The sequence below is a fragment of the Oncorhynchus keta genome, chromosome 29, assembly GCF_023373465.1.
Source record: "Oncorhynchus keta strain PuntledgeMale-10-30-2019 chromosome 29, Oket_V2, whole genome shotgun sequence".
NCBI classification, from domain to species: Eukaryota; Metazoa; Chordata; class Actinopteri; order Salmoniformes; family Salmonidae; genus Oncorhynchus; species Oncorhynchus keta.
This window is the reverse complement of record NC_068449.1, coordinates 17,146,138-17,218,226: the sequence shown is the minus strand read 5'-3', so window position 1 is coordinate 17,218,226 and position 72,089 is coordinate 17,146,138. Positions and strand designations below refer to the sequence as shown.

The 72,089-nt window shown below is 45.0% G+C and overlaps 3 protein-coding genes across 12 annotated transcripts in view; 2 read left to right on the top strand and 1 right to left on the bottom strand.

The window, feature by feature from the left end:
• The window catches only part of LOC118362156 (rho guanine nucleotide exchange factor TIAM2-like), a 130,519-nt gene extending 119,347 nt beyond the window's left edge, over nt 1–11,172 (top strand). For all 8 annotated transcript variants that reach the window (XM_052486136.1, XM_052486138.1, XM_052486133.1 and 5 more), the window contains 10 exons: nt 1,976–2,101; nt 2,589–2,697; nt 7,031–7,210; nt 7,312–7,427; nt 7,790–7,898; nt 8,196–8,254; nt 8,331–8,433; nt 8,583–8,670; nt 8,857–9,002; nt 9,204–11,172. In XM_052486136.1, coding sequence (XP_052342096.1) covers nt 1,976–2,101; nt 2,589–2,697; nt 7,031–7,210; nt 7,312–7,427; nt 7,790–7,898; nt 8,196–8,254; nt 8,331–8,433; nt 8,583–8,670; nt 8,857–9,002; nt 9,204–9,841 — 1,674 coding nt within the window. In that variant the 3' untranslated portion in view covers nt 9,842–11,172. The remainder of the gene's footprint in view (nt 1–1,975; nt 2,102–2,588; nt 2,698–7,030; nt 7,211–7,311; nt 7,428–7,789; nt 7,899–8,195; nt 8,255–8,330; nt 8,434–8,582; nt 8,671–8,856; nt 9,003–9,203) is intronic.
• Nucleotides 11,173–12,179: 1,007 nt separating this feature from the next.
• On the bottom strand, nt 12,180–47,032 carry LOC118362357 (mitochondrial dimethyladenosine transferase 1-like). 2 transcript variants are annotated; one of them, XM_035742619.2, is made up of 6 exons: nt 46,402–47,032; nt 45,674–45,822; nt 45,084–45,235; nt 44,869–44,977; nt 44,116–44,266; nt 12,180–13,021 (listed from the first exon to the last, which is right to left on the bottom strand). In XM_035742619.2, the coding sequence occupies exons 2-5, from the start codon at nt 45,684–45,686 to the stop codon at nt 44,145–44,147; spliced, it is 396 nt and encodes a 131-aa protein (XP_035598512.1). In that variant the 5' UTR covers nt 45,687–45,822; nt 46,402–47,032; the 3' UTR covers nt 12,180–13,021; nt 44,116–44,144. The 2 variants fall into 2 exon arrangements, with proteins under 2 accessions (XP_035598512.1, XP_052342092.1); XM_052486132.1 differs by lacking the exons at nt 45,084–45,235; nt 45,674–45,822; nt 46,402–47,032 and having other exon boundaries at nt 44,869–45,070.
• On the top strand, nt 22,510–30,012 carry LOC118362356 (claudin-20-like). 2 transcript variants are annotated; one of them, XM_035742617.2, is made up of 3 exons: nt 22,510–24,282; nt 25,000–25,050; nt 25,689–30,012. In XM_035742617.2, exon 3 carries the CDS (start codon nt 25,815–25,817, stop codon nt 26,595–26,597), a length of 783 nt encoding a protein of 260 aa, XP_035598510.1. In that variant the 5' UTR covers nt 22,510–24,282; nt 25,000–25,050; nt 25,689–25,814; the 3' UTR covers nt 26,598–30,012. The 2 variants fall into 2 exon arrangements, 1 of the variants encoding a protein (XP_035598510.1); XR_004821186.2 differs by lacking the exon at nt 22,510–24,282 and having other exon boundaries at nt 24,334–25,050; nt 25,689–26,964; nt 28,824–30,012.
• Nucleotides 47,033–72,089: the final 25,057 nt, after the last annotated feature.

Genomic DNA, 72,089 nt, shown 5'->3' with positions numbered 1-72,089 from the left:
ACTGCTGTAAAGAGAGAGCTATCGCTGACTGACTGCTGTAAAGAGAGAGCTATCGCTGACTGACTGCTGTAAAGAGAGGGCTATCACTGACTGACTGCTGTAAAGAGAGAGCTATCGCTGACTGGACTGCTGTAAAGAGAGCTATCGCTGACTGACTGCTGTAAAGAGAGAGCTATCGCTGACTGCTGTAAAGAGAGAGCTATCGCTGACTGACTGCTGTAAAGAGAGAGCTATCGCTGACTGACTGCTGTAAAGAGAGAGCTATCGCTGACTGACTGCTGTAAAGAGAGCTATCGCGACTGACTGCTGTAAAGAGAGCTATCGCTGACTGACTGCTGTAAAGAGAGCTATCGCTGACTGACTGCTGTAAAGAGAGCTATCGCTGACTGACTGCTGTAAAGAGAGAGCTATCGCTGACTGACTGCTGTAAAGAGAGCTATCGCTGACTGACTGCTGTAAAGAGAGCTATCGCTGACTGACTGCTGTAAAGAGATAGCTATCGCTGACTGACTGCTGGTAAAGAGATAGCTATCGCTGACTGACTGCTGTAAAGAGAGCTATCGCTGACTGACTGCTGTAAAGAGAGCTATCGCTGACTGACTGCGGTAAAGAGAGAGCTATCGCTGACTGACTGCGGTAAAGAGAGAGCTATCGCTGACTGACTGCGGTAAAGAGAGAGCTATCGCTGACTGACTGCTGTAAAGAGAGAGCTATCGCTGACTGACTGCTGTAAAGAGAGAGCTATCGCTGACTGACTGCTGTAAAGAGAGAGCTATCGCTGACTGACTGCTGTAAAGAGAGAGCTATCGCTGACTGACTGCTGTAAAGAGAGCTATCGCTGACTGACTGCTGTAAAGAGAGAGCTATCGCTGACTGACTGCTGTAAAGAGAGCTATCGCTGACTGACTGCTGTAAAGAGAGCTATCGCTGACTGACTGCGGTAAAGAGAGAGCTATCGCTGACTGGCTGCTGTAAAGAGAGAGCTATCGCTGACTGACTACGGTAAAGAGAGAGCTATCGCTGACTGACTGCTGTAAAGAGAGAGCATTCGCTGACTGACTGCTGTAAAGAGATAGCTATCGCTGACTGACTGCTGTAAAGAGAGAGCTATTGCTGACTGGCTGCTGTAAAGAGAGCTATGCTGACTGGCTGCTGTAAAGAGAGAGCTATCGCTGACTGACTGCGGTAAAGAGAGAGCTATCGCTGACTGACTGCTGTAAAGAGAGCTATCGCTGACTGACTGCTGTAAAGAGAGCTATCGCTGACTGACTGCTGTAAAGAGAGAGCTATCGCTGACTGACTGCTGTAAAGAGAGCTATCGCTGACTGACTGCTGTAAAGAGAGCTATCGCTGACTGACTGCTGTAAAGAGATAGCTATCGCTGACTGACTGCTGTAAAGAGAGAGCTATCGCTGACTGACTGCTGTAAAGAGAGAGCTATCGCTGACTGACTGCTGTAAAGAGAGAGCTATCGCTGACTGACTGCTGTAAAGAGAGAGCTATCGCTGACTGACTGCTGTAAAGAGAGAGCTATCCTGACTGACTGCTGTAAAGAGATAGCTATCGCTGACTGACTGCGGTAAAGAGAGAGCTATCGCTGACTGACTGCGGTAAAAGAGAGAGCTATCGCTGACTGGCTGCTGTAAAGAGAGAGCTATCGCTGACTGACTGCGGTAAAGAGAGAGCTATCGCTGACTGACTGCGGTAAAGAGAGAGCTATCGCTGACTGGCTGCTGTAAAGAGAGAGCTATCGCTGACTGACTGCTGTAAAGAGAGAGCTATCGCTGACTGACTGCTGTAAAGAGAGAGCTATCGCTGACTGGCTGCTGTAAAGAGAGAGCTATCGCTGACTGACTGCTGTAAAGAGAGAGCTATCGCTGACTGACTGCTGTAAAGAGAGAGCTATCGCTGACTGACTGCTGTAAAGAGAGAGCTATCGCTGACTGACCAGGCTCCTGTCTCTCCATTCCTTTAGATGGATAGTCTGTTTGGCAGCTTGCCAGAAATGCTGGACTTCCAGAGGGTGTTCCTGCAGACGCTGGAGGAGAGGATTGCCTCTTCACCTGACTTCAGCACACTGGAAACCCCTGTGCAGTTTAAGGTATGACACACTGTTTGTGACCCTTGTGTTACAACTGCCTCTGCCAATCCATCTCTCGTCATACATGCGTGATATACACTAACTTAGATGACATGATTAAACCGCATACTCATCGACGCATTTAACCAATGAGCACACACAAATGATATATGTGAAATCACTCACCCAAACCACCTCCATTACTATAGATGAGCTATGATGAACAGTGAGTCTGGTCACACTTTGATATATCTGGATGTATTATTGCGAGATTGTTACAGGTTCACACATGATTGATTTACCACATCAACATGGCATCGTATCGATTTTGCCATTTTGACATGGAGAATTGTATGTTGATAAAAGCACTGTACTCAGGGGTTAGAGAGGGCAGGCCTGGGGGATTTTAAATACTGTCCCGTGAGAGTGGTCAGGTCACGACTTCACATGTTCTCTCCATCTCACTCTCCTTCACACATTCTTACTCTCCCTCTCTCTCTTATTCCAGAAGCTTCTCTTCTCTCTGGGTGGATCCTTCCTGTACTACGCTGATCACTTCAAGCTCTACAGTGGCTTCTGTGCCAACCACATCAAGGTCCAGAAAGTCCTGGAGAGAGGTACGGGTCTCCCCTCTACCCACCACCCCCAACCAGCCCGAAATACCCCCTTGCACCTCCATTGCATCATCCCCACCAACCCCAGCACTCTATGTAAATGACATGGTTGACTAGGCGTCTACGGTCCAGCATCAATAATGAACTCCAGTAAATGTCTCTGAGTGGAGCAACTCGCTTGGTGAAGTGATGCAATCCCACTTTACTTCAACCTCTCCTCGTATTCACTCAATCATTCCAGACTCCCATATTCTCTTTCATATCAACGCAACTGTAAATGGCTTCCCACTGTAAAACTGTGAAAGTGCCTAGGCAAGCTGGAGTGCCCCCATTGTGCTGCACAGCTAACGAAGGCTGGTCTATAATGAGAGAAAGACCATGAAATGCTGACAGGAGGAGTGCTAGTAATTTTGAGTGTCCCTGTTTATATGCTAGAATATAAATGTTGAACTTAATTTATGCCCGCAACGTTGGCCTCTTCCTCTGGTTTGGGCACGCTGCCCAGCGCAGAATGAATGAAACCGAGCAGGTGGGGAAATTGCACCCCAGTGCCTCTTAAATTCTTACCATTACAAGATTACGCGTTGCATTCCTAGAAGCAGGTACCGAAATGGAGTTCTAATAGCGCAGGGATAATCTTGCAAGCGGCTTTGCATGTTCCCCAACAGTCTCTGATGAAGCAGAATGAACTGAAGCAGGAAACAGCAGCGTAAACATGGATTAAAGCAGAACTCTGCATCAGAGCACAACACAACCCGGTCCATCAGAGCCCAACACAACCCAGTCCATCAGAGCCCAGCACAACCCGGTCCATCAGAGCCCAGCACAACCCGGTCCATCACAGCACAACACAACCCGGTCCATCACAGCACAACACAACACAACCCAGTCCATCACAGCACAACACAACCCAGTCCATCACAGCACAACACAACCCAGTCCATCACAGCCCAACACAACCCAGTCCATCACAGCACAACACAACCCAGTCCATCAGAGCCCAACACAACCCAGTCCATCACAGCACAACACAACCCAGTCCATCAGAGCCCAACACAACCCAGTCCATCACAGCACAACACAACCCAGTCCATCACAGCACAACACAACCCAGTCCATCACAGCACAACACAACCCAGTCCATCACAGCACAACACAACCCAGTCCATCACAGCACAACACAACCCAGTCCATCACAGCACAACACAACCCAGTCCATCAGAGCCCAACACAACCCAGTCCATCACAGCACAACACAACCCAGTCCATCACAGCACAACACAACCCGGTCCATCAGAGCCCAACACAACCCGGTCCATCAGAGCCCAACACAACCCAGTCCATCACAGCACAACACAACCCAGTCCATCACAGCACAACACAACCCAGTCCATCACAGCACAACACAACCCAGTCCATCACAACACAACCCAGTCCATCAACAACACAACCCAGTCCATCAGAGCCCACAGAGTCCATCAGAGCAACACAACCCAGTCCATCAGAGCACAACACAACCCAGTCCATCAGAGCACAACACAACCCAGTCCATCACAGCACAACACAACCCAGTCCATCACAGCACAACACAACCCAGTCCATCACAGCACAACACAACCCAGTCCATCACAGCACAACACAACCCAGTCCATCACAGCACAACACAACCCAGTCCATCACAGCACAACACAACCCAGTCCATCACAGCACAACACAACCCAGTCCATCACAGCACAACAACCCAACCCAGTCCATACAGCACAACACAACCCAGTCCATCACAGCACAACACAACCCAGTCCATCAGAGCCCAACACAACCCAGTCCATCACAGCACAACACAACCCAGTCCATCAGAGCACAGCACAACCCAGTCCATCACAGCCACAACACAACCCAGTCCATCAGAGCACAGCACAACCCGGTCCATCACAGCACAACACAACCCAGTCCATCAGAGCACAACACAACCCAGTCCATCAGAGCACAACACAACCCAGTCCATCACAGCACAACACAACCCAGTCCATCACAGCACAACACAACCCAGTCCATCACAGCACAACACAACCCAGTCCATCAGAGCACAACACAACCCAGTCCATCAGAGCCCAACACAACCCAGTCCATCAGAGCCCAACACAACCCAGTCCATCAGAGCCCAACACAACCCAGTCCATCAGAGCCCAACACAACCCAGTCCATCACAGCACAACACAACCCAGTCCATCAGAGCACAGCACAACCCAGTCCATCAGAGCCCAACACAACCCAGTCCATCAGAGCACAGTCCAGCTCAGTACAACAAAGCCCAACACAACCCATTCCATCAGAGCACAGCACAACCCAGTCCATCAGAGCCCAACACAACCCAGTCCATCAGAGCACAGTCCAGCTCAGTACAACAAAGCCCAACACAACCCATTCCATCAGAGCACAGCACAACCCAGTCCATCAGAGCCCAACACAACCCAGTCCATCAGAGCACAGTCCAGCTCAGTACAACAAAGCCTAGCACAACCCATTCCATCAGAGCACAGTCCAGCTCAGTACAACAAAGCCCAACACAACCCAGTCCATCAGAGCACAGCACAACCCAGTCCATCAGAGCCCAACACAACCCAGTCCATCAGAGCACAGTCCAGCTCAGTACAACAAAGCCTAGCACAACCCAGTCCATCAGAGCACAGTCCAGCTCAGTACAACAAAGCCCATTCCATCAGAGCACAGTCCAGCTCAGTACAACAAAGCCCAACACAACCCAGTCCATCAGAGCACAGTCCAGCTCAGTACATCAAAGCCCAACACAACCCATTCCATCAGAGCACAGTCCAGCTCAGTCCATCAAAGCCCAACACAACCCAGTCCATCAGAGCACAGTCCAGCTCAGTACAACAAAGCCCAACACAACCCAGTCCATCAGAGCACAGTCCAGCTCAGTACATCAAAGCCCAACACAACCCAGTCCATCAGAGCACAGTCCAGCTCACAACCCATTCCATCAGAGCCAAAGCCCAACACAACCCATTCCATCAGAGCACAGTCCAGCTCAGTACAACAAAGCCCAACACAACCCATTCCATCAGAGCCCAACACACAACCCAGTCCATCAGAGCACAGTCCAGCTCAGTACAACAAAGCCCAACACAACCCATTCCATCAGAGCACAGTCCAGCAGTACACAACCCATTCCATCAGAGCACAGTCCAGCTCAGTACAACAAAGCCCAACACAACCCATTCCATCAGAGCACAGTCCAGCTCAGTACAACAAAGCCCAACACAACCCAGTCCATCAGAGCACAGCCCAACACAACCCATCCAACACAACCCCAACACAACCCATCCATCAGAGCCCAACACAACCCAGTCCATCAGAGCACAGTCACAGCCCATTCCATCAGAGCCCAACACAACCCAGTCCATCAGAGCACAGTCCAGCTCAGTACAACAAAGCCTAGCACAGCGGAGCCCAACACAACTGAAACGAGGGCGTTCACAGAGAATCTGTGGGTGTCTGTCAGCGGTTCTAGTAATTACACATTCTCGCTCTGCCAACGTGGTGCCGGGCCAACGTGGTACTGGGCCCCTTCTCGCTACACATACACTTTTTGTGTTTACTCGTTAATTGCCTGCCAATTACTGTGTGAAGTGTCAATGCAGCTGTCTGTCTCTGTGGCTCAGAGTGCTATAATTAATACTCTAATGGCCTCTCAATCCTTTCACACATGAGACACACAGCGAGGTGGCAAGAAATGTCTACACCTGACCTCCAGGATGTCTCTCAATGTGTTACAATATTACACTGTGCTCGATTTGGACTGAAATAGGTGCCGGTACTCATGTTGGGTGCCAGTACTGTTTTATATTTAGGTGCAAGAGCTCCACAATACCTTTGAGCTAATATTCTATGAGAGGAACAGGAGCTCAAGCAGTAGAACATTTGAGGGGCCGGTCCTCTGCTCTGGTGAGCTCCTGCCCAAGCCTGGACCACACAGCACCTACTATTAGACATCTCTCCTCGCTATGCACACTGTGAAGGAAAATCACTGCTGTGAATCATAGTGTCTTTTGAATGGTATTGTTTGCAATGGAGTGGCAGTCTCATGTCCAAACCATGTTTTACAGTAGCTACCTGCAGTGTTGCCATTATACTGCAGTGGTGAGGAGTAGCCTATACTGCCCCCATGTGGACAAGAATTATTGCACCAAGATACAGTGGTGGGTCTATTTAGCGTCACAAGGCACAGTCCTCCAAGCGTGCTACAGAATGAAAGATGTGACTGAACAACTTACATGTACAGGGCTTGGTAAATAAGTCTGCTTGTTGTCTACAGCTAAGACTGATTGGTCCTTTAAGGAGTTCTTGGCTGCGAGGAACCCTACGAAGCAGCACTCCTCAACCCTGGAGTCCTACCTGATCAAGCCAGTCCAGAGAGTGTTGAAATACCCTCTACTGCTTCGAGAGCTGGTTTCTCTCACTGACACAGACAGCGAGGAGCACTACCACCTCACAGGTAACTTGAAGACACACACACACACACACACACACACACACACACACACACACACACACACACACACACTAACCCTTCCTTTCCCTCCTCTGTGCCCACAGAGGCCCTGAAGGCCATGGAGAAGGTGGCCAGCCACATCAATGAGATGCAGAAGATCTATGAGGACTATGGTTCTGTGTTTGACCAGCTGGTGGCAGAGCAGAGTGGCCATGAGGAGGTAACTATACTGTAATGTACCCTGTGCTACCCCCTTCTTCCCTTACAGCAGCTTTCATCACTCTCACTCATATCTTCAATCTAGACACGTAGTTGGACTAACACCAACACAGCCTGAATTTGCTGCACAACCATTAGGGTCAATTTAATCTATTCATCCTAGTGATGTATATCTCTTACAGAAAACTGGTTGGAAATAGCCAAGTTCCCATATAGATACTTCCTCTTTAGATACTGAACAATCACCCAACACAGAGAACTTGTTTGTGCTAGACGAGTGGCCCAGGTCCCTGTACAGATACAGTACTTACTATGTCCCTCACATACTGACTGTGGCCCATGGCCTTTCCTTCTCTCTCCCAGGTCACAGAGCTTACCATGGGAGAATTCCTCATGCATTCCTCTGTCGTCTGGCTCAACCCCCATCCCTCTCTGGGCCGCATGAGAAAGGACCCCGAGATGACCGTGTTTGGTGAGTTAGAAAGACACTGTACCGTTACTGCGGTATCATGGGAAAGAGAGCGCCTGGCCCTTGCCAGAGCCTGGTAGCAGTCTCTCTCAGCCTGGACACAAACACATGTAAACACAATACACATTTTATGACTAGCTATTAGATAAATGTATTGTATATCCACAAAAATATGATGCTGTTCAGTATTATACCAGTATAGTTTAGGGTTTTATGGATACATTGTAGTGCCAATGTGCTGTATTCCTGTGTAAACTCCCAAAGTTGTGCTCAAAGTTTTCATTTTGTTTCTCTCATCAGTGTTCAAGAAGGCAGTGATACTTGTCTACAGGGAGAGCAACAAGCTCAAGAAGAAGATGGTGAGTTCTCTTTCATTTACTTTCATATGACTTTGATGCCAGCAGTGCCTAACATCTCTCTCTCGTGTGTGAGCAGACCACCCCTCGCTTGGCGCACTCCCATGGAGACCTAGACCCCTTCAAGTTCCGCTGGCTCATCCCGCTTTCTGCACTGCAGGTCCGACTAGGCAGCACTGCAGGTAAGAGAGCAAGACAGACACACACACACACACACACCCCCGGCTCTCATTAACTACCAGAGATCATATTCTCTTGGATATTGAGTCTTTTGAAACTAAATTTAGATGTCTTGATTAAAAGGATCTTCTCCAATCCCCTTCTTCCTAAGGTACTGAGACGACCTGCATCTGGGAGCTGATACATACCAAGTCTGAACTGGAGGGAAGGCCAGAGACGGTCTTCCAGCTGTGTAGCAGGTAAGAGAGAGCATCCTCTAAATCAGAGGTCAGGGGTTACATGGGCTCTCTAGCCAATCAGTTGTCCATTGAGTGTCTGGGGGAAATAAACACCAGCAGGACTGTAGTCGCAGAGAAGTGGGACATTCCTGTTGTAGACTGTGTGAATTAGCCCTCTGAGCATGGTACCGCTGTTTCCCTCCATAGTGTCCCAGAATGCAAAGTGAACATCATCAAGGTAATCCGCTCCATCCTCCGGGAGAACGTCAGACAGAACATGCTCCCGGCCGAGATGGGGTGTAAGGAGCACCTCACGCCTTTACGCAGCACCCTGCCCTCCTCTGCCAGGATAGGTGAGTTTCATCCCCGCCCTGTTCCAAAACATCCCTTCCAATAACACTGCTTAGATTTTTTTATCTTTAGACATGACCTTGACTTAAACCTTATAAGCACTTGACTTACTGTACACACAGTTGTGTTTGTGGCCAGATATTAGTGAATGTATTGCTCAGTTGGCAGCTGTCTCTCGCTCTCCCCCCTCCATCCCCCACCAGGTCCATCCAGAGTCTCCTGGCTGTGTAAGCAGCCCCTGCTGGATCTCCCCACCCCAGCCAGCACACTCAAACCTGGCCAGCCTGACTCAGACGAGGGCAGTCTGAGCAGCGGCACCCACAGCTCCTCTGATGCTCCCCCAGCTGACGGTCCCACACAGCACAAGACGCTGTCTACCCAAAAGGCCTGGTCTCGGGGCGGCCAGCGGCCCTCTAGCTTCAGCTATGTGAAGGAGTCATACATCCTGAGTGATGAGGACGATGAGTTCAGTGAGGCTAGAGAGAGTTTCCCCTCCTGTGCCATTGAGGCCCAGTTTCTCAGTTTGAGGCTGTCGGAGGAGGCAGCTTCCTCCCGGGTGCCGGCCCCCCGCGTGCAGCCAGAGGGAGCAGAGGTGAACACCCCAGAGAGCCAGCCCAAGCTTGTTCGGGGCCACTTCTGCCCAGTGAAGAGGAAAGGTAGTAGCCAGCGGGCGCTACTGAGCCTACACAGCCGTTCCCTGGACAGCCAGACAGACCTGGCAGCCATAGACCTCAGCACTCTGCTGGAGAGAGAGTTCAGCGTACAGAGCCTCACCTCTGTGGTCAACGAGGACTGTTTCTACGATCCTACGGACACTGGCAGTGCCACTAACAACTCATAGGGTCGGGAATAGACACAAGGAGAGGGGCCAAAGCTCTGCCCAGCGCCTGCTCCATGCCTGTCCCCCTAGAGAGAGATGAGGTGACTCAGTCCCTGATAATTACTGCAATGAATCTGCTGAGCACTAATGTACAACTACGCTCCTGCTCTTCTGTATATGCCTCTGCCCAGCTCCCCTTCTCAATAATATGAATTGGCTTCCTTTACATAGGTGAGAGTAATGTAACGAATAGACTTTGTTCACCTTCCAGTTCATTCATGCCAGAGAGAAGGACGGCGATGAGAGGATTCCACTTTAGACTATTGAGACTCACCCTAAGAGCTTCACTTATACTTTGTAACGCTCTAGAAGTCTGAGAACATCGAAATGCACAGGAGAGGATGGACATTGATTTTGTGACTTGCTGTACATTGTTTGCCTATTTAATTAGGCAAGTCAGTTAATAACAAATTCTTATTTTCAATGATGGCCCAGGAACAGTGGGTTAACTGCCTTGTTCAGGGGCAGAACGACAGATTTTTACCTTGTCAGCTCGGGGATTCGATCGTGCAACCTTTCGGTTACTAGTCCAATGCTCTAACCACTAGGCTACCTGCCGCCCTTGCATTTGTACATCAAGTGGATTTTTGTTTTTAAAGCAATGTTAATTTATTGATAGTTGTAACTTTTTATTGCTTTGCAAAATACATATGGGGTTGGCTTGAATTGAAGAATCTGGTATGTTTCACCTAATGAATGTTTTCCAGTGTATTGAATAAGAGTATGGTTGTCATCCTCCCCCAGAAGTGTCGCTTACAATGTACACAGGCATTGTCAAAGGAAAAGGATTTAATTCAAATGTGTTGTCAACTTGCCCTGTTAGTAGCTCCCATACCTGAGTAGCTGGACTATAACTTCATTTGAATCTTTGATATTATTACACATACTGACATTATACAGGTAGAAACGGCTGTAACTTGCAATAAATACTCTGGTCCCAGTGTTTCAGGGATATTTTGCTGTCGAGACATCCTATTATCTGACACCACCACCTACCCTCCCTCTCGGTTTGCCCTCAACTCAACACGTACCCTCCCTCTCGGTTTGCCCTCAACTCAACACGTACCCTCCCTCTCGGTTTGCCCTCAACTCAACACGTACCCTCCCTCTCGGTTTGCCCTCAACTCAACACGTACCCTCCCTCTCGGTTTGCCCTCAACTCAACACGTACCCTCCCTCTCGGTTTGCCCTCAACTCAACACGTACCCTCCCTCTCGGTTTGCCCTCAACTCAACACGTACCCTCCCTCTCGGTTTGCCCTCAACTCAACACGTACCCTCCCTCTCGGTTTGCCCTCAACGTCAACACGTACCCTCCCTCTTTGCTCGGTTTGCCCTCAACACAACACGTACCCTCCCTCTCGGTTTGCCCTCAACACCCTCCCTCTCGGTTTGCCCTCAACCCCTCCCTCTCGGTTTGCCCTCAACACGTACCCTCCCTCTCGGTTTGCCCTCAACACGTACCCTCCCTCTCGGTTTGCCCTCAACACGTACCCTCCCTCTCGGTTTGCCCTCAACACGTACCCTCCCTCTCGGTTTGCCCTCAACACGTACCCTCCCTCTCGGTTTGCCCTCAACACGTACCCTCCCTCTCGGTTTGCCCTCAACACGTACCCTCCCTCTCGGTTTGCCCTCAACACGTACCCTCCCTCTCGGTTTGCCCTCAACACGTACCCTCCCTCTCGGTTTGCCCTCAACACGTACCCTCCCTCTCGGTTTGCCCTCAACACGTACCCTCCCTCTCGGTTTGCCCTCAACACGTACCCTCCCTCTCGGTTTGCCCTCAACACGTACCCTCCCTCTCGGTTTGCCCTCAACACGTACCCTCCCTCTCGGTTTGCCCTCAACACGTACCCTCCCTCTCGGTTTGCCCTCAACACGTACCCTCCCTCTCGGTTTGCCCTCAACTCAACTGTAAACATGCCTTTAATGCTAGCATACCAATGAATGTGAACCATAATGAACTGTTTTAAAAATAAACATTTTTATCTGTGAGATGCAGTCTTGTGAGAGCAGGTTGTTTTATCATGTTGTATTCCTAAGTCTGGCTTTGAGAATCTATATTCTTGTCTCCTTGACAGGTAAAGCACAGGTAAGATGAACGGTTTATTTCCAGCTCTATCCCAGTTGATGAAGCTGTCAGAGAAATTGAGAATCCTTGTTCTCTGCATTGGACCAAAGTATACTCTCAATGATAGGCAATTTAAGTGACAGAAGCAGGACAGAGTAGGAAGAATCATGCAAAGGTAAAATCCAAGAAATGTTGGTGTAATCTGTAGGAACATATTAATGAAACAGTATCATTGTTCCATCATCACTTTCAAAACAGATGGCCAGCACTTTATTTAACAAAACTCTCAGTTCTCATCAGGAGCTGCCAACTTTTCAACAGCACTCCACCCCCCCGTGAGTGAGACAAAGGAGGTGGAATGGTCTGAATACCGTCAACATTTTCTTATTCTCCAAATTGTCCTGAAAAAGTTTCCGGACTCATTTCCCAGAGGACAAAGTCATATGGGGACATCAGGATCAGAAGTAAGGACCAGGACATGATGGGTTGAGCATTAAACTCACCACTTAACTCTCCTGCTGGTCATTTCACACACTATTCTTACTTTGTAACTGGACTGCGTGTTAGAGATTCCCTGTGTCTCACCAAGCACCCCCAGGACACCAGAGATTCCCTGTGTCTCACCAAGCACCTCCGGGACACCAGAGATTCCCTGTGTCTCACCAAGCACCTCCGGGACACCAGAGATTCCCTGTGTCTCACCAAGCACCTCTGGGACACCAGAGAAATGGTGTTTAAAAATGCATGCGTGTGCCTGGTAGAAAGGTTAGAGCTAAGAGCAGTCCGTTGTCTTGTCTCTAACAGAGACCATTAGGCACTCCTTCCCCTCTGTCCTTCTAGCCTCTCTCTCTGTCAGGGGCTGCTGAGTGCTGCTGCCTGATCGCCTGTTAAGGTGTTTGAGTCTGAAGTCGTAGGTGAGGAGGCCCTGGTTCTCAGAGCAGAGGCAGCTGTAGGTGTCCGCCAGTCCTCTGTCAGGGATGGAGAGCTCCGTGGGGCGCAGGTTGGGGTCCACGTCTGCCTCATGCATCATCACCTCCGCCAGCTCCAGCCTCTGTCTCCGGGAATAGCATTCTGGGAAGAAAACGTGAAAAAGCTCGGGGCTTCCGGTCCATAATGACCACTCATAGGTACAGTACGGTGCCAGATGGAATCTGCTGAGGCAATATGTCCACAAGCCTCCAGCTATCGTTTAGAAATAGAAAACAATTTAAATCAAACATGCTGCCACAAAGAGCATAAATTAATCATGTTGTGATTAAATATGCAGTGTTAAAAAGAAGATTCCATCAGACCATACTAACACTGTAGATGAAAGTAACTTAGAAAATTCAGTTGTCATGTCAGGACCTCTCAGATCATTGGCTGTGGAACGGAGACGAGGAGAATAAACAATTGAAGACTTTCGACTAGAGATGTAGCCCCAGATGCCCTCAGCAACACCATGGGTTTTCACAGTAAGCATAATACAGAACCCAACTTCAAGAGCATCAGATCACATCGCAGAACCCACATACCCAGTACAGATGCTTCCTTAGCGCAGTGCCAGGTAGCTCCTCTTCAAGCTGTTGAAGCCGTCTCTCTACTCGCTGCAGTTACATAAGTTATCTTCCTATGACACCCCAATGACTCATAATTGCTGTTCGCTTCTTTTGTTCTCCGGCCCTACAGCCTGCCTACCTACACTCCTCACAGGCATGGATGTGAGGGGGAGTGAGAGAGAGAGTCATGAGCAGTTTTGTATAGCGCTGGTCATGGATGAACTGAGAGTTCACTTAATGCGGCATGTAACAAAGAGAGAGTCTAGAGCGAGAGAGAGAGAGATTAAAGCGTGAACCGTAGCAGGAGGAGGGGTAGAAATATTGCTTACTGGATTCCTTTGCGGCAGTGGAAGACATTCCTGACTACTTTCTCCACCAGCTAGAAGGGCTGCTTGATTTGGGGCTGAGCCAGTGTTGAAGTGCACCACCCCACGTCCACACACAGGAGACACAAGCAGCAGGGGTAAAATATATCTGTACGTAACACTGAAGGGGCACATGAAGTGGCCACCTGGGCAGGCTCTTGACAGCAAGGTAGACAAAATTCGAGCAAGGGTTGCCTTCCAGAGAGACCGATGTTAACATTCTCTGTTTCATGGAAACATGGCTCTCTCGGGATATGTTGTCGGAATCGGTTCAGCCACCGGGCTTCTCCATTCATCGCGCCGACAGAGATAAACACCTCTCTGGGAAGGGCAGGGGTATATGCTTCATGATTAACGACTCATGGTGTAATCATAACATACAGGAACTCAATTCCTTCTGCTCACCCAACCTAGAATTCCTTACAATCAAATGCCAGCCATTCTACCTACCAAGAGAGTTAGTCACAGCTGTGTACATTCGCCTTCAAGCAGACACCAAGCCAGCCATCGAGGAACTTCACAACTGTATGCAAACTGGAAACCATACATCTTGAGGCTGCATTTATTGTGGCTTGGGATTTTAACAAAGCAAATTTGAGAACAAGGCTACCTAAATTCTTCCAGCATATTGATTGCACTATGCACAATACCCTCGACCACTGCTACTCTAAACTTCCGAGGTGCATACAAAGCCCTCCCCGCCCCTCCCTTCGGCAAATCCGACCATGACGCCATCTTGCTCCTTCCGTCTTATAGGAAAAACTCAATCGGGATGTGACGAGAACCATTCAATGCTGGGCCGACCAATCTGAAGCCAAGCTTGAAGATTGTTTTGATCACGCAGACTGGAATATGTTCCGGTCAGCCTCAGAGAACACGACTGCGTAGCCATGCACGCCTCCAACTCAATCATCAAGTTTGCAGACGACACAACAGTAGTGGGCTTGATTACCAACAACGACGAGACAGCCTACAGGGAGGTGAGGGCACTCAGAGTGTGGTGTCAGGAAAATAACCTCTCACTCAACGTCAACAAAACAAAGGAGATGATCATGGACTTCAGGAAATAGCAGAGGGAGCAGCCCCTTATCTACATTGACGGGACAGTAGTGGAGAAGGTGCAAAGTTAAGTTCCTGGGCGTACACATCAAAGACCAACTAAAATGGTCCACCCACACAGACAGTGTGGTGAAGAAGGCGCAACAGCACCTCTTCAACCTCAGGAGGCTGAAGAAATTTGGCTTGTCACTCAAAACCCTGACAGACTTTTACAGATGCACAATCGAGAGCATCCTGTTGGGCTGTATCACAGCCTGGTAAGGCAACTGCACCGCCCTCAACTGCAAGGTTCTCCAGAGGGTGGTGTGGTCTGCACAACACATCACCAGGGGCAAACTACCTGCCATCCATGACACTTACAGCACCTGATGTCACAGGAAGGCCAAAAAGATCATCAACCACCCGAGCCACGGCCTGTTCACACCGCTACCATCTAGAAGGTGAGGTCAGTACAGGTGCATCAAAGAAGGGACAGAGAGACTGAAAAACAACTTCTATCTCAAGGCCATCAGAATGCTAAACAGCCATCAAACTCAGAGGCTGCTGCCCACATTGAGACCCAATCACTGGACACGTTAATAAATGCAGCCTAAATAATGCCACTTTAATAATGTTTCATATATCACATGTACAGTGGAGGAAAAAAGTATTTAGTCAGCCACCAATTATGCAAGTTCTCCCACTTAAAGATGAGAGAAGCCTGTAATTTTCATCATAGGTACATTTCAACTATGACAGACAAAATTAGAAGAAAATCACATTGTAGGATTTTTAATGAATTTATTTGCAAATTATGGTGGAAAATAAGTATTTGGTCAATAACAAAAGTTTCTCAATACTTTGTTATACACCCTTTGTTGACAATGACAGAGGTCAAACGTTTTCTGTAAGTCTTCACAAGGTTTTCACACACTGTTGCTGGTATTTTGGCCCATTCCTCCATGCAGATCTCCTCTAGAGCAGTGATGTTTTGGGGCTGTTGCTGGGCAACACAGACTTTCAACTCCCTCCAAAGATTTTCTATGGGGTTGAGATCTGGAGACTGGCTAGGCCACTCCAGGACCTTGCAATGCTTCTTACGAAGCCACTCCTTCGTTGCCCGGGCGGTTAGTTTGGGATCATTGTCATGCTGAAAGACCCAGCCACATTTCATCTTCAATGCCCTTGCTGATGGAAGGTTTTCACTCAAAATCTCACGATACATGGCCCCATTCATTCGTTCCTTTACACGGATCAGTCATCCTGGTCCCTTTGCAGAAAAACAGCCCCAAAGCATGATGTTTCCACCCCCATGCTTCACAGTAGGTATGGTGTTCTTTGGATGCAACTCAGCATTCTTTGTCCTCCAAACACGACGAGTTGAGTTTTTACCAAAAAGTTATATTTTGGTTTCATCTGACCATATGACATTCTCGCAATCATCCAAATGCTCTCTAGCAAACTTTAGATGGGCCTGGACATGTAATACTGGCTTAAGCAGGGAGACACGTCTGGCATTGCAGGATTTGAGTCCCTGGCGGCGTAGTGTGTTACTGATGGTAGGCTTTGTTACTTTGGTCCTAGCTCTCTGCAGGTCATTCACTAGGTCCCCCCGTGTGGTTCTGGGATCACCGTTATTGTGATCATTTTGACTCCACGGGGTGAGATCTTGCGTGGAGCCCCAGATCGAGGGAGATTATCAGTGGTCTTGTATGTCTTCCATTTCCTAATAATTGCTCCCACAGTTGATTTCTTCAAACCAAGCTGCTTACCTATTGCAGATTCAGTCTTCCCAGCCTGGTGCATGTCTACAATTTTGTTTCTGGTGTCCTTTGACAGCTCTTTGGTCTTGGACATAGTGGGAGTGTGACTGTTTGAGGTTGTGGACAGGTGTCTTTTATACTGATAACAAGTTCAAACAGGTGCCATTAATACAGGTAACGAGTGGAGGACAGAGGAGCCTCTTAAAGAAGAAATTACAGGTCTGTGAGAGCCAGAAATCTTGCTTGTTTGTAGGTGACAATACTTATTTTCCACCATAATTTGCAAATAAATTCATTAAACATCCTACAAAGTGATTTTCTGGATTTTTTCCCCCTCATTGGGTCTGTCATAGTTGAAGTGTACCTATGATGAAAATTTGATTTGATGATAAATTACAGGCCTCTCGTCTTTAAGTGGGAGAATTTGCACAATTGGTGGCTGACTAAATACTTTTTTGCCCCACTGTATTTTATACAATCTATTGCACCTTGCTTATGCCGCTCGGCCATCGCTCATCCATATACTTACATGTACATATTCTCATTCACCCCTTTAGATTTGTGTGTATTAGGTAGTTGTTGGGGAATTGTTAGATATTACTGCACTGTCGGAACCAAAAGCACAAGCATTTCTCTACACTCGCATTAACATCTGCTAACCATGTGTATGTGACCAATAAAATGCGATTTGAAGAGGATCCACTCATGGGAGCAAAGCGAGTGGAAGACGGGAAAGAGGGGATGAAAAAACAGGTGACATGCGATGGATGGCAAGACGGTTCCGGTTGTCACAGTAACACCTGTGCGAGGAAAAAGCCAGCCCTCTTCCTGTCACGCTGCCACTTAGCAGGCGCGGTTCAATACCAGAGAGCCTGATGAGACATGAGGTGACACATTCAAACACCCCTTTATCTCTATTGTTTCTGAGGGGGAGTCCAGCGGCTTCAGACCCAGTGGAATGGAGGAACCAGGCAGGGAGAAACGGCTCTTCCTCCAGGCTAGTGTGGAATCCTGGCTGTGGTTCCCCTCTCAAGCCACCTCTCTGCCTCCTGATCCCGACGTCAGAGCTAAGCTGATATGACAAACAGTTGAAGTAATCATGCCAGAATCAGCAGAGCCTAGTCTTACTCAGAGCTCTCTCCTCCTCCCAAACTCACCCTCATTCTCTCTCCCTCACTGGCTCTTTCTCTGATTGTCCATCCTCTCTCTAAGGGTAAAGGGATTGTGCTGAAAGAACCACAACACACAAAAATGACAACTCTTCTTTAGGTGCATCTGTGAATGTGCAGTAGGAGGGAAGGCTGCCTCCTTCATTTTTTCATTTTAATTTTTACCTTTATTTAACCAGGCAAGTCAGTTAAGAACATATTCTTATTTTCAATGACGGCCTGGGAACAGTGCGTTAACTGCCTGTTCAGGGGCAGAACGGCAGATTTGTACCTTGTCAGCTCGGGGGTTTGAACTCGCAACCTTCCGGTTACTAGTCCAACGCTCTAACCACTAGGCTACGCTGCCGCCCCAATGAGACTACCAGGGGGTCTAATGCAGTGACCCCCTCTCCTCACCTCTCAGATCAGGAGGGGGGTCTAATGCCCCCTCCCCACCTCTCAGATCAGGAGCCAGACCTACAGCTCAGTCTGAGAAGTGAAGTGGAGCTATGGACCAATGACACAGCAGCACCAGTGAGACACTGGGCAACAGAGCGGAGAATTGTAGCCTGCCTAGCTGCCTGCTTTCATCTGGTAATAACCTTGTTTCTCTGGTGTGAACGCCACTCAAGGGAGGGAGACGAGAGGAGGTGCAGGGAGACGAGACGAGAGGAGGTGCAGGGAGACGAGACGAGAGGAGGTGCAGGGAGACGAGAGGGAGAGAGACGAGAGGAGGTGCAGGGAGACGAGACGGGAGGGAGGTGCAGGGAGACGAGACGAGAGGAGGTGCAGGGAGGAGAGGTGCAGGGAGACGAGACGAGGTGCAGGGAGACGAGAGGAGGTGCAGGGAGGAGAGGAGGTGCAGGTGCAGGGAGACGAGAGAGAGGTGCAGGAGACGAGAGGTGCAGGGAGACGAGAGGAGGTGCAGGGAGACGAGAGGGAGACGAGAGGGGTGCAGGGAGACGAGAGGAGGTGCAGGGAGACGAGAGGAGGTGCAGGGAGACGAGAGGAGGTGCAGGGAGACGAGACGAGGTGCAGGGAGACGAGACGAGGTGCAGGGAGACGAGACGAGGTGCAGGGAGACGAGACGAGGTGCAGGGAGACGAGACGAGGTGCAGGGAGACGAGACGGGGTGCAGGGAGACGAGACGGGGTGCAGGGAGACGAGACGGGGTGCAGGGAGACGAGACGAGGTGCAGGGAGACGAGACGGGGTGCAGGGAGACGAGACGGGGTGCAGGGAGACGAGACGAGGTGCAGGGAGACGAGACGAGGTGCAGGGAGACGAGGTGCAGGGAGACGAGGTGCAGGGAGACGAGGTGCAGGGAGACGAGGTGCAGGGAGAGGTGCGGGAGACGAGGTGCAGGGAGACGAGACGAGGTGCAGGGAGACGAGACGAGGGAGACGAGACTGGGTGCAGGGAGACGAGGGTGCAGGGAGACGAGACTGGGTGCAGGGAGACGAGACGGGGTGCAGGGAGACGAGACGGGGTGCAGGGAGACGAGACGAGGTGCAGGGAGACGAGACGGGGTGCAGGGAGACGAGACGAGGTGCAGGGAGACGAGACGGGGTGCAGGGAGACGAGACGGGGTGCAGGGAGACGAGACGAGGTGCAGGGAGACGAGACGAGGTGCAGGGAGACGAGGTGCAGGGAGACGGGAGACGAGGTGCAGGGAGACGAGGTGCAGGGAGACGAGGTGCAGGGAGACGAGGTGCAGGGAGACGAGGTGCAGGGAGACGAGGTGCAGGGAGACGAGGTGCAGGGAGACGAGGTGCAGGGAGACGAGACGAGGTGCAGGGAGACGAGATATGCAAACATTTCCAGGTATGTGAAAGAGGATACAGAAGGTACAATACGAGGCAGAGTATACAGAGCGGACGAATAGAAAACCAACACAGGCAAAAACACACACAGTTATGTGGGTGCGAGGGTGTTTAATTCACAGCAGAGCTCTCCTGTTGAGACAACCTGCCCTAAAGAACTACCTCCAGCAGCATCTTTGCGTCTGTGGGGGTTGTGACACAGACTATACCCTCCTTTGTTATTCTTGGCTAGGGAAGGGGAAGGGCAGGATAATTGGGGGAGGATAACTAAAGTGATCCAAGGATGTGATGGATGGAGCCTTTCTAATGAGCTGTTTAGATTCTCTCCCTCCCGTGCTGTGCTGCGCTGCAGCCTCTGGCTGGGCTTGTAAACCAGGACCGCATCTACTATCTCATCTGATCTATAGCTCTGTATGTTACCGCTTGCCTTACCTGCCTGCCCGCCCGCCTTACCGCCTGCCCGCCCGCTTGCCTTACCCAACTGCCTTACCGCCTTACCGCCCGCTTGCCTTACCGACTGCCTTACCACCTTGCCTGCCTTACCGCCTTGGCATGGGACACCACTGCTAGACTTGAGCCTAGTTGTCAGAGCAGCCAGCTATATTGTAGTCTATAGAAGTACAGCTAACTCCTGGGCTGCTCACATCACTATCAGTTGTCAGAAGACGAGAGGGTTTTGGACACCAGTTACAGTAGACTTTCAGGGCAGGGAGAAGAAGCCCTGCATTGCTTTGTGATATACTGGGGCTGAAAAGAGTAGCTGTGACAGGAGCTATCATCAGAGATGGACTCATCTGCATCAATTGGGTGGAACAAGGCTGACATGAGGAAAATCAATTTCTCCACCTGTCACCTCAACATGCTAGGATGATTTGGGTGAGAGGCAGTCTCATACCTTGGTACTGCAGTGTGCCTTTACCAAAGCACACACCCAGAGTGATGCAGCATCAACCCACCATCTGGTCTGTCCAGGTAGCACAAAATAATGCCTTTCATTTCACTCTTGGAGGAATTAGGCCATTTTATATTCCGCACTTCATGATATTTTCCGCACTTCATTAGTGGGATGATTGAATGTAAATAGAACTTCATGTTGTAACGAACATGTATTTTAACAGGGAAGCAAATCATAATCCCTAATGATTTGTAGATGAATTGCACTACTCTAAATTGGCTTGTTATATAAGGATCTACATAAAAATGATCCTGCCCTCTCCATGGCTAATTTAGTCTGACTCTTTTAAACAAAGACTTCAAACATTTACAGAGACTTAACCTACTTTTCCTCTTGCACACTAATACTGTATACTGAATAATCATAACTGAACTTTAACACTTTCTTTTATTCCTAGTCATTTTCCACAGGTCTGCCTTAGTCCCCCTCAACAACCGTGACCCAACTCATCTCAGTAATATGGAGTCACGCACACATCCATATTAACACTTATTCATTTCATCTCTATGACCTTCCGGGAGCTCTGCAGGAAGGAACTCTATTACACTGGCCTTGCCCTGTAGCTCTCCAAGTCCCATTGTCCATTTCTACCTTCCACTCCTTTTCCCCGAGCCCTCTCTCTACCCAATGTTGTGTGAGCAGTAATTTGTCATCTCCCTCTGAGCGTAACCAAGATGAGATGGCAGGCCCTCAGGGTGGCTAGCCGATACCACCTGAGCACCCGCATTTCCCCTTACGTAACTGCTGCAGGTTCTGAGGGGGGAGCCAGGAACAATGGAATACACAGCTGTGGAATACAAAGTAAAATACAATCAAAAGGAAGATTCCCTCAAGGGGAAAGAGATGCATTAATCATAACAAAACCTTCAGAAGACAACCTCCATTACATCAGAAGACAACCTCCATTACATCAGAAGACAACCTCCATTACATCAGAAGACAACCTCCATTACATCAGAAGACAACCTCCATTACATCAGAAGACAACCTCCATTACATCAGAAGACAACCTCCATTACATCAGAAGACAACCTCCATTACATCAGAAGACAACCTCCATTACATCAGAAGACAACCTCCATTACATCAGAAGACAACCTCCATTTTCATTTTATTTAACTAGGACAGTCAGTTAAGGACAAATTCTTATTTTCAATGATTGCCTAGGAACAGCGAGTTAACTGCCTTGTTCAGGGGCAGAACGACAGATTTTTACCTTGTCAGCTCAGGGAATTTGATCTTGCAACCTTTCGGTTACTAGTCTAATGCTCTAACCACTGGGCTACCTGCCGCCCCATTACATCAGAAGACAACCTCTATTAAATCAGAAGCACAGATGGACAGGACAGGCACTCAGGAGGTATAGGCACTAGGCAAGCTAAAGCTATGGGCAACTTGCTGGAGGGGGCCTGTCTTAGTGCCTTGCTGCACTGTGCTGTCTGCCAGTGTTTCCCACACTCTCAGAACAGCCCTGGGCACACAGCACAGGTTAACCATCCTGATCCACAGCACAGGTTAACCATCCTGATCCACGGCACATGTTAACCATCCTGATCCACGGCACAGGTTAACCATCCTGATCCACGGCACAGGTTAACCATCCTGATCCACGGCACAGGTAAACCATCCCGATCCACGGCACAGGTAAACCATCCCGATCCACGGCACAGGTAAACCATCCTGATCCACGGCACAGGTAAACCATCCCGATCCACGGCACAGGTAAACCATCCCGATCCGCGGCACAGGTAAACCATCCCGATCCACGGCACAGGTAAACCATCCCGATCCACGGCACAGGTTAACCATCCCGATCCGCGGCACAGGTTAACCATCCCGATCCGCGGCACAGGTAAACCATCCCGATCCGCGGCACAGGTAAACCATCCCGATCCGCGGCACAGGTAAACCATCCCGATGCACGGCACAGGTAAACCATCCTGATCCACGGCACAGGTAAACCATCCTGATCCACGGCACAGGTAAACCATCCTGATCCACGGCACAGGTAAACCATCCTGATCCACGGCACAGGTAAACCATCCTGATCCACGGCACAGGTAAACCATCCTGATCCACGGGTCCTCTCAATTGTTTTCCAAAGGAAAACTCACCAACTCTACAGTCAAGAATTCCACTAGGACAGAAGAGAGATTAGGACTGTGGAAAAAATGTGTCTTCTGAACAAACAAAACAGGATCTACGCTGTTTTTACAAGACATTCAAAAAAAACTAAAATTGGTCGTAAATCTTAGTAAAGAAAACATGCAGGCCCTAAATCAAACCAACCCTGGGTAATTTCACATCGTGTCACCACTGTTTCCCCTGATGGTTTACAAACGTTCTGCATGTTGAAAATGGGCATAATGACACCTCCGACCGTGACGTTAAATAACAAGGCTTTTACAAAATGATGAGCACAAAACCAATTAAACCACAAAATAAACCATATGCAAATTGAACAATAAAATCCCTCATCTCAGGAAAGGACAATCTTTGTGTCCAGTCATGCCTTGGAGCTATAACATGGAGGATGGGGCTGCAGTGATAAAACAAGGAGCCATGCTTATAATAGCATGCCATGTCTTCACACATCACACATCTGCACTCCCTGGGTACATGTTAACTGTGGTTTCTTCACCCCCCCTCTCCCATCCCTGTTATTTATTTATTTCCCAACAGAACATCACTAGCATCAAGGATCTTGTCAGTAAAAACACACTCAAACACAGTACAGTGCTTAAATAGTGTTGCTATTTCTCCTTCTGCAGCAGCAGCCCACGAGGGCCTGGAGACTGAAGTCTGAAAGGTCAGCAGCCAACCAACTCAGGTAATACTTTCTGTGTGTGTCTGTTATTGTGTTGATGTCTTATCTGTGGAAATAGTCTCTGAGAGGATATCTTGGGGGATTCCACGAAGGTAGATCATTGGACCAAATTAAACAAACAGATCAATCAATCACTTAGCAGATATACCTGCCACCTCCATTTTGGTCATTGCTGGTGTGGAGAGAGAGGGGAGATCATTCTCCTGAAACTGTCTGTTTATGATGATCTTTGCCATGCAGCAAAATTATGGAAACACACATCTGCGTTATCAAGGCTATCACGTCTATTAGCCCAGTCTGTTTTTCGCATATCTTTGTCATTCATGAATCAAGCCCGTCCTGCTTGCCCCTCCCTTCCCCTACTAGACGTCCTCTGCAGAGGGGACTGGAGGAGCAATGAGAGGAAGGTAGCAGCTGTGAGTTTAGTCTCCCACTGAGTGGTTGCTGATGCTGACTGCTCTAGGGAGCGTCCGTTTTGGCATAGTGGACTCGCTACCACATAAATAAAAGAAAAACACTGCCAGAACAGCCACTACCACCTGCTTGGAGTAGGTTTTCTTCATATGGTTATTATTGTAGAAGTGTCATTGTATTATTATTTGGTGCCCAATGTGTATCTAGTAATTCAATCTATATAGTTCAGGATCTACATTAACATGTGTTCATTAGGCTAGATTATAGATCTGACCTGGGGGTGTAGGTAAAACAATGTTGAATAAATTATATTTTCCAGGGTGCAATGGGTTATTCATTATTTGTATAGATGAAAGAAACGCAGCAACGTGGTTGTGGAAAGTTATTCAGGGTCTCTCTGGTTAGATAGAGATACGTTGGACAAAGTTGTCATTTCTTTAGCTTAAACATTTGAGACTGGAGGTAAGCCCACTGAAGCAGAACTGTTATTATGATATCTGTGTAATTATGAAAGCAGGTGTATCTGTCATTAGGCTAACATTTAATCGCTAGCTAGCTCGGGTTAACTACGGCTAGGCTAACTGGGAGAATGAATATAGCCAAAAGTGTGCACATTGTTTCAGATAAATATGAGCTAGTTATGATAAACAATCCGGTGGCTAGATGCCACCTCTAGCTAGCCAGCTAATAATGAGTCAATATTGGAATGAAGCAGCTCTGTCTTATGATTGATTGCAGTTTGACTGGTAGCGGGCTGAGCTGGTCCATAATACGTTTGCTTGTCTCCATCATCTGCTGCATAAATCAAGCATTGCGTGACAAGTGCATTGAACAACTCAATGAATTCTAATGCAATGCAAAATAAATATAGTAGTACGTAGATGACCCTTCACACACACAAAAACAGTTAGAGTGTCAGTGTAAACCATAGTAAGCTTCGCTATGGTGCATACTATTCTGTAGCAGCTCGTCTCACGAGCCATGTGACGTAGAGAGAGTCTATTCTACAGCACTGAAAGGAAAGCAGAGCAACCCCCTTTCAGAAGCGCCGAGTGAGCATGTGTGGCTCACGACTGGCTAGGATGTCCTTTAATATACGGTTGCTATGGAAATGGATGACATGAAATGGATCCGTACGGCTAAAAAATCTCCTCGAACCCTCACCTCGTGTTTTTACAGACATCACTGCCAACAACCTGACACGTCATAGGGAGATCGGCACCAGCCGAGGTAAGGATCTCAACATTGCTCTCTCTTGCTGTACATCATAAACAATTGTAATTAAAGGATGTTTTCCCTTGTACCCTTACTGAAGAATAATCAATACATTTTAAATTAAAAAGCAATGCTGGCAAATGTGAACATCTTAAAATAAAAAAAATAACGAATTTTCTGTCTTATTTCAAAGTTCTATAAAATGTTCTAAACAAAAATATTTATTGTATCAGTGATAAAATGATACAAAAATGTGAAGAAATGTGTTAATATTGAAGTCACTGTGGTGGGGTAACCTTATTGAAGTGTGGTGATAAGGACACTGCAGCTTTAAGTCCACATATTGAGCATTACAATTATCAGAAAGTCATTCTCTTCAGTAACAGTTCCATGAGGCGCCGGCACAGAGGAGAGGCATGCGCAACACAAAATACACACGCACTAAAACTAGTGTCTCCTTTTCCAACTATCAGCCAGAGCCATCCATCTCTCTCATCGGTCCAGTTCACACTCTCCTTTGTTCCTGCAAGAAAAGTCCGTGCATGAGTGTGGTGAGAGAGGAGAGAGTGAGTGTGAGGGGAGAGAGAGAAAAGAGAGGGAGACAAACGAAGAGACCTGCTCAATTCAATTTCTCATTCCTGTCTCCTCTCCAGTCCAGTGGAGCCGGCGCTGAGGAAAGGGGCTGAAGATTGGCCGCTGCCCGCTCTAGCACCAGGATCCTCTACAGCCGTCTGGGGTGAGGGGTGGAGGAGACGAGGTGCCTGGCTGGGGCTGGGTGGATGCTGCCTGGAGGAGGGGGGGGCCACGGCAGCAGCAGCAGAGGCAGCGGGAGGAAGATGGCATCCACATGCATGCAGATCTTCGCCTTCATCCTGGCGCTGTTGGGCATCATGGGGGCCATGGTGGCCACACTGCTGCCCAATTGGAAGGTGAGTGCCGACGTGGGCTCCAACATCATCACAGCCATCTCCCAGATGCAGGGGCTGTGGATGGACTGCACCTGGTACAGCACCGGCATGTTCAGCTGCACCTTGAAGTACTCGGTGCTGTCGCTGCCCGCCTACCTGCAGACTGCCCGCACCACCATGGTGCTGTCCTGTGTGATGGCTGCCATGGGCCTGTGCCTGGCATCCCTGGGGATCAAATGTACCCGCTGGGGGGGCGGCCGGCGCTCCAAGAGGCACGCGGCCATCGCCAGCGGGGGCTGCTTCATCGCCGCCGGCTTCCTGTGCCTGGTGCCCGCTTCCTGGTTCACCAACGAGGTCATCACTAACTTCCTGGACCGCAGTGTGCACGAGAGCAATAAGTTTGAGCCCGGGGGGGCCGTGTATGTGGCCTTCCTGTCGGCAGGCTTCCTCTTCGTGGGGGGGTCCATCTTCTGCGTGTCTTGCTCGGGGAAGAGGCCCGGTCACCAGGACATGATCTTACTGCCACCCCCCAACAAACTCATACTGCAGCAGCAACAGCAGCTCCTACAGCAACAGCAGCAGGACCAGCACCAGTACTGCTCCCTCTCTCCACTAGACAATAAGACAGGCTACAGCCTGCAGGACTATGTGTAGGCTAAAGCAACAAGCCACTTGCTACTGCTAGGCAGACCAGTTAGGGGAACAACCAGGGCTTACACTGCGTAAGAGATTGAGGAGGAGACTAGAGCAGAGGGGAAGGACTTTGATGGCGTCTCTCTTTCTGTTCTGCAAGCACAAGCAGTGGAGGTATTCCCCGAGCAGCCCCTTGGAACAGACGGACGGATGGTGAATGTGAAATGCAGCGCAGCCGGGGGAGGAAGGGAAGCGCTGCAGAATGGGAGGGGAGCCGCAGCGACACATGCAGATACCCCAGCAATCATCAGTAAATCCATTAAGACTTCCTGGGGGAATGGATTAGCTGATAACAAGCCTCCCGTTAATTTCCTTTTCCTCGCCAAAGGTTTGAATTAATAAGCAATCATTTAGCTGCTAATAATCGTTTGGTAACCACCCATTCGGCAAGTCGGCAATATTGCTATTATTGTCTCAGAGGCAATAACAGTACGTGCAATTCCCTTTCCATAAACAAGCTACTGTTGTTTTGAACTATCCACTAGATATGCTAGTTGTTGGGACTGATTTAAGTCAGTCTTATTTTTGGTAGCTAATAGACTGATATTTTGCCTAAGCATGCTGTTTGGAGCCTGTCTCTGTATATTGCAGAGGAATGCCTGTTAGAGACAGACGTATGTAGTGTAGCCAACGCAATGCCTAAAAGCTGTAGTATGTTATCCTTCCCATTGAAACTGTTCAAAGAGTGCTGTCAGAATTAATACAAAGGGTGCTGGGCTTGGAGATCGAACAGAATGGCATATAAACAAAATCCTGTAACTCACCCTGCAGGTAGAGACAGACAGAGACACAGAGAGAGAAAGACAGAGAGGGAGGGACAAACAGTGAGACACACACAGACAGAAAGAGAGACAAACGGCGAGAGAGAGGGACAAACAGAGAGAGAGAGAGAGAGAGAGACACACAGAGACAGTCCCACCTTCAGCAGAGTGGACTGTATGACATACTTTACTATTAAGCTCCAAAACAAAAAGGAGCTGCCTTCTTCAGGCTGGGCTACACACTACTTACTTTATGCATTACGCATACAAAACACTCCTGCACCCACAGACGCACAGTTCACACCCACCCACACATAGATTACACAACCACACACACACAGATACAAAAACCCACACAAACTGTACCCTCTGCCTCACTGGGCTGTGTGTGCTTTTCATCCTGCTGTCCGCCTCCTCACTGCCATGGAAACAGGATCCTGCGCCCAAATATCTTTGTCTGTGATTGGGGGTGGGGTGTCAGCCTGTACTTTGAGGTTGGTTAGGGGGGCATTTCTCCCTCTCCATGGCCCCATAAGCCTTGTGAGATGCTCCACACATGCACAGCTGCTTCACTAATCCCCTTTATTAGCCCAGTGACAGGAAGCACCAAGCCACCGTTACACCCAGGTCTGTCTGGGAACTGCTCTCTTTATGTTGTCCCATATTACACTGTGTCTGACATGCAATTAGTGTTATGGGGAAAAAGGGCTGTGTTTTGAAAAGTCAGGCTGATTATTAGAATTGTAGATCAGTAGGTAGAAAATGGCGCTTGCAATGCCAGGATAGTGGGTTCGATTCCCGGGACCACCCATACGTAATATGTATACACGCTAAGTCGCTTTGGATAAAATCGTCTGCTAAATGGTATATATTATTAACTGCAGCAGTGTGGCAGATGTGCCTCCAAATCTAGAAAACGGTTTGAGGTATTCCACTATGTGACTTGTTTAGTGAGTCAGCAGTGCATATGCTACTGTTCAGCACCTGCAGGAGATTGTGTGGCTAAAGTTAAAGCTAAAGTTAAAGCAACTTCTCTGTGCCATTCAACTTTCCTATAGTACCTGTCAGCTTCGCTCTCCTCTACCTCTCCCTGGTCTCTCCATCTATATCAGTATTTTTCTAAAGGGAAGTAAAGCAGCATTTCTCTCTGACTGACAGGGAACACTGTTGCATGTTAAGAACTTGCTGGTCAACACACACACACACACACACACACACACACACACAACTCCCGCCACCAACTCATTTCTCAGGGCTGCTACTGCGCTTTAACACAGTCAAGTTCTCATGTGTGTCTGTAGACAGCTGAGAGGAAGGGAAGATGTGCTGTCTCCGGCCTGAAATGGCTGCTCTGGTGACAGGCCCTGGCAGTGATGTGTGGCGCAGACCGCGTGTTGTTCGTTCTCTAACACACTGTTTTTTACAGGGCGAGCAGATGGCTAAGCCCAGCTCGCCACCTGCAGGCGGCTGCCTGCACACTGGAGGCATCACTAGAGGTCCTGGCAGCCTGTTTCATACCCCATGTATAGAGAAGAGAGGACTGGACATCAGTATAATAATACACTGCCCAATGCCCAGGCACCCCTTACGAATGCAATAAAATGATGAGAAGAATGTCAATGTGCCCTCGTGAACAATCTGAATACATACCAACCCATACGTGTTGGAGAATGTGCCAAATCAACTCCTGTCAAGTTTGATACTGCATGTAGTTCATACGGTTTACTTTATTACATTGGTTTGTATGTGAATTATACATTGCCATATGGTTTTATGGAGTAATTATTTGTTGTGCGAGGCCAAGTCTTGAGTAAGCTAGACACTTGTGTACAGTAGGATGCAGCTTTCCATGGTTCTTTTTTCAACCTTATTATTCCAAAGCACACAATTTCAGACGCATAAACAATTCTGATTTTGTCGGGAAAGCCTTGAACACTTGTTTATTTTTATTTATTGTAATGTTTAAATCGTGCTTCTGCAGAGAACAGTATGCATTTGGCTAGGACATTTGTGGACGTAATTAGATTTTTTTTTTTTCTGCCAAGGTAACATTCTTTCCTATTTAGTTGAAATGTCTTATGTTCATACACTGCATCTTCTTCATAAGAAGACTACTTGACTGCACCTTTGCTTGTGTTACCTTGTTGGACAGTGCAGTTTGTTTTCAAGCGGCTGAGCATTGCAAGTCCTCTGGACCGGTTCAAATGTACGTAACACAACTGGCAGTCTGAAAAAGAGCAAAGCCATTTCTGTCTGATGTGATTTGAGCAGGCCAATGTGAGCTGGAGGTTTGTTCCGTTGTGTAGATGTGCAGCCTGTTCCTCAGCCAGCGCACCATTTCATTAGCTTCAAATGGTCTAGATGTCTAAACAGCTGCAGCTCTCCTGCAGAACCAAGACAGGAATTATCATTTTGATAATTGCAGCTTATTTTCGTGGATGCTTCAGCACTTCTTAATTTGCCAGAGGATTTTCAACAGTTCAAGTGTTCTGGTTACTGTTGTCTAAATGTGCTTGTGCAAGTAGTTATATTTTTTACCAATAAAAAAATATTTTGTGGAAGCAGGGCAATATGCCTCTATTAAATGACTGTGTGTGTACGTGTGTGAGCAGTTCGAGATGGCTCTCAGCTTCCTGCCAAAAACACAGATTTCTGGAAGGTACTGGTTGTACCGTGCGTAGGCAAGCAGGCAGGCTGTCTCTTCATACTGTTCTTATAGCCACACACACACACACACACTCTCTCTCTCTGAAAAACAGCTCAAAGAAGAGACGGAGGTTTCACTCCCTTCATGAACACATATCCATAAAACATTACATACCGTCTTCAAATTGGATGAAAAAAGCCGAAACACTCCATAAAGCACGTTCAGAATCCAGCTCTCTCTCATTGAGATGTAAACATAATACTTCAGAGGTATGGAGAGAGCATCAGCAAGTGGCATGAAATAACTAACCCTGTCAGAGTTGTGGCAAATGGGGATTATTTTGTCTGAGTGTGAACAGAATGATAATGAATGGCAGCATGTGTAGGTTAGCTGCTGCAACATTTGTACAATTAGACTGGAATACAAAGCAACAGCTGATAAAGCCAGTCAGTCAGCATGGGTAACACGGAGTGCAATCTGCACCCACCATCCCTTCCTCTGGTTCCACAGAGCATCTCATCAGCCATTGGGCATCAAAACAGCCTCGCCAGCTTCAAAATCTGAGTCATATGAAGAGTAATTCCAAGTCAGACTGGAGAGAAATATCCAATACTGGTCTTACTTCCAGCTGGGGAATAAATCCCTGCTTTTCATACATGAAGTAGATGTAGATGCTTTAAAGCCTGAATGCGGTCTTTATAATTGTATTTTTAAATTAATGTAGGTCTTAATTGTTTTTATATATATATATACACTTTTAATTGAACCTTTATTTAACTAGGCAAGTCAGTTAAGAACAAATTCTTATTTACAATGACGGCCTACACCGACCAAACCCAGACGACGCTGGGCCAATTGTGCCGCCCTATGGGACTCCCAATCACGGCTGGATGTGATACAGCCTGGAATCAAACCAGGGACTGTAGTGATGCCTCTTGCACTGAGATGTAGTGCCTCGGGAGCCCATAAATAACTGTTGTTTTTTATTTAACCTTTATTTGATCAGGGTTATACTGAGACCAAGGTTTATTTTATAGATGAGCCCCGAATTACATAATATACACACATCAAAATACAAGCAGAAAGAAAACGCGGTCATAAAAAACAAACACATATATTAGTAATAAGGTCCTCAATCAGCTTCCTGAATCACACTAGAGGCACCAGAACATCACATTTAACATTTAGAAACCCGTTTCACAAATAAGGTTCAAGAAAACTATACTGAACAAAAATATAAAAACGCAACATCAATCATTTCCAATATTTTACCGAGTTACAGTTCAATTAAGGAAATCAGTCAATTTAAATAAATTAGGTCCTAATTTATGAATTTCACATGACTGGGCAGGGGCGCAGCCATGGGTGGTCCTGTGAGGGTATAGGCCCACACACTGGGGAGCCAGGCCCAGCCAATCAGGATGAGTTTTTCCATAACAAACAGGATTTATTACAGACAGAAACACTCCCCCACCCCCTCTCAGAGGATCCCGCAAGTGAAGCCAGATGTGGAGGTCCTTGGCTGGCGTGGTTACATGTGGTCTGCGGTTGTGACATACTGCCAAATTCTCTAAAACGACGTTGGAGGCAGCTTATGGTAGAGAAATGAACATTCAATTCTCTGGCAACAGCTCTGTTGGACATTCCTGCAGTCAGCACGCTCCCTCAAAACTTGACACATCTGTGGCATTGTTGTGTGACAAAAATGCACATTTTAAAGTGTCCTTTTATTGTCCCCAGCACAAGGTGCACCTTTGTAATGATAATGCTGTTTCATCAGCTTTTTGATATGCCACACCTGTCAGGTGGATGGATAATCTTAGTAAAGGAGAAATGCTCACTAACAGGGATGTAAACAAATTTGCACAACAGTTGTGCGTATGGAAATTTCGGGGATTATTTTTTTTCAGCTCTTGAAACATAGGACCAACACTTTACATGTTTCAAGCATGTTTGGGATGCTCTGGATCGACATGCACGACTGTGTTCCAGTTCCTGCCAATATCTAGCAACTTCGCACTGACATTGAAGAGGAGTCGGACAACATTCCACAGGCCACAATCAACAAAATGGTCAACTCTATGTGAAGGAGATGTGTTGCGCTGCATGAGGCCAATGGTGGTCACACCAGATACGGACTGGTTTTCTGATCCACGGCCCTACTTTTTCATTATTATTTTTAAGGTATCTGTGACCAACAGATGCATATCTGTATTCCCAGTCTTGTGAAATCCAATTGACAGATTCTTATATTAACTGTAACTCAGTAAAATCTTTGAAAATGTTGCGTTTATATTTTTGTTCTGTATAGATAGTAATGAGAATCTCGCGTCTCGTTACAGCTGATTACAGCCAAGTCGACGGTGGGAAGTTCGGAGATATGTGGCTTTCTTGAAACAAACATGGATTATTCAAGGCGTTCTCTCCTCTTGGTTATGCAACAGAGTGGAGATCAAATAGCAGCTCCCCTCTTGGGTAAATGTTAATAAGATCCGCTCCTCTGTGTATTTATCCTACATTCCCTTCAAAGGGTTTCACCCTGAGATGCCGTCATCACAGACCAGGGATGTGGGCTCAGAGGAGAACTTTGAACCCTGCAGGCACAGGAGTTAATCCAACTGCATATCCCACCTTGAGCGTCAAGACAAGTTGACTTGCACTGTGCACGCTCAGTAACAGCAAGATGTGTGATAGTTTGTAGATGTATGTGGTTGAGGCTCTTAATCAAATCAGCTGTTTATCAATATAATTTTACAGCCAGAGTTAACTAAAAATGCATGTTTCATAATAAGGATATCACTAACAAGCATTTAGCCGGGAAGCAGCTCTGAAGTCATGATGTCGGCAGGTACAAAGATGAATATACGCTGGGCCAAGAATCTCAACGCCCTACTGCTCATCAAAACCCCATCAGCAATAACCATAGTGCTGTAATGCATCGCTGAGAACAATCACCCAAGGCATGCCAATATTTCACCTTAATGCAAGGCATTTTCTTCTGGACAACCATCATCTTCATGAGAGTCCATATTGGTGATATAATACGGTCATGGACAGCAGCTGAAAATGATCTTGCATTGTTCAAGACGTTGCCCTCCTGTTCCAGTACACATCGGAGGCTGGGGAGTAATGGCAATGACCTTGCTGCGGCAGTGAAGTGCTGAGAGAAGCAGTATGAGCTCAGCAAGATGACAAAGACACCCTGACAGTTCAAAGAAGCATTTGAATATTTCAGATCACCAGAAGCATTAGAAGAGTTACGGCACTAAAAAGATTGGCTAAAGGTAAGGTCCACTACATGACAGAGTGATGAATAGAAAAAGGTCTCTATTGAAACAGACCTTTCCTCACACATAGTTATTAGGTATCGTTTCCAGGGCTGTTCTGAATTAACCAAACAGACAGAGTTGGTTATGGCATTTGGAGAATCAGAAAACAATTATATTGTTCTTGCATTGCAAATATTTTTTTTGATCTACAGTAATTGTATGACTTTAGCTGGAAACAAATTAATCAAACCTTTTTTTGTTTGTTGGCACAGACCATGTTTTTTTCCAGCAGCCCAGGCTTTCTATTTTGTGTGTATATGTGAAAAGCACACCGCTCAGCTGAAGTGCCCACTGAACAGGCTGAAATGAAAAATGTAAAATCACAGTGCTTGACCTTTTTAATTCAAATCTTTAAAAATAAAACACACAGAGTTAACAGCTTATGTATTGGTCCTTTCAATACTATACAGAGCCTTCAGAAAGTATTCATACCCCTCGACTTATTCTACATTTTGATGTGTTACAGCCCGAATTAAAAAATGATTAAATATATTTAATCTACACACAATACACATTTTCTTGCTAATATATTGAAAATGAAATACAGATATCTCTCACATACATAAGTATTCACACCCCTGAGTCAATACATGTTAGAATCACATTTGGCAGTGATTGCAGCTGTGAGTCTTTCTGGGTGAGTCTAAGAGCTTTGCACACCTGGATTTTACAATATTTGCACATTATTATAAAAAAATATTCTCCAAGCTCTGTCAAGTTGGTTGTTGATCATTGCTAAACATTTAAGCTTTGCGTTAGATTTTCAAGCTGATTTAACTGTAACATTCAATGTCGTCTTGGTAAGCAACTCCAGTGTATTTTTGGTCTTTCAGGTTATTGTCCTGCTGAAAGATGAATTTGTCTCTCAGTGTCTGTTGGAAAGCAGACTGAACCAGGTTTTCCCTCTAGGATTTTGCCTGTGCTAAGCTCTATTTCGTTTATTTTTATCCCCCCCAAAAACTCCCTAGTCCTTGCCGATGACAAGCATACCCATAACGCGATGCAGCAACCACCATGCTTGAAAATGAAGATGTGTGTGTTGTGTTGGTTTTTCCCCAAACATAACACTTTGTATTCAGGACATAAAGTACATATCTTTGTAGTGACTGGCTGTAATGATACACCATCCAATGTGTAATTAATAACTTTCCCATGCTCAGAAGGATATTCAATATCTGTTTCTATTTCTTTTTTTACCCGTCTACCAATACTGTAGGTGCCCTTCTTTGCGAGGCATTGGGAAACCACCCTGGTCTTTGTGGTTGAATCTGTGTTTGAAATTCACCGCTTGACTGAGGGACCTTACAGATGTGTGAGGTACAGAGATGAGGTAGTCACTCAAAAACATTATGGGGTCTTGTGTGTAGGCCAGTGACACAAAATCTCAGTTTAATGCATTTTAAAATTCAGGCTGTGACACAACAACATCTGGAAAAGGTCAAGGGGTGTGAATACTTTCTGAAGGCACTGCAGCTCCCTTTTCTCAGAATTTGCATAGTGTTTCAAGGAACCCGCCTGCAATTGCCTGTTTGAAGCTGACCGTCTTTTCCTGGAACATGGCCAGGATTCCTCAACTAGGTTTCAGAATACCTAAATGTTTCTTGGCGTGGATGATGTTCATGTGTTGGCGTGGATGATGTTCATGTGTTGGCGTGGATGATGTTCATGTGTTGGCGTGGATGATGTTCATGTGTTGGCGTGGATGATGTTCATGTGTTGGCGTGGATGATGTTCATGTGTTGGCGTGGATGATGTTCATGTGAATCTGCCAGCATTGAATCCCAGCTAACCCCGCGTTCAATTCAGATAGGAGGGGCAATAGAAAGAAAAACACATGTCAACTATCAAGATGTTGACAAGCCAACTCTGCCAACCTAGGCATTTTGTTTAAGGGAGGATTCAAAATTGTTTATCAAATTGACCTTGGAACTATGATGTATCGAGTACAAGCCTTCAGGCGTTATCTTTCCTAAACTCTGGTAATACCATGGTTGACCCCATTATATAGGATAGGAAAAGGCCTAGATGAATTGTGTGCTGTAGTACAATGTAAAAACTAAACAAATAGAAGAGTAATCACGCGTAATAATACACACAATGATAATAACTTCACTATAACTATAAAAAGTAACAGAAACAGTAGCAGCAGCGTATATGATGAGTCAAAGGAGTTGGTGAAAAAAGGGTCAATGCAGATGGTCCGGGTAGCTATTTGCTTAACTACTTTACAAGTCTTATGGTTTGGGGGTAGAAGGTGTTCAGGGTTCTGTTGGTTCCAGACCTGGTGCATCGGTACCGCTTGTCATGCGGTAGCAGAGAGAACAGTCTAAGCCTTGGGTGGCTGGAGTCTGACCATTTTAGGCCTTTCCTCTGACACTGCCTGGTATATACACTAAACGTATGTGGACACTTCAAATCAGTCGATTTGGCTACTTCAGCCACACCTGTTGCTGACAGGTGTAGAAAATAGAGCACACAGCCATGCCCTCTCCATAGACAAACATTGGCAGTAGAATGGCCCGTACAGACGAGCTCAGTGACTTTCAACGTGGCACCATCATAGGATGCCACCTTTCTAACAAGTCCTTCTGTAAAATGTCTGCCCTGTTAGAGCTGCCCCGGTCAACTGTAAGTGCTGTTATTGTGAAGTGGAAACGTCTAGGAGCAACAACGGCTCAGCTGCAAAGTGGTAGGCCACACAAGCGCACAGAACAAGATCACTGAGTGCTGAAGTGCGTAAAAATCGTCTATCCTTGGTTGCAACACTCACAACTGAGTTCAGGCAAACCAGACGGCAAGGTTCTTGCTTTTTTAATTTACGGATAGTCAGGGTCACACTCCAATACGCAGACATAATTTACAAATGAAGTATTTGTGTTTAGTAAGTGCATCAAATCAGAGGCAGTAGGGATGAGCAGGGATGTTCTCTTGATAAGAGCGTGAATTGGACCTGCTAAGCATTCAAAATGCAACGAGTACTTAAGGGTGTCAGGGAAAATGTATGGAGTACATTGTTTTCTTTAGGAATGTAAAGTAAAAGTAAAATTAGACACCGCAAAAAACAACTTAAGTAGTACTTTAAAGTACTTTACACCACTGCTGTCTTCAAGTCAAAGGGTGGATACTTTGAAGAATCTAAAATATATTTTGATTTGTTTAACATTTTTTTGGTTACTACGACATGTGTAAAGATGAACTCTCTCTCTCGAGCTACGTACAGTACATGGACCCATAAAGATGTATAGAGGGCACACTTTCTAGTAGACGGGAAAGCCCTTTATGGACTTTGCTATCACAGAATCTATGAATAGCAATGTTTGGTAGAAATATAATTCTAAAAGTAACAAACAATATTAAACTTTTTTTTAAAAAGTAAATCAGTAGAGGCTGTGTACAAGGAAAATATCAGTACAGCCCTCCCCCTCAGAGACTGGAGCTAGGGAAGCAGGGTGGGTAGCCGATCGCTGATGCAGCCATTACTCAGGATGGCTGGTGACGGCCCCAGACAACCATCTGCTGGAGGTACGCTTCACTCTCCCTTCAGATCAATCAACGTCATGAATCTGTCTCCGGGTATTCTCCTCTTCTACCTTTCCTACTGCATGTGGAGTACACACTGACCGTTGCAGCATTCCCACTCTTATCTCCTACTGCTCTCTCCCACTGTCTTCCAATCTCTCCACCTCTCTTCTCAGCTCAATCACTCCCACCAACTCGCTCCACATCCCATTCTCTCCCTCTTTCTGTCTGTCGGTGGAGCTTGGAGGCCCGTGGGTCTACTGTGGAGAAGCAGCCCTCTAGGACGTGATGGAGCAGCTATTGAGCGACTTATAGACCCGTTAATGACAGAGACAGGCAGATTTTAATCACACTCTGCCAGGAAAGAACTGTGCAGGCTAGAGGAGAGGAGGCCGGGGCGAATTGGATGGGCAAGTCTCACTAACATGCTTTCCTCTCTTTGTCTGAATTAACCTCCATTTTAGGAAAGGCATTGAGAAATGCAGGGTTGGCTGAGAAACACAGGGTTGGCATTGAGAAACGCAGGGTTGGCATTGAGAAACGCAGGGTTGGCTGGGTTGGCTGAGAAACGCAGGGTTGGCTGAGAAGCGCATTGTTGGCTGAGAAACACAAGGTTGGCTGAGAAACACAGGGTTGGCTGAGAAACACAAGGTTGGCTGAGAAACACAGGGTTGGCTGAGAAACACAAGGTTGGCTGAGAAACACAAGGTTGGCTGAGAAACACAGGGTTGGCGATAATGTTGAAGGGATGTCAAATGGTCTCAAATCTCTGTGGCCGAGGTCACAAACCCCTTGACCCTCCGTCAGAATATTACATCAGAGAGACAGCCATTTGTGTACTTTGTCATTTCTACTAAGACAATAACACCTTTTGTTTTTCCGGGAACATAAAAATGTAATTTGCAATTTACAAGGGACCTGTATTTGCCACAAGCAGCCATTTTGTATTTTCTTCTTGAATATGTATATTAACATGCAAAGCTAATCAAGGAGGAGAAAGAGGGGTGTGAATGTGATCCGTGACAGGCAGACCTAGGGTACAATGGACCGGAGGGCAAACGAGGAGTCATCCAATCACGCTGGACGGAAGCCTTCAAGGACAATCAGACTCAGTCAATGTGACAGAGGTAGTCAGTGCATTCCTTCCAGGGGTGAGAACATGCATGGCAACAGATGAAATAACACAAAGGATAAAGCCTAAGTCACGACAATATGGACCAGCAGCTGCAAATGTAAAATGGATTACATTGTTTCTTCTTATCACCAGTCAGCTACAATGTGCCTCTCTTTCCCTCATGTTAAAATGGATTAACCACTAAATCCACTAATGGGTTTTTTCATCCAATTGCCATTCTCTCACCAATGAGTTTTATAAGGTTCAATGATGTTCGCTGTTCGTTGGTTAGAGAGTACAACTATGAAACGCATTTTCACAAAAAGGTGAGGAGGTTACACTGCTAATTGTTATATAGGTAACATAGCCCCTGCTTCTGGTTTGATGTACTGTAAAAATGGGAGATAGCAGTGTGTAACACACATATCCATAGAGTTCTTTGTGACACATTTTCTCAGAAATGCTGAACAACATTATTACAGCTACACAGCAGCAACGTTCCTTCGTCTGTATTAACCCGTTCCTACAGATTTTAATCACACACACCAGAACCGGGTTACCATAGTTCAGATGTGACTGATACATGCCAGGAATAAAGAAAAAGAGAGAAAACATAAGTGAAACTTCAATAAGAGCAAATCCCTATTCATAAAAACACACAATTAGCAATCCAAAGCTACAGAGAGAGCAAGATAATACCAACAATTAGAATGTAGAGCAGATGTTGGATTTGTCTAGCTTGGCTATGTGCACGTTCTCCTCGGTCGAAGAACTCATGCTGCTCCACCAGGCCTCAGCAGACGGTGTGGACAAACAGAAAGACACAGAGAGGCACAGCCTTCAGGAATACAGCTCTCCATCATCCACCCTTACTTCATGTGCATTGCTTCTTAGCAATGGTTATGGCCAGTAGTAGATGTCTTGGCCGAATGTACTCTCGTACTGCACTGCCTCAAGCACTTAATATCAGTCCTACCTTTGCCTACGAGTGCACTTCAAGGTATTGATAAAAACACTCTCTGGGTAAGTGGCTATGAACAAAGATTTTGCACAAATCCAGCTATGAACAGGCCTCAGGGGACATGAAAATGAGACTAATTTAGAAACACCCTCTCACCCTTTTGGTAGAACTTAAGGACCTATATTTACACAAAACATAAGTATATACAGTATTGTAAGGGCGGTAGGTAGCCTAGCAGTTAGAGCTTTGGTCCAGTAACTGAAATGTTGCTAGTTCGAATCCCCGAGTAGACAATGTGAAAAATCTGTCAATGTGCCCATGAGCAAAGCACTTTAACCCTAATTGCTTCACGGCCTAAGTTGATAATGGCAGACCCTGGCCTGGCTGTGACCCCACAATATGAGGGTGTCTCAGGGAGAGTGGGATATCCAAAAACACATTTCCAATTCACACATGCATATTAATACACACTTGTACATTTGAAATAGGACAAATATAAACACACACCTAATTATTATTATTTAGTTTATTATTGATTTATGGTATATTTCACTGTTCATCCAAACAGGAATTCCTGTAACACCAGTCTTCCATTAGTCAGTGTGTTATGAATTATTAAACTCAGAAAAAAAAGAAACGTCCCTTTTTCAGGACCCTGTCTTCAAAGATCATTTGTAAAATCCAAATAACTTCACAGATCCTCATTGTAAAGGGTTTAAACACTGTTTCCCATGCTTGTTCAATGAACCATAAACAATTAATGAACATGCACCTGTGGAACAGTCGTTAAGACACTAACAGCTTACAGACGGTAGGCAATTAAGGTCACAGTAATGAAAACTTAGGACACTAAAGAGGCCTTTCTACTGACTTTGAAAAACACCAAAAGAAAGATGCCCAGGGTCCCTGTTCATCTGCTTGAATGTACCTTAGGCATGCTGCAAGGAGGCATGAGGACTGCAGATGTGACCAGGGCAATAAATTACAATGTCCGTACTGGGAGACGCCTAAGACAGCGCGACAGGGAGACAGGATGGACAGCTGATCATCCTCGCAGTGGCAGACCACGTGTAACAACACCTGCACAGGATCGGTACATCACACCTGCAGGACAGGATGGCAACAACAACTGCCCGAGTTACACCAGGAATGCACAATCCCTCCATCAGTGCTCAGACTGTCCCTGTATTGCAGGTCCTCACCAGACATCACTGGCAACAACATCAGCTACGGGCACAAACCCACCGTCGCTGGACCAGACAGGACTGGCAAAAAGAGATCTTCAACGATGAGTCGCGGATTTGTCTCACCAGGGGTGATGGTCAGATTGGCATTTATCGTCGAAGGAATGAGCGTTACACCGAGGCCTGTACTCTGGAGCGGGATCGATTTGGAGGTGGAGGGTCCGTCATGGTCTGGGGCGGTGTGTCACAGCATCATCGGACTGAGCTTGATTCCATTGCAGGCAATCAATGCTGTGCGTTACAGGGAAGACATCCTCCTCCCTCATGTTGAACCCTTCCTGCAGGCTCATCCTGACATGACCCTGCAGCATGACAATGCCACCAGCCATACTGCTCGTTCTGTGCGTGATTTCCTGCAAGACAGGAATGTCAGTGTTCTGCCATGGCCAGCGAAGAGCACGGATCTCAATCCCATTGAGCACATCTGGGACCTGTTGGATCAGAGGGTGTGGGCTAGGGCCATTCCCCCCAGAAATGTCCAGGAACTTGCAGGTGCCCTGGTGGAAGAGTGGGGTAACATCTCACAGCAAGAGCTGGCAAATCTGGTGCAGTCCATGAGGAGGAGATGCACTGCAGTACTTAATGCAGCTGGTGGCCACACCAGATACTGACTGTTACTTTTCATTCTGACCCCCCTTTGTTCATGGACACATTATTCCATTTATGTTAGTCACATGTCTGTGGAACTTGTTCAGTTTATGTCTTAGTTGTTGAATCTTCTTATATTCATACAAATACTGACACGTTAAGTTTGCTGAAAATAAACGCAGTAAACGTTTCTTTTTTTGCTGAGTGTGTGGAGGTATATATATTATTGGGTATAAAATAACAGAATGAACAGCAATGTGCTGTTCAGTCTTATGTCATCAGCAGGAGACCAGCTCATGAAATACCCATTATTTGTCTTAGACATCCACTCTCCCTAGACACCAACTCCATCATCAAGTTTGCTGATAACCAACAACGACGAGTCAGCCTATAGGGAGGAGGTAAGTAAACTGGCATTGTGGTGTCATGACAACCTCTCCCTCAACGTCAGCAAAACAAAGGAGTTGATTGTTGACTTCAGGAAGCAGAGGTAACATGCCCCCCAATCCACATCAACGGGACTGCAGTAGAGAGTCATGAGTTTTAAGTTCCTCGCCGTCCACATCACAGAGGACTTATCATGGACCAACACCACCACTACTCTTATCAAGAGGGCACAACAGCGTCTCTACTTCCTAAGGCGGATGTAGAAATTTGGCATGCGACCCTGTGCGATCATCTACAAATACTAACGCTGCACCATCGAGAGCGTCCTAAACAGTTGCATGATGGCTTGGTACTGGAATTGCTCCGTCCATGACCGCAAGGCCCTCCAGCAGGTGATGAAGACGGCCCACTACATCACTGGGACTGTGCTCCCACCCATCCAGAAAATCTACTCAAAACAGTGCCTAAAAAAGGCCTGCAAAATCATCAAGGACCCCACACACCCCAGCCACAAGCTGTTCTCTCCTTTACCGTCAGGCAGACGGTATCAGATCATGAGGTTTGATACCAACAGGCTCAGAGTCAGTTTCTATCTACAAGCCATCAGACTGCTTAACACTTGAAATGGACTGACCACCTGCTGATTCTATGCATAGTCACTTCACCCCTACCTACATGTACAAATGACCTCAACCAACCTGTACCCCCTGTATATGGCCTCGTTATTGTTATTTTATTGTGTTGCTTTTTAGATTATTTGGTAAATATATTCTTAACTCTTTTTGAACTGCATTGTTGGTTAAGGGCTTGTAAGTAAACATTTCACTGTAAGGTCTACTACACCTGTTGTATTCAATGCATGTGACAAATAACGTTTGATTTGATTCTCCGCACCTTAGCACACATACACGCATTCATACTACCTACATACACACACACACACACACACACACACACACACACACACACACACACACATCACTGCTGCTGCTACCAGACTCTTATAATGATAGCTAAATACAGCACAATTTAAACACTTTCTCTAAAACATGTGGAAATATTGGACTATGAATTGTGCCACCCTGTATTATACACTCTTAAAACCAATTCCAAAAGGGTTCTTTGGCTGGAACCAAAAAGGGCACTTCAACGGGTCATCCTTTGGGAACCCTTTTAGGTTCTAGATAGCACCTTTTTATCTCAAGTGTACTTATGCTAAAATGTGTATTCTATTCTACTGAGCCATTTACTTTATGTTCTTATTCTTATCTTTTATTATTTCTTAATGCTGTTGCATTGAGAAGGAACCTGCAAGGAAGAATTTGGTAGGACGATGTATACCATGTGTATCTAATACAACGATACATTTGGTAGGACGATGTATACCATGTGTATCTAATACAACGATACATTTGGTAGGACGATGTATACCATGTGTATCTAATACAACGATACATTTGGTAGGACGATGTATACCATGTGTATCTAATACAACGATACATTTGGTAGGACGATGTATACCATGTGTATCTAATACAACGATACATTTGGTAGGACGATGTATACCATGTGTATCTAATACAACGATACATTTGGTAGGACGATGTATACCATGTGTATCTAATACAACGATACATTTGGTAGGACGATGTATACCATGTGTATCTAATACAACGATACATTTGGTAGGACGATGTATACCATGTGTATCTAATACAACGATACATTTGGTAGGACGATGTATACCATGTGTATCTAATACAACGATACATTTGGTAGGACGATGTATACCATGTGTATCTAATACAACGATACATTTGGTAGGACGATGTATACCATGTGTATCTAATACAACGATACATTTGTTAGGACGATGTATACCATGTGTATCTAATACAACGATACATTTGGTAGGACGATGTATACCATGTGTATCTAATACAACGATACATTTGGTAGGACGATGTATACCATGTGTATCTAATACAACAATACATTTGGTAGGACGATGTATACCATGTGTATCTAATACAACGATACATTTGGTAGGACGATGTATACCATGTGTATCTAATACAACGATACATTTGGTAGGACGATGTATACCATGTGTATCTAATACAACAATACATTTGGTAGGACGATGTATACCATGTGTATCCCGTACATACGACTAATACAACTTAGAACTGTTTGTGCGATGAACATGCATGAGCACAACTGAACAACTGCAGCATAAACACACTACTCACATACTTACACAGACGCCTGCGCACAAACGTCACATGTACTTACACACACACATGGTGTAAAAGCTGCCTCTGTGTGATTAAATAATCATTGGAGCTATTTCTTCTAAGAGAATGAACAATCAGCCCTAGTTTCATTCACTTCACTTACGCCATCCATTCCATACAGATGAAATATTTACTCATAGAGGGCTCCTAGAGAGGGACGACTTCTTCAGGGGACCCTAGTCCATCAGACAGCAACCGAAAGCCCATCCCCAAGAACAGAGAAACATTCTCTGTAGTCAGTAGCCTAGGCCTATAATCTTATATAATAAGCATTCCCCTGGAACCCACCAGCGACACAGAGAAAAGGCAGTAAAAAGGGGCCTCAATACTGCTGTGTGATATATATCCACCAGGCATCATAACCCAACAACGTATCACAATTCTGAAGACACTTCTGAGACAACATTGATTTAACGCAGCCGTAATGAACCCTTGAACTGTACGTGTCTAGTGACAGCAGCAGAAAAGGGGGCAATGGAAGAGGAGGAGAACAGAGAGTGTCAGTATCATTTCTGGCCCTGAGCAATTAGATCAACAAAAAAGGGCTGAATAATCAGACTGGAAAATAAGTTACTGATTCAGGAACATCGACCGAGTGAGAATAGACAGTATTGAACAAACAGCACACACACCTCTGCCACCTCCTTCTGAAAGGTAAGGTTCAGTCTCGTCCGGCCGTAACAAAGGGTCCAGTTCTGTTGGATATGTTCTCCAGCCACTTGATGATGAGAGGAGTGGGCACACTGAAGGGAAGGTTCCCAATGATATGCAGGTCCGGTGGATCTGGAGGGACAGTTTTAATAGTGTTAGGTTCTAAATGAACTGAGTAAAACTCACGGACGATTAGTAAAGCTCAAACTAAGTTTATTCACCCACTGGGTCATACAGCTGCATAAGACAAAGACATGATTCCACCAGTGGTGGTATATAAACCCCAATTTGAGTGACGTGCTCCTTCTCTCTGATCATTACATCATTATTGCTAGACAGGAAATTAAGTGACGCGGGCCATAAACTGTTCCTTCTCCCGTAATGTGACCTGACCTCGACCCCCTTCCTCAATAAACCACATCTCTCCACCCTTATCAGTGCCTGTCAAATGTGCTTGCCCTTCCTCTCCACAATACATTCCCCCTTTAGATAACCATTAACTTCTGGTGTACAAACTAGACTATGGCACTCAATATTCCAATAGGATACCTGATAATTAACAATACTTAAAGTTTAGAACTCATCAGTAGTATCACACTGTTGCAACACAATGTACAAAACATAAATCAATGTAATGTGTGTTCCAGACTTAAAGCAATCTAGTAGACGCTTCCATCAATCAGGCAAGTGGCAAATCTACCTCAATACTAAGTCTACTTCTTCATCTCACTCACCATCCTCCCATGCCTTGGTTATGACTTTTGGGAATCCTCGGTCCATTCTGGATGTGAGTATGTCACCATGGACAACCCTGAGCTTCCTTGGTGCTGCTTCAGACAAAAGCTGTGGAAACGGAATTTGCATATTACAGGCACTTGAGTATTTACAGTTTCCAATTTGGGCAATTATTTTAAAGACAAACTCTTCCTGCTTGGTCTCCTGTAGCTACGTTTAGTCCGTATATGAAGCGGTTGTCCTTCTCCACAACCAGCAGGTCTGCAGCCCCAGCATTGAGGATGGAGTGGGTCAGCCCTCCAGGTCCTGGACCCACCTCACACACATGGGCGTCCGTCAGACTGCCTGCCTGGCATACAATCTTATCTACACACACAGTTCAGAACACACAGTGACCAGGGTGCATTACTTACAAACATTGGAATGGGTTGGGTATATTAAGGTGAACAATGTATCAAGTCGATCTTACATGCCTTTCAACAACAGTGTCTTCCATTTGTCTTGCAAGCAAAATAAGGGTTGGCCGGGGCACGGTATTTTACCATATCCCTGGCTTCTATCGCTCTTTGGCAAAGTTGGCTAAGCTGCTTTTGTACTAAAACATAAACCTTGTTCAAGGGCACCAGAACAGATCTGCATCACTGATAGAATCAGTAGTATCTGTTGCTTGTGAACAAGCCTATGTGAGCACTGCAGTCCGGCACACTGAATGTGTTGTGAACAGGGGGGAGAAAAAAACACCATTGTGTCCTCACAGTGTACCAGGTGTTGGTGCATTGCAGCTAGAGGAGAAGGCTGACTCACCTGTGAGCCTCATGTCCAGCAGAACGTTCTGGGACAGCCGTTTCTCTGCTCACAGTTTGTACAGCTTGATTACCTCCCCAATGGTGGGCAGGGAAGTCAGGCGAAACAACGCTATCTTTCTGGGAGCCGCCATCTCTCAAACTGTGCTGCTGTGGGAATATAAAGGGTGGTACTGTAATAGCAAATAAACTCAGAGGGGAAACGTCAGAGTAATTAGTGATAGAACAGAGGTCTGGGGATTATCTGCTAATCTCTCGTAATTAACATGCTAATGCATCCAGGTTCTAATCACAATGTATATAGGGTTTACTCAGCAATGTATATATCAAGGGTTTCATTTTAGAGCTTCAAGATACTATGTGAAAGCACAACTGCTATTGTCAAGGAATGATCAATGGTAGAAAAAAAAATACATGGTACTTTGAGGATTAAAAACATGATCTTGATCACCACCCAGTGGATAAATTACCAAACGACATCGTATTATGAAATCGATATTGGGCATTATATTTTATAGTGTGTCCTGCCAAAGACACTGGAATTACTCTGCGGTGGTTCTGCTCCATAATGTCATTCATTCATACTATAACAGTCATCTGCTGGCTGGCTAAGAAAAATTCAAAGGCAAGTGTCAATTTACTAGTTTAGCTACTTGAGTTTGGATAAGTGAAGCAGAGTGCGAGACCTACAGACCTACAACAGGCATAATGTGATACATTGTAGCTAACGTTAATGCTTGACACTGTGACCGTGAAGATATTTTGCTCTTTACTGAATCTGTGGCTCGCAACTCGAAACGTGTAACGTTAACTCTGTAGCTAGTTTACTGAGAAATCAGCATCGACTTTTTGCTTATTTTTCTCTATAGCTAATTATAAAGGTCGCATACAAAAACCCCTGACCTGAAAAAAGTTGCAACAATTTTAGTTTCTCAAACTCGACCATGCAAATATGACTTTGAGAACGGTAAAATAAAGATAAGATGTTCTTCCTGAAATGCTGCGGTCGTCAGGAAACTGGCAGGATGACATCCAATGAGATTGGAATAATCGCTTCTGCCACCAATCAATTTGGGATACGCGGAACTTCAGTTTGACAGTGAAGGACTCTATTTTACTGTCCCGGGTTGCACCGGCCATTGGACCGTCACGTGGACCGGCGAAGCCGATGAGGGTGGCGCGCCCTACAAAAGGAAATTGAACTGTATTTTAAGACGGTTAAATGCTCTACTAACAAAAAAGCTGTTAGAATTGTAAGTGTATGCATGTCCCTTAAGGTCCTTGTGTAATTGTAATGTGATATTGTACCCCCTATCTCGATTGTCTATTGTTTGTAATCTATGTATGCTTGTGTTCCCTCATGTGCTTTATGTATTGTATTTGTTATTAATAAAAATAAATAAAAAATAATTTTACAATTTTTTTTTTAATTAAAAAAGGGTGGCGCGCCCTACTTAAATCGAAAAGTAATCTTGATCATTTTGTCAAAAAGGCCGAATGCATCGTTCACAAACATACAGATTTTTTCCATAAAATATATGTTCGAATTTTATAAATAGTTTTCAGTGGGACGACAGATAAATCGTTTTCATCAAAAGCAATAACTTTTGCACATGAAAACACAGAATCCTACTTATTACTCCACGTGCTTAACCTACGTCACTTTTGTTTTGAGCCGACTTCGCTGTCGGTCAGTACAGGATACCCAGCTCATGCCCCGGTGGCAGCCAGGTTCCGGAGCGGATGAAATCCCTTTTCACCCACTGAAAACTACGCTTACAAGCCAGCTTAATCGAATCCCCTCCTTGAAAGTCCACATACTTTTGATGTAATGCTATTATAGCCAGCAGAAGAAAGCATGTTGATGGCAAGCTTACTACATTTGAAAGATACTATGTTATCCAAAATGTGCATTGCAATAAACATTATTGGTTGATATTCCCTAGAGAACAATTAATTGTGGTTATGTCATGATTTCTCACCCTCAGCAGGTTTGATCTGTCTGCTATTTACAACTGTGGACAACCTTGACTCATCCTTCTGGCCGACTGAGATGTAAAAACATTTTAAAAACGATTGACAGATGCATGGTGCTCAATGCTGCATTTTATTTGCCGTAATGTTTATCGTCTACGTTTATAATGATACATCACTATTGTATATATGCTTTAAACAGACAATGGGATGATAATTCATGTGATCTAATTTCCATCAGTGGGGAAGAGGAAGAGACAAGCCCTCCAGCTGGTGGCGTTTTTTCGTTGTTTTTCCCACCAAGCAAGGAGTTTTTGTATGGAGGTCAATGAGAGTGCCGAATTTGGTCAACCGAAAAAAAAATGCTACATGGCTTATTTGCTACATGAGGTTTATTTGATCTAATAGAAGTTCCGTAATGCTTAAGTTGTTACGAATACCGATATATGTAGAACACGTGACATCACAAGAGATGTGATGTTGTCTTGAGATAGATGGCTATTGCATATTCATAGTATGACGCTAGTAGCATAGTATCTCTTTCTGTTGAGTGCAGGCGGTTAACGTCAAATATCATCGTCGAATATTCAAAAATGGATCACAATACTGTATCCACCGATCCAAAGAAAGGTTAGGCGGGAGTTAGACAGCCCGCCGTGCCGCGTTGTGTACAACAACTCCCATGGTTAGGGCGGATATATTTATCTTGTCAGTATATCCATAGTCTTTGTTTCCATGCATCCCTATTTCATAATTACGTAATACTATTGCGTAATAATGTCTTATTGTATTGACAAATGACTTTCATCAACAGCTATTTTTCAATGTCCCCACAGAAAGAAGCAACATGTTATGGATGAGTAGCCTGTCAGCTATGAGGAGATGCATAATTTCAACATTTACTTGGGGAGTTATTATAAAGATTCCTCATAACCTCTTGGTAAACAGCATTATAAATTCAGCTTCAGACTTTACAACACATTCGGATAATTACATTATCCTCTCAGCAAGATGGAGTTATTGTAGGGGAGAGATTCGTCAAAAACAGGTTTTGACTAAGGAGGGTCGATCGTGCACAAGCAGCTGCTGGTTAGAATGAACCCTGTGGCCCTGAGTCCCTCATCTCCCCGGCAGCTCTGTTCTCAGTACAGGGAGGGTCAGGGTGCACTATTTTTGTTGAGATGGAAACGCTCCCCTCCAGGGTATGTGGATGAGTGGCAGATCCCGCTGTTGCCGACCTTGGTGGAGAGGAGAGAGAGAGGCTCGGTCTGCGATGCTGCTTACTGCTATGGAAACAAGTCGACCAATCACGTGCTTCAAAGAGGGCTTCGTATGGACCTTTTGTCTTCACTTTCTCTCCCGGAAAGTCACCTTTCTGACAATTTATTCCGATAAGATGCCATTATTTAATTGAAGAGCATTGGACAAATCAGTGCCCTCCAGACTGATAGTGCTGCATGTATATTTTAGAGGTACAAATGCCAAGTACCAAATGAAGTGAACACTGATTGTCATACATTCAACTATTGTTATTTAAATGAGCATACAATTAAATAAGATTTAAATATATATATATATATTTACCAATCTTAAACTATAATGGACAGACAGTACAAAACTATAGCCTACACAACAATATAGCCTACACAGAGATTGTGCTGCTTAGCCAATGAAACTGGTACTATAGCATTGGAGGGCTTATTAAAGAAATGATCACAGTCTAGTAAATCCTGTGAATACAATACAGTATCATCTGACAGTCCCTGCTGGTCTGCTTTTTCTGCTGATGCCCCTGTCTTTCTGTGGGGTCACTCCCTGTGAATTGTGCTAGGCAGAGACATGAGCTGCCGCTTATGGCCCATCGGCCCCTCGTCATTGAAAAAGTAAATACAGTATATATATATATATATATTTTAGAAACTCAGTCTGGGTCTCAAGTTATTGTTGAGAGGTAGAATAGTAGAATACACAAGGTCCTCTTGTTATGTCAGTCACTGACAGTCACTCAATTAATTCATGTCAGTGAAACATTTTTAGATTGCCAGGTATAGCCAGCTATCTAAACCTTATAGTAATCCTGGCCGAATTACCAACCAGTCATGCAGGACACGTGCCCAGATGTGCTGGCCTCCAGAGGGCTACCAGCTATCACAGGAATATGGCATAAATGATGGCAAAACTTGTAGAATTGCAGAGAATTAGCTTTAAAACTACAAATATATATTTCCACACCTTACCAAAACTGCTAATGTTCTCTCCGCCCCATGGCAAAATGAATAGAATTGCAGAAAATGTGTTTGAAAACTGCAAGTTTTTCTCTCCACCCTATGGCAGTGTGTGTAGAATAGCAGAAAATGTGCTTTGAAACGGCAACATTTTCTTTATGCCGGTTTTACTGTAGTATTGCAGGAAATTAACTTTAAAACTGCAATTTTTTCTCAATGACGTCAAGAGGGGGGCCACTAAAAGGTTTTGCCCATGAGAAAGCCCCAACCAAATCTCACTTAGTGCCCCCAAAAGTTGAGGGCCGGCCATGGTGAAAAAAGGTGCTATCTAGAACCTAAAAGGGTTCTTTGGCTGTCCCCATAGGATAAACCTTTGGAGAACCCTTTTTGGTTCCAGGTAGAACCCTTTCGGTTCCAGGTAGAATGCTATTGGGTTCCATGTGGATCCAACATAGCCTACCCTCTCATTCACATGCTCCTGTCAGTATGGAGCAGCAGACTAGGCTAGCTGCAGACAAAGGTTGTGTTCCTGCCTGACTACATTGCAGAACATTCTGGATCGTACAAAGCCTGGATAGATATTTAACATATCAGCTAAACCACATCATATGATATAGCAATCCTGTGTCTGACTGCTACACATCTTTCCACCATTCCAATTCTGACACCAATGGAGCAAAGTCTGAGGATAGGCCCGACCAGGACTCAAACCTGGGTCCAGCATCTGTCAAGCCAACACCTTAACCATTACGCCAAGAGGTTGTCAAGGTCACATAGTGTTGGGTTAAGGTCACAACAATATTAATTACAGCTCTTTCTTGTCACATGCTCTTTTGTAAGCCTTAATAAAGACTTCAGAAGTGTTAGCGGACATACTCAAACATGAATTAACATAACCTTAACCACTTAAACTGGTACAACACTTCCACTCATGGGTGGCCAATAAAGAACTAATCACGCCCCCACTAATCCACGCCTCTACCTTTTTATTCAAAATATTGGGCACAAATATACCATTATGCTAGATTATTCGCACATTTACGCTAAAAAGTATCAAACAGTACTATGTTAGATCATATTTGTACCTCTTAAGGTAAGGTACATTATGTGTATTTTGAGGGAACAATACTGTAACCTAACCTTACCCCTTTTTCTGAAAGTGTAGAGAAGGTGCTTGCATGTTGTTTTGGAAGCAGACCTAAAAATATCAAAATCCTTCATGGCTTATTGTCTTCATGCACCGACTGAGGGTCCTCTATTTCCAGTATACTTATATCTAGTTTAACTCAAGTGTCTGCCATGCAGGCCCTCGCTTTTGCAGAACAAAGAAGTACAGTGACAGTTAAAAGGTTGTATTATCACCACATAAAACTGGATGTCAGCTTTAATGCTAAAGTTCTGCAACTTATTTTGCCAAAGCATTATGTGCTGCCCTCTACACCCTCTGAATGAATACATGTTAGTTTGTGGGAGAAACCCTAGGTATCTTCACCTCTTATTTGATCTGATTTTATATACCAGTAGTACTGTAGTAACATGTTGAAGCATTAAAAAGGTAAAATGGTGGAGAAAAAAACGTAAATACTGCTGTGTAACTGATGAGGATACATTATACAAAGCCAATTTAATGCATTAACAGACAATTTCAACTACATTTTCAATTTCAACTGCTAGCCCAATGGCCGGCAGATTTACATTTAAGTCATTTAGATGGCAATATTGAGTGTTTCATCTCACTGTCCAAAGGGAATCCATGCAGCCGGTGATACACTCGTATCCCCCGTGGACCAGTTCGTATATAAAACATTCTCCATTCAACCTGCAAAGGCGTCGATTTCCTCCTTAACTCAATTACTTTATTTAACCTTTATTCAACTTAACTCGATTTAATGGTGATAAAAGGCAATAAAAATGTTCCACCACCATGCTACAGTGGCTAATGCTAGTCCCCGATGTTGCATATTGTGTTCAGCCAATCAGACCAGCTGTAAACGCCAATTAACTCAGTGTTTACAGAAATATTAGCTTTGCAGCTGTTATTGTGGGACTAAACCAAGTCTATATTTCGGTCCTTATGACGGTCCATCAGAATTCCCAGAGACCATTCATTTGTAGGCCTACATATTTCTTAGGAATTTTTAAATTGAGTTATACAGTGTGAATGTACAACTCACACTAATACATTCCTTTCGTTTCCTTCTTTGATTTCAGGATTACCATAACTGTGGGCATCAAATCAAATTTATTTCAAAACAAATGTATTTATATAGCCCTTCTTACATCAGCTGATATATCAAAGTGCTGTATAGAAACCCAGCCGAAATCCCCAAACAGCAAGCAATGTAGGTGTAGAAGCACGGTGGCTAGGAAAAACTCCATAGAAAGGAATGGAAGAAACCTAGAGAGGAACCGGGTTGTGAGGCCAGTTCTCTTCTGGCTGTGCCGGGTGGAGATTATAACAGAACATGGCCAAGATGTTCAAATGTTCATAAATGAATAGCATGGTCAAATATTAGTAATCACAGTGAATATGTCAGGGTTCCATAGCCTCAGGCAGAACAGTTGAAACTGGAGCAGCAGCACGGCCAGCTGGACTAGGGACAACAAGGAGTCATCATGCCAGGTAGTCCTGAGGCATGGTCCTAGGGCTAAGGTCCTCCGAGAAAGAGAGAATTAGAGAGAGCATACTTAAATTCCCATAGGACACAGGATAAGACAGGAGAAATACTCTAGATATAACAGACTGACCCTAGCCCCCCGACACAAACTACTGCAGCATAAATACTGGAGGCTGAGACAGGAGGGGTAAGGAGACACTGTGGTCCCATCCGATGATACCCCCGGACAGGGCCAAACAGGCAGGATATAACCCCACCCACTTTGCCAAGCACAGCCCCCACACCACTAGAGGGATTTCTTCAACCACCAACTTACCATCCTGAGACAAGGCCGAATATAGCCCACAAAGATCTACGCCACGGCACAACTCAAGGGGAGGCGCCAACCTAGACAGAAAGACCACATCAGTGACATAACCCACTCAAGTGATGCACCCCTCCTAGGGACAGCATGGAAGAGCACCAGTAAGCCAGTGACTCAGCCCCTGTAATAGGGTTAGAGGCAGAGCATCCCAGACAGGCAGAGACAGCAAGAGCTGCCTTTACGTTCACCTTCACACTCCTGGGCTGAGTCTTCAGTAAAGACTTAAAGGTTGAGACAGAGTCTGCGTCTCTCACATGGGTAGGCAGACCATTCCATAAAAATGGAGCTCTATAGGAGAAAGCCCTGCCTCCAGCTGTTTGCTTAGAAATTCTAGGGACAATTAGGAGGCCTGCATCTTGTGACCGTAGCATATGTGTATGTATGTACGGCAGGACCAAATTGGAAAGGTTAGGAGGTTAGCAGTAAAACCTTGAAATCAGCCCTTGTTTTAACAGGAAGCCAGTGTAGGGAGGCTAGCACTGGAGTAATATGATCAATTGTTTTGGTTCTAGTCAGGTTTCTAGCAGCTGTATTTAGCACTAACGGAAGTTTATTTAGTGCTTTATCCGGGTAGCTGGAAAGTAGAGCATTGCAGTAGTCTAACCTAGAAGTAACAAAAGCGTGGATCGATTTTTCTGCATAATTTTTGGACAGAAATTCAGATTTTTGCAATGTTACATAAATGGAAAAAAGCTGTCCTTGAAACAGTCTTGATATGTTCGTCAAAAGAGAGATCAGGGTCCAGAGTAACACCAAAGTCCTTCAGTTTTATTTGAGACAACTGTACAACCATCAATATTAATTGTCAAATACCAACAGAAGATCTCTTTGTTTCTTAGGACCTAGAACAAGCTTCTCTGTTTTGTTCGAGTTTAAAAGTAGAATGTTTGCAGCCACCCACTTCCTTGTGTCTGAAACACAGGCTTCCAGCGAGGGCAATTTTGGGTAGTCATCATGATCACCCAGATTGGAGCATGCTTGATTTTGGCCAGAATAACTGCCATAGTGACCAACTCCAGGGCCGGTGAGCACGTATATACAGTAGCAGCCAAAAGTTTGGACACATACTCATTCAAGGATTTCTTTATTTTTACATTGTAGAATAATACTGAAAACATCAACTATGAAATAATGTAGTATCCCAAAAAGTTTTTAAAAATAGCCAAAATATATTTTATATTTGAGATTCTTCAAAGTAACCGCCTTGCTGACAGCTTTGCACACTCTTGGCTGTCTGCCTGCTACTTCTGATGGTGGACGGCACGCTGGAGTCTCACCGTCCCTGCCGGTCCTGGCAGTGACTCCTAAGGATCCTCCCCAGCTCCTGGTTCAGCCCCGCCACCTGCCCGTTAGACTGAGGTCTATACCCGGAAGGGAGGCTGACCATGACCATGCCCAGGTCAGCAGCTGATCCTTTATCACCGTGGGAATGTAGATGCACTCAGGAGGACAGGTAGTGGGTGCGGGCTCCCTTTCCAGAGCCTGGCGAATGTCCACATTTACGTCCCAGACCACAGGGGCTACGACTCGAGAGGAGGGGATTATGGGTGCATTCTGGACAGAACCTTCTTCCGAATCATAGAGACGGGACAGGGCATCGGCTTTGGTGTTCTTTGAACCTGTGCGATAGGTCAGCGTGAAGTCAAATCTCGTAAAGAAAAAAGGCCCACCTTGCTTGGCACGGATTCAGGCTTGGCATGGATTCAGCCTTCTCACTGTCCATATGTACTCCAGGTTCCGATGGTCGGTGAGGATGACGAATAGGTCCGTGGCACCCTCCAGCCAGTGTTTCCACTCTTCTAATGCCAACTTCACTGCCAGGAGCTCTCGATTGCCAACGTCATAATTCCTCTCTGCAAGGGATAGTTTTTTAGAGTAATATGCACACGGATACAATTTTTGTGGATTCCCTTGTCGTTGAGACAGGATAGCCCCCACGCCCACCTTTGAAGCATCCACCTCCACCACACAGGGAATCGTGGGATCTGCGTGTTTGAGCAATGGGGTGGAGGTGAAACATCCCTTCGGTAGGTGGAAGGCCTCGTCAGCTGCTGGACTCCACACCAACCTACGGGGATCACCATTGAGGAGAGAGGAGCGGGCAATGGAGTTCCTGATGAAACGGCAGTAGAAGTTGGCAAACCCCAAAAACCGTTCTAAAGCCTTTATGGTGGTTGGGTCAGGCCATGACCTGAACACATTTACCTTCTTGACTTCCATCTTCACTCCTTGTGGGCTGATTTTGTAGCCTAGGAAGGAGACAGTCTCCTGATGAAACTGGCACTTCTCAGTCTTGACAAACAGTTGGATAGCCAGGAGGTGTTCCAGGACTACTCGGACGTGAGCGATGTGATCCTCCAAAGTAGCCAAGTAGACCAGGATGTCATTGATATATACGACCACCTGGCATCCGAGCATGTCCCGGAGCACCTCGTTGACGAATGCCTGGAACACTGACGGAGCATTGGCTAAGCAAAATTACATTACCAAGTACTCGTAGTGACCAGACATCGTGCTAAAAGCTGTATTCCATTCATCCCCTCACAGATGCGGATGGGATTGTATGCATTCCGCAGGTCCAATTTGGTAAAGAACTGGGCCCCTTCGGAGCTACTCGATGGCTTCTTGGCCACAAAGAAGAAGCCTGCAGACGCAGGAGAAGTGGATGTGTGGATGAAACCTTATTGGAGCGCCTCATGTATGTACTCCTCCATGGCCTTGGTTTCAGCCACCGACAGAGGGTAGATGCGATTGCACCAGGGTGCAGAGCTTGCAAGTAGGTCGATGGCACAGTCCCAGGGGCAATGAGGAGGGAGACAGGTGGCGTGGGTTTTGGAAAATACCTCTCACCGGTCCTGGTATACCCCTGGGACTCTCAACCGACGTGGAACCACAGGGGAGGGGAAAGCAGGTCCTCCGGCATTCAGGTGCCCAGTCCGTGATTTTCATCCTCGACCATGAGATGGTGGGGTTATGGTGTTGAAGCTAAAGGAGGCCGAGGATGATCTTGTGAGCTGATGCACTGGTGATGAAGAAGAGAATGTTCCCCTGATGGATGGACTCCACGGGGAGGGTGAGGGATTTGATGATGTGTGTGATGGACCCGGAACCTAATGGCCGATTATCGAGGGTTTGAATTGGGAAAGCAGAGGAGAGCAGGTATGAGCTTATGTTAAGAGAGGGGGCAAGGGTGTGGTCAATAAAGTTCCCAGTGGCACCAGAATCCACTAACGCTATAGAAACGGTACATGAGGGACTGTGAACTCGAGTAATCGATACCAAAAAGGGTTTGGCAGAAAGTGATGAATAGGGGATACCCACACCTGCCCCAGGAGGTGGAAGATCACGTGACCGTCCCTCGGCTCTCGTGGATCCCGAGTTGGAACGTACCGGACAATGCTGGAGCTTGTGCCCACCTTGACCACAATAGAGGCAGAGCCCCAACTAACTCTGTCTGCGTCTCCCCGCGGTGGAACGACATGTTACCCCTACCTCCATGGGTTCAGGCTCTGATCCAAAGTGTTCACTGAGGGAGGGAGAGAAGCAATGAGAGTGCTGAAGCTCCGGAATTAGGTTATCCAGACGGATGGCCATTGCGATGAATGCATCGAAGGAGAGTCTGGACCTCCTCGCGCAGTCCTCTTCTGAATAGTGTATGAAGCACCGGATCATTCCAGCCGCTGGATGTTGCTACTTTCCGGAACGTGAGCGTTTGCTCCTCCTGCCATAGTTGGAGTAAGAGCTCACTCCCCTCTCTGCCCTCAAGTGGATGATCGAAGACACCACCGAACAGAGCCATGAACCCCTCATATGAATCTAGCTCCTCCTCTCCTATCTCCCAGACAACCGTGCCCCATTCCATGTCCGTCCAGTCAGCAGATAAATAACCATGACAACTTTGGACCTCTCGTGGTGGGGGCTCCCATCTGATGTGCAAAGTAGAGGGAGCACCGTAGTAGGAAGCCACGACATTTAGATGGCGTGCCATCATATTTATCTGGGAGGAACAAATGGGCATTGCTGACCTGTGCGGGTTGCTGAATGGGCTGGTGTGCTGGCTCGCTGGGTCGACTGGTGGTAGAGTATCCTCTGCTAGTTGAAGGTAACGCCTCTCGGGCATGTTCGAGACATTAAACACTGTGAAGAACCTCTTCCATAGCCGTCCCCAGTTGCGCCAGCTGGTCGTGGTGTTGTCGAAGTAGGTATCCCTGCTCATCGACCATCTTGGAGATGTTCTGATTTCCTGCTGCTTCCATTTTATTAAGCAGTATTCTGTAACATAGATGCTGGGAGTCGAGAAGCAGGTGGTAAGTTTAATATAACAAAGTACATGGACCAATACACCATAGAAGTAGCGTCTTGACATGAAACACAGAAACAATACTGCTTGGGGAAAGAACCTTAGGGAGTGCCATATAAAAGGGAGGTAATGAGTGAGGTAATGGAGTCCAGGTGTGCCTTATGATGAATCGCAGGTGCTCAAAATGAAAGATCCCAGGTGCGCGTAATGATAGTTGCCAGGACCGGAGTTTAGGAAACCGGTGATGTCTAACGCTGGAGGGGAGGAGCGGGAGTAGACATGAAAAAGACCAGTGAAAAGCCTCCTTCAGTAGGTTTGTGTGGATGCCAGCTGAATGCATTTTCAAGAGGCCTTATTATGCTAGGATGTACACTGCCTGTTCTCCATCGATGCCATCTCTCTCTGGGAGAGAACTGCTATCCCAGCAGAACACTTTCACCCAGAATACAGATGGAGAATCTGTCCTTTTGCACTTCTGAAATACACTCACATGGATATCTCATCATGTAATTGGGAATACAAAATCTTACTGTGAATAGATGACACAGTATATCATGAGATTATACAGTACCAGTCAAATGTTTGGACACACCTACTCATTCAAGGGGTTTTCTTTATTTTTTACTATTTTCTACATTGTAGAATAACAGTGACGACATCAAAACTATGAAATAACACATATGAAATAATTTAGTAAGCAAAAAGTGTTAAACAAATCAAAATATATTTTATATTTGAGATTCTTCAAAGTGAACACCCTTTGCCTTGATGACAGCTTTGCACACTAGCATTCTCTCAACCAGCTTCATGAGGTAGTCACCTGGAATGCATTTAATTTAACAGGTGTGCCTTCTTAAAAGTTAATTTGTGGAATTTCTTACCTTCTTAATGTGTTTGAGCCAATCCGTTGTGTTGTGACAAGGTAGGGTGGTATACAGAATATGGCAAGAACAGCTCAAATAAGCAATTAGAAGCGACAGTCCATCATTACTTTTAAGACATGAACGTCAGTCAATCCGAAACATTTCAAGAACTTTTAAAGTTTCTTCAAGTGCAGTCACAAAAACCATCAAGTGCTATGATGAAACTGGCTCTCATGAGGACCACCACAGAAAAGGAAGACCCAGAGTTACCTCTGCTGCAGAGGATACGTTCATTAGAGTTAAGTACACCTCAGATTGCAGCCCAAATAAATGCTTCACAGAGTTCAAGTACACATCTCAACATCAACTGTTCAGAGGAGACTGCATGAAGCAGGCCTTCATGGTCGAATTGCTGCACAGAAACCACTTCTAAAGGACACCAATAAGAATAACAGACTTGCTTGGGCCAAGAAACACGAGCAATGGACATTAGACCAGTGGGAATCTGTCCTTTGGTCTGATGAGTGAAAATGTGAGATTTTTGGTTTCAAACGCTGTCTTTGTGAGACGCAGAGTAGGTGAACTGATGATCTCTGCATGTGTGGTTCCAACCGTGAAGCATGGAGGAGGAGGTGTGATGGTGTGGGGGTGCTTTGCTGGTGACACTGTCAGCAATTTATTTAGAATTCAGGGTACACTTAACCAGCATGGCTACCGCAGCACTCTTCAGCGATACGCCATCCCATCTGGTTTGCGCTTAATGGGACTATCATTCGTTTTTCAACAGGACAATGACTCAACACACCTCCAGGCTATGTAAGGGCTATTTGACCAAGAAGGAGAGTGAAAGCCCTTGAATTGAATTGAATTGAGTGATGAAGTGCTGCATCAGATGACCTGGTCTCCACAATCACCCGACCTCAACCCAATTGAGATAGTTTGGGATGAGTTGGGCCACAGAGTGAAGGAAAAGCAGCCAACAAGTGCTCAGCATATGTGGGAACTCTTTCAAGACTGTTGGAAAAGCATTCCTCATGAAGCTGGTTGAGAGAATGCCAAGAGTGTGCAAATTGTCATCAAGGCAAAGAGTGGCTACTTTGAAGAATCTCAAATTCAAAATATATTTTGATTTGTTTAACACGTTTTTGGGTTACTACATGATTCCATATGTGTTATTTCAATATTTTACCATTTAGAAAATATTTTAAAAAATAAGAAAAACCCTTGAATAAGTAGGTGTGTGCAAACCTTTGACTAGTACTGTACATTAGCCAGACGGTCTTACCCTGTGCAACTTACAGTAGTGACCTCATACATGTTTGTACTCCCCCGCATGGGAATCAAACTCACAATCCTGGGATGGAAGGTACAGTTACACATACACCTCTTTAACACTGGAGGGCAGTATAAGCATGATGATTAAATTATGCTTATTATTGTGTCTCACAACTTCACCCATGTACTCTGTCCACAAGCTCATGACAACAAGATTCATTTGAGCTCCTCAAGACTTAAATACTCTCCTCCAGGTGTCCACTCTACTCAAATGCACTAGCACTGACTATAGCTTATTTTATCCAAATGCCAAGAAACACGCACTGTATCTTAACTGCTTCTATTTGGCCTGAAAGGTGTGTGTGTGTCGCAGTATAACAATTTGAAGGACTACATGAGACACTACCGTCTGTACGGCTCTCTGCACAGCAGGATCATCGGCCACCTGGACAGATACCAGGGCAAGTGTTTTGATGAGAACGCCATCCTCTTGGAGCTCTCAGCACGACTCAGATGAGTACAAACTGGAATACTGACATCCAAATAATAATATGCTATTTTACAATACTGTTAACTAAACATGAAGACAACAAACTGCTTGAGTTCTACGCTGAATCATTTGGTATTTTTTTGTCTTGCTCAGTATCTGGTTTTCATACTGGATTTTGTTCATTCCCTTGTTTATTTCTCATCCTATGTGTTTTATGTCTCAGCAGGAGGTGATCAGCTAGAACTGTACCAACCTCATCGCCAACATGGCCGTGTTTAAAGACGCAGACCCCTTCTTCCTCTCTGAGCAGCTGGAGGTGCTACAGTTTGAGATGTACCAAATGGGGGACCTGATCATCCGCTGGGGGGCTCATGGGAGACTGCATGTACTTCAACAACAGTGGAGCCGTGGAGGTAGAGACCTCCAAATTCACAAAAAGATTGTCTGATTGAGCCCTCTTTGGAGGATATAACCACTGTTTCAACAGAGCATCACTGTACCACTGTCAAGGGTTAATCAATGTTGGGGTTTATGTAGTGCCTTCAAAGAGTATTCACAACCTGTGATTTTTTTCACAACATTTTGTTTTGTTACAGCCTGAATTTAAAATGAATTCAAATTAGAGTTTTTCTCACTGGCCTACACACAATACCCCGTAATGTCAAAGTGGAATTATGTTTTTACAATTTTTACAAATTCATATAAAATGGAAAGCTGAAATGTCTTGAGTCAATAAGTATTCAACCCCTTTGTTATGGCAAGCCTAAATAAGTTCAGGAGTCAAAATTGGCTTGACAAGTCACATAATATATTGTATGGACTTATTCTCAGTGCAATCATAGTGTTTAACATGATTTTTGAATGACTACCTCATCTCGGCACCCCACATATACAATTTCAGTGTACGATTTCAAACACAGATTCAACCACAAAGATCAGGGAGATTTTCCAATGCCTTGCAAAGAAGGAGCTTAGTGGTGGCTGCATCATGTTATGGGTATGCTTGTAAACCTATTGGTAGATGGGTCCTGAATACAAAGTGTTATGTTTGGGGAAAATCCAATACAAGACATTACTCAGTACCACTCTCCATATTTTCAAGCTTAGTGGTGGCTGCATCATGTTATGGGTATGCTTGTAATCGTTACGGTCTGGGGAGTTTTTTCAGGATTAAAAAGAAACAGAATGGAGCGAAGCACAGGCAAAATCCTAGAGGAAAACCTGGTTCAGTCTGCTTTCCACCAGACACTGGAAGATGAAATCACCTTTCAGCAGGACAATAACCTAAAACGCAAGGCCAAATCTACACAGGAGTTTGCTTACCAAGAAGACAGTGAATGTTCCTGAGTGGCCAAGTTACAGTTTTGACTTAATTATATTTGAAAATCTATGGCAAGACCTGTAAATAGTTGTCTAGCAATGATCAACAACCAATTTAACAGAATAATGGGCAATTGTTGCACAATCCAGGTGTGGAAATCTCTTAGAGACGTACCCAGAAGGACTCAAAGGTTCTTCCACAAAGAATTGATTCTGGAGTGTGAATACTTATGTAAATTAGATATTTCTGTATTTCATTTTCAAAAAAGTTGCTGACATTTCTAAAAACATGTTTTGACTTTGTCATTCAGTCCGTAGCATAACAAAATGTAGAATAAGTCAAGGGGTATGAATACTTTCTGAAGGCACTGTATGTGGACCAAGAGTCTAAAGTAATGGATTGCTAATCCAAAAGAAGTAAGATTATAAAACGGTTTGGTTTTTGTAAAGCACATGGATCATTAGTATCCTAGATTAGTACTTTAGACTAGACTGATCTTGATGAGAGGAAAGAAGATCAAATGGTGTGTAGCTGATATAGTTGTGCTGCTCATGTACAGCACGCTGTGGCTTCAGAAAATAATTGTGAAGGAAGATACATTTTGTTATCATTTCCAGTTGATTGTGTGTGATTATGTACCAACAGTAAGAAAGTAGTCATTTCACTGTTAGTCGACACCTGTTGTTTTACGAAGCATGCAAGAAATAACATTTGATTTCTAAAATATACAATGTGTACCCGTTTAATAAGGGGAGTTAGGGACATTTTTGCAAAGCCGAATGTGAAAACATCAGTGAAAAGCGTGTCCTGGAGGAAACGGTGTTGTACTGTGCTTCAGCATATCCACCACACAGTTCCTATATTTAAATATACACAGAATTATTTACATCTTCAAGGCAGCTCGATTGAACTGCACGTCAGTCAATTAGCAAATCAGAAATGTTCTATGATTCCAATTTAGTGTGGAGTCCTTGGCTCCCTTTGGTTCTCCCCTTTTAGATTCTCACCCTGACAGTGACAAATTACTCCTCTGCTTGGTGAGATTGAAAATTAAAAGCATTTAGAGTTGCTCATGCATTTATGCTAATGAGAAATTCTGATATGATTTGCATGCAAAAGAGGCCAGTCTGAAAGCTCATCACTTCTCCCTCCAAGCCCCAGCCTCGCTGCGTTTCTCTGGGTATTTCTTTTCATTTTCATGCGATCAAAGAAAAACCACACTGTTTATACACTTCAAAAGTGACATTTCATATGCCAAAGTTCCGTTACGTGAATAAAATTCTGTGATGGGCTGTGAGGTGATGTTAGTATTTACATAGCCAGCAGGCTGATTACCAGCCCATGACCACTCAGCCAAACTGGGTCATTGTGTCTAGAGGTTTCCCATAGCACCACACCACAGGAGGTGTGGCTAGGAACATAACCACATTGTACAGCTTCTCCTTGTGTTTCTCCTTTTGTTATTATCGATAGAGAAGGAATATTAAATCACACGCTAGATAACAGTGGATAGTATTAGTAGTAAGGTTATTAACATACAGTACCTATTTAGTATGTTTAATCACACTTACAAAAATAATTTACGTGCTGTGAACTTTATCATTGCATCAAATTATAATTACTAAAAAGGTTTATTTTATGATAGACATTTATAGAGCCACTGGGATCATTTAGGTTTGAATATGTAGCTGACCTGTGTTTTCAGTCAACCACTTCTTCTCTACCCAGCAAATGGATTCGTTCTATCCATTTGTTTGTTTCAGTTTCTGTAATGATTGTAACCTTGGCAACAGATGCATTAATGAAGGTAGAAAATGAAATGCAGGCTTAATTTGCTTTAGTGTTCAGGGCTTCTGCAAAATGGATGTTCTTTGATGGAGGAATTTGATGAGAAGGGAAAGAGCTGACATGACACTTGTATTTGTCATCATGTCATTTCAAGGAGGATGGTGCCACAATTATGAATCCTGGTACACAGCAATTAAAAACTGTAGCATTCATTAACCATTTTTATATTCATTGATCAGCGAAGGCTGAAATGATTGCTACTGCACTGGCTTTCCAATTACGCTGCTTAATAAGAAATGTCAATATTAAGAAATAATTCAACTTGGGAATACATTAAGGTTGTCACATAATACTTCTTTTAAAAAGTTACCACCATCACTCAAATGCTGTCTCCTGCAATGTGTTTTACAACGGTTTGTAAAAATAATTAAATAATAGGGCTTTACCCTCAGAGGCTTCTCATTTTCCTTATACTGGTTTAAAAATAGCTGTTATTTTCTTCCCTGTCCTTTGCTCCTTTAATTATGATTCTTATTTTTAAATTTAACGAGGCAAGTCAATTAAGAACAAATTCTTACTTACAATGACGGCCTACATCAGCCAAACCCGGACAACGCTGGGCCAATTGTACGCTTCCCTAAGGGAATCCCAATCACAGCCAGTTGTGATACAGCCTGGAATCAAACCAGGGTGTCTGTAGTGACACCTCAAGCACTGAGATGTAGTGCCTTAGAACACTGCGCCACTTGGGAGCCCCTGTCCTGACCTCTAACCTTTCAGAGCTGTGCCTGGTGACGTTGAAGGGCAAGCCAATGTGACAACGCTGACCTCCTGCCGGCTCTACTCCCTGTGCTACCAGAGAGTCCTGAAGCGCTTCCTTGAGCTTAAACCCAGACAAACAGCATAGCAAAGGAGAGACTCAAAGGCCTCTCGGGTACAGTCACAAGTGATTCTTTAAAAATACCATAAAAATACCCTATCACCAAGCATAGCAATAAAGTAACTATTTACTATTGCTTCCGAACACCTAGGCTACCACTGAGTTGCTATTAAGTTGCAGAGGGTGCTACTACCAGGCGATGGTTGTTCATTTTGACACCATTCTAATGTTGATAACATCATTTCCATGGTTGTTTGTATGTAGTGGTTTTTAGGGTGACCTGAATCTGTTCTAGTGTTTCTTGGTGACAGTCTTGTCATTTCATATTCACTTACAGACTCTGAGCTTAGGTCCACTAAGTCTCACAAAGCTGGGTCCAAAGGGGACAATAAGGACAAAACTGGATCCAAAGGGGACAATAAGGACAAAACTGGACCCAAAGGGGACAATAAGGACAAAACTGGGTCCAAAGGGGACAATAAGGACAAAACTGGATCCAAAGGGGACAATAAGGACAAAACTGGATCCAAAGGGGACAATAAGGACAAAACTGGGTCCAAAGTGGACAATAAGGACAAAACTGGATCCAAAGTGGACAATAAGGACAAAACTGGGTCCAAAGGGGACAATAAGGACAAAACTGGATCCAAAGGGGACAATAAGGATAAAACTGGGTCCAAAGTGGACAATAAGGACAAAACTGGATCCAAAGGGGACAATAAGGACAAAACTGGGTCCAAAGGGGACAATAAGGACAAACTGGGTCCAAAGGGGACAATAAGGATAAAACTGGGTCCAAAGTGGACAACAAGGACAAACTGGATCCAAAGTGGACAATAGGGGACAATAAGGACAAAGCTAGGTCCAAAGTGGACAATAAGGGACAATAAGGACAAACTGGGTCCAAAGTGGACAATAAGGGACAATAAGGACAAAACTGGGTCCAAAGTGGACAATAGGGGACAATAAGGACAAAGCTGGGTGCAAAGTGGACAATAGGGGACAATAAGGAAAAAACTGGGTCCAAGGTGGACAATAGGGGACAATAAGGACAAAGCTGGGTCCAAAGGGGACAACAAGAACAACAAAGTCCATCCAGTTAAAAATGATTTAAACAAGGATGCATAAAGACTACAAATACCACGTGGTAAATGTGTTTACTCTAAAAGCTTAGATATCAAATCAGTGGTTCTTATGTACAGCATATGGGTCGATTTGACCGAATGCGATTGGCTGGAAATATATTTTAAAAATTTTTCAAACGATAGCAAAGTTGTAAATAACACTGGTGCATTTCATTATACTGCTCACCTTTGGTCATTATTTCAAGCACGTGATAATGTATGTTTGCACTCAGTGTATGCGCTCACTTTTGAGAGTATATGTGTTTTCAGCTCAAAGGAAGGAAGGCAGGCTGCAGCCCAGGATCAGTCTCTGGGCTGCAGCCCAGGATCAGTCTCTGGGCTGCAGCCCAGCTAGCTTCGTCTGGCTCAAAGCACACTTGTGACAGCACACTAATTACACTGCACTGTTCCCTCACCATTCAAATGTCCTAGCACCGGTGTTATTGAAGCTGTTGTGGGCTATTTACTTTGCCATACCATAGTAAAGGAAAGTAAAGGAAACCTTAAACTCATGGACATATAGCTGAATATGCTTAGATACATTTAACAAGGGTGTTTTGATACTCTTATTATCCCATTAGCGGCATTTTAAATACTATTGAATCATGGTATTTATTTTCCCAAAAACAAACAGATACCAAGCACCACTCATGCATGAAAAGTTATTTGTGAATGAAGAACAAATCATGTTTGGGTATTATATTTGAGCGTTGTGTTTGTTTCAGCAGAAGGTCATTTTCCGAACCGTGTCCAATTACATTTCTGTTGTTCAAACGGGAGTCGATATCCATGTTTTATGAATAAAAGTGAAAATGGTCTGCCTGTCTCCCTCTCAGCCAGCATGTAATACTGATAGGTGAAGTATGTTGTTGTGCTGTTATGAACACACCATGACCATGTTCACGTTATTGCTCAGACCCTGAGGTTTTCTCTCTCAGTCCTCACGGCTTCACTAATTTTCTCTGCTGAACGAACAAGGAGATTAAAGAGAGAACAAGGAGAGAGAGAGAGAGAGAGAGAGAGAGAGAGAGAGAGAGAGAGAGAGAGAGAGAGAGAGAGAGAGAGAGAGAGAGAGAGAGAGTGATTCCCTCGCCCAGCCAGCGACCCCAGATTAGCTCTGAGAGGCAAAGGAGCGCCCCCGCTCTCTGACAGATGAGAAAATCCTCCGCCGGCCAAACTGACAGTGCAAATGGAAGCAATTCCTCCAGAGGCGGGGGAGAGCAGCTGTGACCAGGGCCTGGCATTCCAGTACCATTCCAGACGGGGAAAGGCCTTGCCACTAGACGCTTACCTGTGTGAAACCCCATCAGTCTCGGATCACAGGGGGAGGGGGTCATGTCAAGGCTACATTGATCTCAGTCCAGCACCGCCCAGTCTCAACCCAGCCCAGTGTCAGGCCAGCCCAGTTTAAGCCCTGTCTCAGCCCAGCCCATTCTCAGCCCAGTCTCAACCCAGTACAGTTTCAGCCCAGTCTCAGCCCAGTCTCAGCCCAGCACAGTCTCTGCCCAACCCAGCCCAGTCTCAGCCCAGTCTCAACCCCCCCAGTCTCAGCCCAGTCTTAGCCCAGCACAGTCTCAACCCAGTCTCAGCCCAGCCTTGTCTCAGCCAAACGCAGCCCAGTCTCAGCCCAGAGCCCTGTGATAGAGTGATTAACACTGAGATCCTGATGGATTAAACAGTCCCCTGGTGAGATGTACTCTGTCTGCTACCATAGCCTGTCACCAAGGATACACTCACAGAGGTGACTGTGGTGGGAGGATGGGGAGATGAGAGGAAGAGGAGGTGGGGTGGAATGGTGGAAAGAAAAGGAGTAATGGAAGGGGGAAAGAAGGAGAATGAAGGATTAGAGGATATACAGGGAACAGATGAGGAGGGGGAAGGAGGGAGTGGAATGACAGAGAACAGTAAATAGGAGAGAGGGTTTGTAGTGGAATTGATACAGCAAATATGAAAGGGTTTGTGGGAAAGGAACGGAACGTTTGTTTCCCCTGTCGGTGTTTAGTGCGTGGGTGTTGAGGCTGACTGGGTAGGTGAGTGAGCAGAATGCTGCATCATGGGTTGAATATTGCTCTCTGTGCACTGCTTCACCCAGGGCCAAATGGTCCAGGCTTCACTAACACAAACACAGCCACTGTTATTATCTCTCTTCGCCTGAGGAATCAATTATAGCTAAGCACCATTGTTACCAGACGGGGATCCGAGCATTAAAGTTTAAAAAGTTCCAAATATAAAAAATGTATCCTTTCAGGGACACACACAGAATATTTACTGTTAACAAATAACTTGATATCTTCAACTCCAAATGATTTATTCATGCTCTGTGCCGTCTCAACACGGGGATTTGACTTGCGGTTAATTTTTCTGGATTTATACATTGTTTAAATAAATATGCATCGCCTCTTGACTAATGTATAAGTGTGGCTGACAGATCCATCAGCTGCTGGCTTTATAAGGAAAACTGAGCTATGTTCCCAATGCTCCTTACAGACAGGTTTAAATACTGAGTCTATACAAGTGTAATTACCGTTGTGAGTGTTAACCTTCCAAACTAACGCCCAATGGCTTTAGCTCAGTCTTGCGACCAAGGCTAATCTTATTCCTCCTTCCACATTCATATGAACTCCATAATTCAGCAGGGAAATAAAATGGTAGGAGGTGATGGAGGATCAGGAAAGTGGAGCTAGCTTTCCGCAGCCCTGCTCCTGCTGAAAGCAGGAGAAACAGTGTGGCAGATCTGAAATAGTTCACAGCTTCAGAACGTTCCCTGGGGGGGTGCAAATTGGCTCTCAGAGCAGTAAAAAGAAACAATTGCCCTTTACCTCTGAGGTTGCATGTCATCTCTCAACCACTCACCGCTGGGCAGTTTAAGGTCAAGTAGACCATTTTACCTTATTTCTCTGCTCTGAAGGCAGAGAGTGAAAAAGAGGGGGAGAACCAGAGAGAGAATGAGAGGGAAAGAGAGAGACAGAGAGATTCTGAAGGTCTTTGAAAGAGGTTTTACAGCCATCCCTAGTGATTTTCTTCCTTCCCTCAGTCTAAGAAACATGTTGATAATGGCTGCTTGTCAGAGGATGAACTCAGGACTCACCTCCTGTTTCTCAGGCTGACTATGTGACCTCAACACAACATGAATTATGAAGAGAACTCCATGTTGAACTCATTGCTGTTGGTTGTGTTTGGGCATATCTCACAGTTGTCCAAGAGTACAGGAGGCTACATCCAATACATCTCTCTTTCTCTCCCTCTCTCTCTCTCTCTCTCTCTCTCTCTCTCTCTCTCTCTCTCTCTCTCTCTCTCTCTCTCTCTCTCTCTCTCTCTCTCTCTCTCTCTCTCTCTCTCTCTCTCTCTCTCTCTCTCTCTCTCTCTCTCTCTCTCTCTCTCTCTATATATATATATATATATATATATATATATATATATATATACACAGGTAACTGGCAAAACAATGGAAATACTTGAGTAAATTAGGGATACATCCCATCACGCTTTAAAAATGCTTGCCAGTGCCTGCATCCACAGGGCACGAGTGGTCACTGAATGGTTGGATGAGCATGAAAACGATGTAAACCACATGCCATGCCTGTCTTAGTCACCAGATCTCGACCCAATTCTGGAGCAGCGCCTGAGACAGCGTTTTACACCACCATCAACAAAACAGCAAATGATGGATTTGCTCATGGAGGAATAGTGTCACATCCCTCCAATAGAGTTCCAGACACCTGTAGAATATATGCCAAGGTGCATTGAAGCTGTATTCAAGTATTTAGTCAGCAGCTAATTTCTCCAGATTTACCCTCCCACATGTGTTGGTTATAACGCGTACTGCTGTAGTGCAGTGTAGTAAATAATATCTTGCCTTTGCAGTCATGGATAATAAATCATTGAAATATCAGCATATGTTTTTGCTTTGCATTTCGTGGTAGAGTGGTGAAAATAATTTATTGTGGAAATGACGGTTCTTACATCAATCGACATGCAGTTAGGTATTTTGCTGTCATTCTATTATTTTGCTAATCACTGAAGAGTTCTTTCACTCATATACTGCTTGTAATTAAATAATACCAAATAATGTACTGAGTCTATCATGGAAGCATAAATATGCAGCAATTTTTTCAGCTACAACTGAAATTATTCTCATCAGGTACCTCACCTCACTGAAGGTGAGGCATCAGTCTGAGCAGTCAGTCAGCATTTCTCTACATAACTGAGAGGAGGTCTGAATGAATTGTATAATTAATCTTGTCAAATTAAGTTACACAGAAGTCCGACCCTGAATTAGGCTGTCTGGAATATCCAAATTGCCTTAATGTGAAATCTGGCTCCAGAATGCACTTTGTTCTCTCATGTTGAAATGAGGCAAGTTTTTAGCGGAGATGAAAAGTGTATGCTGTAATAACCAGTTATTAGTTCTTATCACGCTGTGCCTTTATGTGATTAACTTCCTCGCAAAGTAATTGTAATGTTTTTTGAAAGGACGGCTTCTTTCATTAGGCATATGTACAGAAATGGAAGCAAAAAGAAAGATGGTGGGATTAATGAAATACAAAGGGCCAACTTAATGTCACATTTACTGTAACGAGATGAAAACTTGACATACACAAAATACTTGACATAAATAATAGATTACTTTCACTATGTGTATTGAGTAAAAAAAACTGCAATAAGTGTTGTGTCTGCTCCGCCTCCTCTCTTCCGGAGTGTTCTTTATGGTTCTTTAGCACATACACCATGTCACTCAGGGATTTCTGCAGTTTCCTATCAATGCTCAAACCTTTCAGCACATCATCAATGTCCCTCCCGCCTACCTCCCCCCTCAAGCCTTTCCCTGGCTCCCAGCCCTCTGGACCAGGAGAAAAGAAAGTGCCAGCCTCTTTCCCCTCCTCCCTTCTCCTCCCTGTGTGGAGGGGACTCAGCAGGGGCAATAAAAACGCAGCGTGCAAACCCCCAGTCTGCCTAAACGGCACCCATTATCACCTGATTAGCAGTGATGGAACACACCTCGTTAGGCTCTGTGGCAGGCAGGCAGCTTCAGAGGCCTGGGAAGGAGGCAGGCAGGATGGGTCACATTAATGTCTGGGTCTCTCTGGTGCTATTGAGTTACTGTGTTTTGGAAGCACTGTAGCGACCACTGGAAACTCTGCACCCCTTAAATTTCACTGCCTCCACAATGTGGAATCGTTACAGTGAGCTCTGTACTCCAGCACTTCAGATTTGAAATTATACAATGACTATGAGGTTTAAGTGCAGACTGTCTGTTTTAATTTGAGGCCATTTTGGTCCATATTGGTTGAACCGTTTAGAAATTACAGCAATTTTGTACATAGTTCCCCCATTTTAGGACCAAAAGTATTGGGACAAATTCACTTATATGTGTATTAAAGTAGTCAGAAGTTTATTATGTGGTCCCATATTCCTAGCATGCAAGGACTACATCAAGCCTGTGACTCCACAAACTTGTTGGATGCATTTGTTTGTTTTGTCTTGGTTGTGTTTCAGATTATGTTGTACCCTATAGAAATTAATGGTAAATAATGTATTGTCATTTTGGAGTCACATTTATTGTAAATAATAGTGGAATAATATTACACATTATTATTCACAATTCATTCAGGGTTGTCCAAAATCATTCAGATTCAGATTCAGACAGCGTGATGTCTTCTGAGAGCCACTTCGTTTTGCAGCAGTCATAGAACATATCACGTATACAAATCAAATAAAAGAACAACAAATATCAAAGGATATTTCGAAGCCAGTAGGCAGGGTAAGTGCAATTTCATAGTTAAAGTGCATGTGCTAATGTGCAATTAGTCTAACATTTTGTTCAATTGCAGAATTGCATTCGGAATAAAAGAGTACTTGGCCCTGATTGGTAGCATCCACATGAATGTAGAAGTATTCAAATCCAAAGTGCTGGAATACAGAGTCGAAAAAAACAAAAATGTGTCACCGTCCTGATACTTTTGGAGCTCTGTGCATTTCTAATGATTTAATGCAAAGGTTTGGGATTGGATGTACGAATGAAGATCTCGCTATACCACTAGGGGGACAGTTCATTAGATAGACTGGTGGTGGCCCGGCACCAGTGTTGCAAACTCCAGGAGTCTAAACTGTATGTGTGTGTGTGTGTGTGTGTTTTGTATCTGTGTGTCCACTTTATATCACATACTTAACTGTACATTTTATAGCACACTTGGCTCAAAAGTCACTTAGGCCTCTGCCAAATCTGTTACTACTGAATGTATTGAACATTTACATACATCAGGGTCAAAGCAAGACTTAGTGGTAGTTTGATTTGACTCCTTTCTGGTAGTATGTCACACATCATTCAGTGTCAGAGTCCAACACTGCATGTGATTTCTGGAAGGTCAGTGGAATTCTTCTTTATTGCAGGGTGTTACTGGAGGGCTATAAAGCTTACAATCTGCTGTGACAGATACTAAAGTTGTTGTTTCAGTTAAGTGCTATACAAATCTACTGATTGGAACCCATAGATTTACTGTATGAACTGTCACTGGGTTTTAAAACCATGCTATTGTTTATCTAACTCTTATGACAATGATTTGAATCTGCATAGAAATGCATGCACAGCCGTCTCTCTCCTGGAAAGCTTGAGGCCCCTGGGGTATTTGCAAGCATAAATCTCTTTTTAACAAAACGACCTTACTCCGCTCTGTTGTTGTCATATTTAGTAACAGCAGTAGCAGGAGAAGAGGCAGTGAAAAGCCTTCTTCGGTAAGTTTGTGTGGATGCCAGCTGTATGCATTTTCAAGAGGCCTTATTATGCTATGATGTACACTGCCTGTTATCCATTGATGCCATCTCTCTCTGGGAGAGAACTGCTATCCCAGCAGAACACTTTCACCCAGAATACAGATGGAGAATCTGTCCTTTTGCACTTCTGAAATACACTCACATGGATATCTCATCCTGTAATTGGGAATACAAAATCTTACTGTGAATAGATGACACAGTATATCATGAGATTATACAGTACCAGTCAAATGTTTGGACACACCTACTCATTCAAGGGGTTTTCTTTATTTTTTAAAACTATTTTCTACATTGTAGAATAACAGTGACGACATCAAAACTATGAAATAACACATATGAAATAATTTAGTAGGCAAAAAGTGTTAAACAAATCAAAATATATTTTTTATTTTAGATTCTGCAAAGTAGCCTCCCTTTGCCTTGA

Coding starts and splice junctions, on each gene's coding strand:
- LOC118362357 (XM_052486132.1), bottom strand. Junction 13,022..44,115: donor TTCAGAAGGAGGTGGCAGAG/GTGTGTGTGCTG, acceptor TTTTCTTCCCAG/AATGCTATTCCCGGAGACAG.
- LOC118362356 (XM_035742617.2), top strand. CDS start 25,815: ATGCTGCCTGGAGGAGGGGGGGGCCACGGCAGCAGCAGCAGAGGCAGC.